Raw genomic sequence first — 68,689 nt, 5'->3', positions numbered from 1 at the left:
CATTTCATGAATGCCCTTTTGGACATGTCAGTTATATGCACCACTGGGTAAAACTGCATTTTGTTTTAGGGTATTTAATTTGTGCATAGACAATAAAGCTGAATATCATATGAACTAGATGACTAAACATATGCATATGTAGAAGAAGAAACATTCACAAAAATCCATGACATGACCTCTCTTCTCGATAGCTGTTGAAAACTGCATGGAACTAACAGGGATTGTTTTGTTTAATAATGATAAAGAAATAAATACATTATGCTGCTGCTTTCCCAAATACAATGTAGCCTACAGGTGTACCTTTCATCAGTCCAGTTGCAATGGATGGACTGTGATGAACTGCCCTACTTGTGATTGTTTAGAGATTTTAAAGGTTTTATAACAATGCTACACATTTTTTGGCAAGTGCTACAAATCTATTCACCTTTGCAGCGCCAGTAGGCTACTTTGTGTGTGGCTGCAAACACACATTCCAAACAAGCATACACAAAAGTTTCAAGAGTGGGGGATGGAGTAGAAGATGGAGACAAATTCATTAATATGATTTATTTTCGCGGCATGGATGTACAGGACTGCGCGGCGGTCATATTTTGTACCGCTATGCGGTACATCTAGTTAACCAAAGCTCTCTGTTCCTATCCATTTATTTGGGTCACCTGCAACGCGTTAATGTCCACCTTGTTACATATAGAAAGGTGATGAAATATACAGAGACACAAGGGCGTAGGTTTGGTCTCAGCTTTGGTGGGGACATCCAATCCCCCCCCCCCCGGCTGAATAGTTAACTTTTACTGACAAGAGTCAGACTGTCAATAGACAATAGCCTCATTCATTATTTATAGTACTCTAAAGTTAAACTAGCATCTCCGAGAAATATGTGCAGACGAAAACAATTGTTAAAACGTAAATAAATGTAGATGCCAATTTTGTTTCTCATAACAGAAGCTAAGCATATCTTAAATTTGCCCAGATTATATAGTCATATATATCATATAGTCATATAGTTATATAGTATTTTATTTATGTTACTGAGTATGGAAATGCACCATAGTTTAGGATTGAATATATCTATGAATTTATGCGACTCTAAATTATATTTGTATTTGCTTAACTGTAATTGGAATTCTTTTGCTGTAAGATACCAGGGCCTTAAAGGAACACGCCACCCAAAATCAGTAGTAATTATGTTCTTACCTTAACTTTCACGAGTTGAGTTGTACCTCTCCCGCGTCGGTATGTGCACTCAAACGATCTGGCGCGCGGCGCGCATGTGTTAGCATGTTGCTATGCTACCTCTGCCGTGGCCGTAGAGAGAGTAAGATGGCATTAATCAAACACATCCACATTTTCCCTACTTAAATACAGTTGCACAAGTAGTTGATTGAAAATGTTAGGGCACACAAAATGAAACGAGACGATTTTCCAAGCGAATAAACAGGAGAACTACAATGTCTGGCGCAATAGCACTTGGGAGTACTTCGACCTAGCGTAGTAATATTAACTAGATGTACCGCGTAGCGGTACAAAATATGACCGCCGCTCAGTCCTGCACATCCATTCCGCGAAAATAAATCATATTAATGAATTTGTCTCCATCTTCTACTCCATCCCCCACTCTTGAAACTTTTGTGTATGCTTGTTTGGAATGTGTGTTTGCACACATTCCGCACACAAAGTAGCCTACTGGCGCTGCAAAGGTGAATAGATTTGTTTCTGGGCCAAAAAATCTGTAACATTGTTATAAAACCTTTAAAATCTCTAAACAATCACAAGTAGGGCAGTTCATCATAGTCCATCCATTGCAACTGGACTGATGAAAGGTACACCTGTAGGCTACATTGTATTTGGGAAAAGCAGAAGGTAGCAGCATAATGTATTTATTTATTTATTATTAAACTAAAACAATCCCTGTCAGTTCCATGCAGTTTTCAACAGCTATCAAGAAGAGAGGTCATGTCATGGATTTTTGTGAATGTTTCTTCTTCTACATATGCATAGGTTTAGTCATCTAGTTCAAATTATATTCAGCTTTATTGTCAATGCACAAATTAAATACCAGTAGTCTAAAACAAAATGCCGTTTTACCCAGTGGTGCAAATAACTGACATGTCCAAAAGGGCCTTCATGAAATGCGTTGCGAGACTGTTCATACACATTTTAACGGGCAAAGTTGAAGAGCTACTCTCCGTTATTGTTTGTGCAAATAATATGCTGATTCATGTTCCCTTGCATTTTGCAACCATGAGGTCCATGGTTAAGCTCAATCTTTTGACGCAATCTTTTGATTTTCACCCAGCCTAGTCCATGGTAGGCGCCCGATAGAAATATTGTTTAATTTTGCGATTGAGATATCCACGCACTGGCGCCCCCCCTGCGACGTGTTCGCCCCCCGGTTTTAGAGCTATTCTAAATGCAAAAATGCATAGACATTGCATGACAAAACCGTGACTGTTAACAAACTATAAGCTATATAAGGTAGGCCCTATGCTAGGCCTATTACACAACACAAATTGTCACCAGGCTATGCTGGCGACCCAAATAAAATCTCCGTTGGAACCAATGGCTTACACCTTACAGTATCAAGCTGCCACCTCTTGGCGAAAAGTTAATAGTTTTGCATATCAGTAGTAATACATTTCACGTAGCTGTGAATCACGGAAAGGGCGAATGAAGTGGACACTTCTAAACGGAACCCAACCCACTGTACAGTAACTCAAGGTCTGTGGCTAAAGCAGCCATAATGAAAGCGTTATCATTGTTTGGATACTTCACACACACGTGTTTTTTAATCGCATAGACTACAACTACCAAGCTGGAATCAAAGCACATCGACTCCCCTCTCACACCCTAAACACGCACTTCGAACAAACAAAATGCGCCTCAGTCTCACGGAATAGCCATAGGCAAAACTGTATCTGACCGGTGTAACGTTGGTACTAAATCATCCATCGCAAAGAATGATTTTTGTAGCACGTGCAACAAATATGTGTAGGTACAGCCCTGCCCTGAATACATCTCAACGTGCGCTCTAAAACATCTGGTTTAAATGGAGATGTAGATCATCACGGGATCATAGACAGGTTATCTTTCAGGTAGCCTAGGCCTATATATTTTCCATTAAAAAACCATCACGTAGCGAACGTGTTGTGGCTAACTCACTTAGCTCCTGTTAGTAGCCTAGGTTATGGTCATAAGCAAATGAGATGACAGTCGAAAGATACAATTAGTGCTGTTATCGATTTGCTTGGTAGCCTATAAACGCATTTATGGTTTTCTACAAATACATCAATAATCAAATTGGCCTCCATCACTCAACCATGCTAACGGTAACATTATTTTACCTACATTCTGCTATTGATAGGATTAACGTAGCCTACCTGCAGTAAAAAACAAGCATGTCCGATAAACATTCTCAGATTTATTTCGGCTTCAAGAGGAAATGGGAATTACATTTCATGCAGAAATCATCCTACCCGTAGACGTTCTCTGCGGTAAACTACTGTAGCCTACAGTCTTGTCCTTGTAGGAAGCATAGTGTCTTTCTAACCCACTTTAGATTAACTTCCAACAAAATTACGTCTCACTGCAACGATGCGCCATCTAGTGGACAAACGACTACTTATCGCCAATACTGGAAATGTAGCCATGATGATGATGATGATGAATATTTATTTTGGCTTTCTTTTAATCCTACTGAATTTGTAATTATGTATCAGCCGTTCTAATACCGATAGTATGTGGGTGCCTGTGTGTGTGTGTGCATGTGTATATGTGTGCACCACCATCTACAGGCCAATGAGTGTAGAGTCACTAAATGTACACATAACTTAATTTTTTAGACCCCCCCATGGATGAAATTCTACGAAACTTGGCATACCCCCAGAGAATGTCAGGTTAATCATACACATAAAATTTGGTGCAGTTCTGAACGTCTTTACTGAAGAGAGGGGCGATTAAAGCAGAATGATATTGCATTTTCATTTTTTACCGAGGGGGTGCAAATCACAAATGAGTGATTATGGGCTAAGTTGATGTGGGCCCTTGAGACCAACATACCATAAAAATTTCTTCATCCTCGGTGCCACGGTTCAGGTAGTTATTTAGGAAAAACTGCATTTTTTGGGTTTCGGGGGGCCCAGCGCGGAGGGGGAGTGGCCCCCGGGGACCAAACGAAATTTTTCCGTAAAAGTCTAGTGGGGCTACATACCCACCAAATTTCATGTGCCCCGGTGTTTCGGTGCCCCGGGTATCGTTGACCAAAATTTCAGGAAGTAGATGACGGGAAAAAAAAAAAAAAAAAAAAAAAAAAAAAAAAAAACTTTGACAATCCCTATATGACCGCTTCGCTAGCGGCGGTCATAATTAACACCTATAGATCCTATCCACCACAGAGTTTAGAATCCATGCTTGATCGACCCCTCAGCCTCCCCCTCCCCTCTGAGCGAGAGAGAGGCACACACACTAGAGATGCGCTGATGGGCTATATTATAACATTGCTGTGTTTATAATGTACTTGGGATGTTTTTAATGTAGCCTATATGGGATGCGGCGCTGCTGACGTGAGGCTAAAAAGCTCTTGCCTATTCTTTCTAGAAAGACTGATCCAATGCAGCAAATATATTAAAAGGCTAAAGTCATACATTGGCTATGTTGTAGCCTATATCCCCAGAATATCAGCAGCAAACTCAGTCTCCGTCTTGCAAAACAGTCTCCAAATAAAACGCACATCGGCCTGTTGCCTAGCCTATTCTGTGTGCCAATATAGCCTATCGTCCAAAATGCTTGATTGCATTGCATTCTCCACATTTTTAGCTAAATTCTCATGTACCATATCAGCGTTTTTGTTCAGTGAATCTTTTGTAAATTGCTTTACAATAGCGTCGGGCCCTTGTCAGCAGCCTTCGGCTTGACTCTTGCCACTATTCACCTATTCAACATTCCCTGTAGAATTCTCAATGTTTTTGGCCTCAACGTGTCCAGTTACATAGTCTGTTCTTAGTCTTGGATTTTGTGAAATAAATGTCTAAATATCACCTGTTTGCTGCAGCTTCGGTCTGCACGTCCTTTTAAAACAGCATCTTTTTCTCTCTCGAGCATTTAATCTGCTGCCGGCTTGTCTCTCCACGTCGTCCAAAATGCTTGATTGCATTGCATTCTCCACATTTTTAGCTACATTTTCATGTACCAAATTTTCATACCACAACTAGAAAGAACAGGCAAGAGCTTTCTAGCCTCACGTCAGCAGCGCCGCATCCCATATAGGCTACATTAAAAAAATCCCATATACATTATAAACACAGCAATGTTATAATATAGCCCATCAGCGCATCTCTAGTGTGTGTGCCTCTCTCTCGCTCAGAGGGGAGGGGGAGGTTGAGGGGTCGATCAAGCATGGATTCTAAACTCTGTGGTGGATAGGATCTACAATAGGTGTTAATTAATATTACTACCTAGGTCGAAGTACTCCCAAGTGCTATTGCGCCAGACATTGTAGTTCTCCTGTTTATTCGCTTGGAAAATCGTCACGTTTCATGTTGTGTGCCCTGACATTTTTAATCAACTACTTGTGCAACTGTATTTAAGTAGGGAAAATGTGGATGTGTTTGATTAATGCCATCTTACTCTCTCTACGGCCACGGCAGAGCCCGCTAGCATAGCAACATGCTAACACATTCGTGCCGCGCTTGAGTGCACATACCTACGCGGGAGAGGTACGACTCAACTCGTGAAAGTTAAGGTAAGAACATATATTACTACTGATTTTGGGTGGTGTTCCTTTAATGGCGATTTCCTTTGTTATTTCAGACTGTTGGCAATACAGAATATCACAATACAGAAGTGAATCTACTCCATCTCATTATATTGTACAGCAATGCTGCTGACAATTGACAATTTGACATAGGCTAATAATTAGAACCTCACCTGAAGCCCTGATGCTGTTTCCTCAACCTGCCATCCATCTGTAGTGGTTTGATGCTGTCTTTCCTGCATACAAAGTGGTTCCTTCATTTTGTAGCCTATCCTTTGGCTAGCGAGTTTAACCCTCCTACCATATTGTATATGATAGTGTTATTTGGATATTATTCATCAACTAATGTTTCATTATATTTGAATAATGGACCGTTCGTTATTTATAAACGGGGTCACCGGTAGTGTTGACGAACTGACCGAAGTGTCGGTTAAATAACCCGGTTCGTGTCACTGAGCCGGGAGAATCGAGTGCCAAACGTCAAAAACCGACTCAGTGTTCCTAACATCCATTTTCACATACAGAGCAACACTGGCTTGATTGGCTGTGCTCGAGTGTTCTCGTCGCTACTCTTTCATCGTATCGCGTATTAGCGCCTCTACTGGAGTGGTAGTATAATCAGTCAAACTATGATGAGCCTGGGCCCACTTCCCCGAAAGCATCTTAAGCCTAAGAGCGTCGTAAAGTCCCTCTTACGAACGTCTTAAGATTTGCCGACTGTTTCCCGAAACCATCGTAGCTTAAGAGCATCGTGAAAACACTCGTAGATCTACGAGTGCTCCAGAGTACTCGTTACCGGCTAAGAGCGTCTTAACAGTACTTCTCACTGAGGTCACCAACAGGACATACAGAGGAATTACAACTTAGAATACATAATCCAATTTAGGTTCCCATTCTTTATTGTGTTTACCTGTGATGAATCAGATTTTAGCGTGCAAAATAGCCTACATTTAATGGTCATAATAATGTGATGAAAAGCGGACAAAAATGCAATCAAGTTATGAAACGAGACGTTGCCAGAATAGTTTGACATTATCTTTGCTAAGTGAATATTTTATTAGGCCTATGAGGTAAAGAGCAGAGAAAGCAACATGTGGTTTAGTCTGTAGCCTACTGCATCAAAATCAAAGCCTACATTTCCACTCTTCTTACTCGACTTCTTTCTTATCTTCAAACGTGTTCTTAAGTGGCACCGCGAAAAATTATTGCATGGTGCAACAATCTAATCTTAAAATAATTACAATTATTTATGTCTCTGTGTGGTATATAACCTACTTGGGATGCTTACATGCAGATGTCAAAGTGTTTCTATTTTCGTATTGATGTGAATTAATGTGTAGATCCGAAGTTTAAATGGTAGGCCTATAGCTGTGACGTGCAGTCACCTGACATCACCGTCAAATCAGAGGATATTTCAGAACTATTAACGTGGACAGCTCCCCTTAAGAGCATCTTAAGAGCAGTGCACGCGCGTTCACGCTACGAGCATGTTCGGGAAACAGTCGGAAAAACTAAACGAACGATCGTAAGATGAATCGTAGAAAACCCTCTTAAGAGCGTGTCTCCGTCGTTATCGGGGAAGTGGGCCCTGGGCCTCATAACCGTGGCTGTCAAACGAGTCAAACAGTTCGCTAGGTTCTCCGGGCCTCGTTACCGTGGCTGCCACACGAGTCAAACAGTTCTCGGCAAGTTGTAATCAACCGATCACATAAGCCTTTCTAGTGCAAACTAGATGCTTATGTTCATGGACATTTTATCGATGGGAAAGTATTATATCACATACCTACAAATACACATAGGCCTAATGTTATCTTAGTAGCCTAGTCATGTTAAATAAATGCTTAGAAGTGAATGACTGTAGGCTGCAGGCGGTCACGAGGAGACAGAATGAGACCGAATGTAACCGTGCAACAACCGCTGTACCCTTTATCTGGTTCTCGGCAAGTTTGATTCATACCAGCCTTGTTAGTGCATCGTAGCCTAGATTATTTATTCATGGCAATTCACACATTATCGATGGGGAAGTAGGCCTACATCTCATTAGCCTACACGTCATATCTTAAAGTTATAAAGTTAAATGTTAGAGAAGTGAATGTTGCTTAGCCTCACGAAGACCGTGCCAGGCTGAGCAAGACCGTAGTCGAGGGTGAGTCTAATGTTATCAAACGGTCTAGGTTCTCGACAAGTTAGTTATTAACCAAGCCTTATAGCCTATCGTAGATGATTGTGTTCAATTTACACATTATTGATGGGGAAGTAGCCTACATCACATAAGCTTCAAATAGGCTACACGTTAGGGTAGGCTAGTTATAAAGTTAAATGTTGCTGGCTTCGTTTGTCACGAAGAGACCGCGCATCAGGCTACTTCGCCTACTAAACGAGACCGTAACCGAGGTATAGACTATGAGTCTATGTAATTAAAACGGTTGTCTAGGTTCGCGGCAAGTTATTAACCATGCCTTGTTTTAGTGCATCGTAGATGCTTGTGTTCATGGCCATTCATATATCGATGGGGAAGTTCATCACATAGCCTACAAATACACGTCATGTTATCTTTGTAGTTAGAAAGTTAAATGTTAGAGGTGAATGTTGCTGGTTTCATAGTAGGTTCACGAAGTGACCGCGCGCCAGGCTACTGAAGGAGACCGTAACCGAGGGTACCCAGATAGCAATTACTCATTGAATCTATGTTAAATCAACATTATTTTGTCAACGTTAAAATCATTGAGTCAACGTCGCACTTCAACATTGATCCTATAACATTTTGCACCCTCTATTAATATTGAAGCAATGTTGAAATTCCAACTACAGATCAACGGGATTTCAATGGTATTTCAATTCAAATGAATATTGAAACAATGTTGAAATTACAACCAAACTAAAGATCAATGCGATTTCAATGGTATTTCAATTGATATTAAACCTCAGTAAACCACTTTTAATCTGGAAAAATATTGGGAAATTCACATCCTGCTTTATATACAGCCAGGATAAATTTGACTAGGCCTAGTATGGCTGGTTTAGGCTACACAATCGTGCATAAATAACCATTGACAACTTATCAGTTTGAAAATCAAGTGCATTTATTAACTCTTCTTCATTTAGAAATTCACGTGTGTTGTGCTTCCCTGCCATCCATTCAGTAGCAGAGTGAAGTGGCACCTAACAGAAACAGAAGAAAAAGAGATAGACAGTGTTAGATAATATGTTCAACTGAAACTGAAGGCTACTTATAATCATAGAATATATATTCTATATGTTTGTTGAGTTTGCTGTCAAAATGCCAGGCTGAAGATAGTGTTAAAATAATTCAGCTGGGTGAGCTCATTGAACATGCCGTGTTTGCTAGCAGCACGAGCCATTCGGGCAGCTCTGTTCGTCCTAACAATTTTGCTGCCCAATGAACGGTTAATGATAGCAGTCTAGTCAGATATGACTTCAAGTTAACTTATATCAGTATTGCTAAAGTTAGCCTATTAAACTCACAAAAATATGATCACCAGGAGTTACATAAATGTTAGCTAAATCTCCACGTTAACCAGCAGCACATCTTCAGCCTATAATTTTGACAGTAGCCTAGAAGCTAACATTACCGGTAGGCCTAGCACTACTTCATATTTTATTATCATGAGAATAATAAACTGTAACTTACTGACAACAAAGGTAGGACCTAATTATAAATCAGACTGCCGAGTAACGTTAACCTAACCAAACTGCCATAACGTAAGTTAGCCTAAACATTAATTTGACAACAGCAAGTAAATTTAGCTAGCCTAGCATTTGAATGAGTTTGTAAGTCAGACAGTACGATGTAGCACTACATAGACTGTAAACATGACCGAATTTAATGTAGTACACTTTTACAATAAAACATTATCGTTTGATAAATAAATGCTTGCTTACCATTAAGGAGGAGTGAACTTGACAGAGAGCTGAACACCCCCGTTGGTCTGACTGAACTGTTGCTGAAAATGATCTCCTGGACAGTTCAAACGTCGTCGCGCGGTCAACTATAAATCCACTACTTTTCAATCACAACGTTAAGATTTCCCAGTCAACCACAAATCCATGACTTTTCAATATCTTTTAGTGAACTATGTATCGATGCTCTATCGATTATGGCAACATAAACTATAAACCAATGTTGTTTCAATATCTCTCTTATCGATATTCATGCACTGTCGGGTTTTTGTCAGGATTGTAATGCTGATTCAATGTCTATTTACCATTGAGATTTCAATCTCAACCAAAATGATGATTTGGATGGAAAATCAACATCATATCAATGTCACCTTGCTATCTGGGTATGAGTCTAATCAAACGGGTGTTATCGCAAGTTTGAGTTATCAACCGATCGCAGAAACCTATTTATTTCTCGTGCATCTTAGGTGATTATGTAGCCCATAGAGGTTCATAGGCTACATTACCGATGGATATAAAATACAAATACACGTCATGTTATCTTGGTAGTTGTTAAATGAGATGTTTGTTGGTAGCTGTCACGAGGACTGTACAACAGGTTAGAGACCGTAACCGTGCTAATGCATGAGTAATCAAACGGGTGTCTAGGTTCTTGGTAAGTTGAAAGCCTTTATGTTTCGTGCATCTTGGAATTGTTCATTGAAATTCATATCCTAAATTACAAAGGGGGGAAATATTATATGACATAGGCAGGGGCGGAGCTACGTGGTGGCCAGGGGGGGCCACGGCCACCACTGGTCAAAGCTTGGCCACCCTGCTGGCCCCCCCAGCTCCGTTCAGTGAAAAGTAAAAAAGAAAAATATAATTGCTGCCGTTTTTGACGGCACTTTGCCAACACTTTGCAAAGCAGGGACTGAACCAATTACTGCACTCTTATCTACGACCATTGGCCCAGTCAGGAAGTGTAGCCCACAGTTGTGATCAAATCGTGATAGGCTAGGCCTAGTGCAGCAGCAGCAGCGGGACAATTCAAGTCATCTAGGGCTGGGCGATATATCGGTATTACGACTACGACCGATATATTTTTGAAAACGATATGTAGTTGAGACAATATCGTAATACCGGTATTATGTCAAATAATGGGCCATTTTATCAAAGCCACTTGCTCTTCTGTGTTCAGACCATTCAGATAGCCGCAGCTCTGCTCAACTGCGCCCCTTGCGTGTGCACGTTCTCCCTCGCAGCACTACAAACTTTCAAACATGACGGACACTGAGTCAGATTTTGTTTACCTTGATCAGAGGTTGGTGCTGATGCCTATTCCGTTGGCACATCAACGGCTAGACCGAGAATTCTCGTTGTGAAATCAAAATTCCACTGGAGCTCCAAGCGGTTTTGTACACGCAGATTTAAGTTACAACACTGTTTAGCCGCTACAGCTCTTCGACTCACGGTAAAATGTCATTTTTGGTACATAGCCTAGCTAATTTAAATACACTGATGAATGCTTGCGTTTAGCGACAGTAGCAGATCTAAAGTCCTCAGGGAGACAACATAAACGCTGATTTTATTAAGAGGATATGCACGCGACTCGCGAGCAGTTAGGGCATCATTTTTTTATGATTCCTGAAACCCCATTCAATCGTGCATAGGGATTTTTCTTACGAACCGGAACATGCAAAAATGAACGCATACAAAACGACGGTAGCGTCTCACACTCTTGATGAGTGACTCAGTTACGTTGTTTAAGTAGCCTAATTTTTTTAAACTTTTTTTGTTGTTGATAGCAACATGTCTAGGCCATCATAGTCTACATTTGCTTGTCATCTAGGCCCTATCAAACCCTTACAGGTAAAAAAAACTGCATTGTGTGACAAAACTGCAGATTTTTTCAATATTGTTGTGCCCAAAATAGCCTATTGCATTGTGCAGTACAATGTAGGCCTGCTTTGTCAGTCAGGGTCAACTTTTGGTCTTTTGTTATTTGCGCAGCTTTATCAGAGCAACTGTAGCCTATGCCTAGTGTAGGCCTATGTTATTGTTTACACTTCTTTGCACAGCTCTGTTAGAGCAGTCTGAAGTTAATATAATTAAAACTGGCTGTGTTGTCATAATTGTTGTGTTGAGTGAATATATGAAGCACTTCGCTCTTTCTGTTTGAAATATCAATATCGTATCGATATCGTAGGCTATATCGCCAATCAGCCCCAAAATATCGGGATATCAGTTTTGGTCCATATCGCCCAGCCCTAAAGTCATCTGTTAAAAACACTGACTACTTCTTAACCTCATGCAGTAACAACATGAGTTGATGATGAGTTGGAACATTAATGCTAATAAGATGTTAGAATGTGTCACGAATCATAGCCAAGTGAGCTGCGTTGGGCTGTCCTTAGGTAGGCTCTGACATTGACGTGTGGGGCTGATCAGAAATAATCGGATGCCTGCGGTAACACTGTTACAAAAATATTTCGATAAAATTCAGGTGAAATGCAAGCATATTAGGCACATATCATGGCTCCAATAAAAGTAGGCTAATGGGGCCTAGGCTAGGCTACTTTATATAAAAAACATAATTTGCTGACTGCGTGTGGTTCTTGCCATAGCTGGTCAGGCAGAGGCTGCTTTGCATGAGTTCTTTGTTACATTGCTCCAGAACTGTTCATCGCAGCGAGATGAAACTTTAATTGCGTGACAGAGCAGAAGTGGGGTTTTCCAACGAGACTAAACTCTTGCCTGTGCGATCAAGTATGAAAACAAACAAAAAAATCATGAAATTAAATCAAATTGATTCATATTTATAGTTTACCTGCGCACCCATTAGGCTACTCTCGTTTGAATTACTCGCGAACCCGTGATCGCATAGATATGGCAAGCATATCAGAAGAAAGGAGAGACAGGGCTATCTATTGGTACCAAGTATATCGATGCTTCTGGGCTATAAAAACAGACAACGTGACTGCAAAATAACATCATGTACAAAAACCAACTATCGTTTGAATTAGGCCCTATTCACGAACCCGTGATCGGATAGATATGCCACGCATGTCAGATGAAAGAGGAGATACAGAGCTATCATTTGATACCAAGTACATCCTTCTGGGTTATAAAACAGACGAAATGACATCAAAATAATAACTTCATATAGCTCCACTTACCCCACGTTTGTGTGTGTTGTAGTGGCAAGGCATGTTCATAATCCAACGCTATCATGTGTTTCTCTATGGCAAAGTATGTTTATAATGCGGTTTTGAGATCCCAGCAAATTCCTGCATGGCATCCAATTCGAGACTCACATTGCATCCCAATTTATTCGACAAAAAAACACCTTTTTGCCTTCACTTTGTTCATGACAATGCAGTAAAAAGTTGTTTTAGAATCATCATGAGTGTACACACAGAACACGCAAACTCGTGTTCAGTCAGGTCAGATCAGTTCGTGTCACAGATATGGAGCGCAGAAAGGGCCTTTTTCATTACTAAATAAAAATGGCATTTATTTCTGTAAGGCGCACACCACATGTCTGTAAATTGCTCAGCCCCAAAGCCCCCCTCCACTATGGTTCTTATATTGCCAGATTCAGGACAGTCTGCCCTACACATACATGAAAGTCATGTCCAGCTGACAGAGATACATTTCAAAATAAGAATGGTATAATATGCTTTTAGTCTTTGTATTATTTAAAAATCAAAATTAAATCAATGCAAGTATTAATATGAATTGGTGGCAGATCTGGGTAGCCTAGACTGTTCTGAAAAAAATATAGCATGTGTAAATGGCACTTACAATGACCAGGATAAATGCTTATAACTAAAGGTAGTGGAAAAGCCCTTAAAACAGTCTAGGGTTCTAAGGGTAAATTTCTTAATTCAGAGCCATGTTACTTACAGCCAAGTACTTGAGAGTGGAGTGGATTAGAGAGTGGATAAGAGTGGATATCAGAAAGAAATATAGTTTGGGCATCAGTATAAGATTAAATATCTGAATACAATATTTGTAGTATTTATTATTGTTCTTTAACATCATTTGAATAAGACTGATTAAGTAAGGTGCATTATCATAATGTACTTTTTTATAGCATTGGCTTATGGAAAATGATTTGGAGTGGACAACAAACTGACCTGTGTATCAGTGTTGGCTTTACACAATTTATTACCATTATTAAAATAGGCTATCCTAATCTTCAAAACTTTTTGAGTAGTTTTTAAATAGTAGTTTTGATTCCCAAGTGCCACCCCAATAAAAAGTCTGGACCCAGCTGGCCCCCCCTATAAAATAATCCTGGCTACGCCCCTGTGCACAAGGTAGACTATGTCAGTTTGAGGTCATACTTTTGTCATAGTTCTGTAAACACAGGGATCCAAACTTCAAGTATTAAAGTAGTGTTTATTTACACACATCAAAACAAACACAAGTGTGTTTTTCCAAGTCAAAACACAAAATAGCATTTCACTGAGACAAAACAAATCAGTCTACATCGGGTCGTCTCTCTCAAAATTCTGTCTACATCACATGCAATGTCCTAGTCCAAGGCACCGGAAAAAATATATTCTGGAATGACGTATCCAGGCCTGACATGACAATATCCCCACATGTAGACTGTTTTTTTGTCTGTAAAAGGGCTATTTCTTTCTCTTCTCACTCTTCCTGCTCACTCCATTGTACCCATTGTACATTACCTGTGGCTTACGTAAGCACATTTTCTGTAACTATGGCTTTTTTTTAGTAAGCACACAATGTGCCATCAACACACTGATGGTATGAATAAAAAACACATCTGGCTTTTGCTTTCTCTGTGCACAAGGTAGACTATGTCAGTTTGAGGTCATACTTTTGTCATAGTTCTGTAAACATACAGGGATCCAAACTTCAATTATTAGTGTTTATTTACACACATTAAAACAAACACAAGTGTGTTTTTCCCAGTCAAAACACAAAATAGCATTTCACTGAGACAAAACAAATCAGTCTACATCGGGTCGTCTCAAAATTCTGTCTACATCACATGCAATGTCCTAGTCCAAGGCACTGGGAAAAATATATTCTGGAATGACGTATCCAGGCCTGACATGACAATATCCCCACATGTAGACTGTTTTTTTGTCTGTAAAAGGGCTATTTCTTTCTCTTCTCACTCTTCCTGCTCACTCCATTGTACCCATTGTGCATTACCTGTGGCTTATTTATAGTGCTTAGGCTGATTGCAAAGTGAACTAATTATCTAAAACAGTTTTCACATGAGAAAGTGTGCCAGAGAGTTGGCAAAATAATGTAAATAATGCCTGTAGTGCCTACAGTTGTGCAAAGTGTGTGTTACAAAATTGCAAGCTGAGTGCAAAGCAGTGTTTGTGCTTTTAGTTTTGCGAACTCAGTGAGTGGTTTTGCCATTTGTGTGTAGAGTTTTGCAAAAAAAGCCATAATTACAAAAAATGTGTTTAAGCATTCAGAAAAAACTAATACTAGATTTGTTTTCTTTTTTTTACAGCCTGTACCCTCGATCTATTGACCAAAGGAGATTTCTGAGATGCACACATGTGAACAATATGACTTAATTTACATAATGACGTCCGCCCAAAGAAAGTGCCGTTTTGGCAACCATTTTGTTTTGTAATTAGATGGTCAAAAACTCAAAACTCAGTTTGGGAACAGGGCTAGTTGGATTCAGCACACCTTAATTATGCTAAAAAGTCCTGTTCTCTGATGATGCTGTGGCACAACAGGCTACAGCGCTCATACCATATAAGGGTCCAAGTGCCCACGGGGTCCCAGGTTCGAATCCGACCTGCGGTCATATCCCAGTCCCACCCCATCTCTCTCTCCCACTTACTTCCTGTCTCACTCTTCACTGTCCTATACAAATAAAGGCAAAAAAGCCCCCAAAAATATACTTTAAAAAAAAAAAGTCCTATTCCCAACTTTTACTAAAAAATGTCTCTAGAATGCGCACATCTCAAAAATAGCACTTGTCTGTTAGTACAAACCACCGGTCAAGGTTTTAATCACAGATTTATTAAACCATACTTGAAATGAAGTGGTGCAACATAGCGCAAATTAAATGCAGAGCCGGACAGTAACGGAGTACATTTACTTGAGTACAGTACTTGAGTACAATTTTGAGAGATCTGTACTTTACTCGAGTATCATTTTTGGGGAGTACTCATGACTTTACTCAAGTACATTTGAAAGGCAAATATTGTACTCTTTACACCACTACATTTCTATCCATAACCGTGAGTACCCGTTACTTCTTCTAAAAAAAAAGGAATGTTCACCTGTCTCTCATTTTGTGTTGATTTGTGGAGTATTTAAACACTGCCCTTTTAGTTGACTTTGACAGATTGTCACGGTATGTACTGTTTGCTACCTGACTGCCACGTGAGTGAGACTACGTGAAGCTCTTTAAAGAGAGATAATAGTTACTGTTCTTCCCGGTTGGAACCCTGCCTGTTTTTGACGAAGTCTTCTGCCTGTCTTTTTTGGATTACCTGCCTGTACCTGTCCGTCTGTTTCTGTCTGCCTGCCTGCCTGCCTGTTTACGAAACCTGCCTGTACCTGGACTCTGATTTGCCTGCTGGACTGTTTGTAAATAAATCATTTTGATCTGCAACTGATTCCCGTTCTGAGTCGTGACATCACCATTGTCTTTAGCCTAAGTAGCCTACTCACTAACTGGCGTTAACCTTCCGGCTTGTGAAAATCACCCTTAAGAATATCAATTAAATGTCCATAGTGTCAATGTTCCCTCAAATACTTATCTGTTCTGATTGTAGTTTGTCATATTTGTCATAAGTTATGCAGTTATACAGGTTACACTATCATGATCATAATCTGCCATGGATCCCTATCTTTTCACTGTTATATATATAGGCTACGTTCTTGGGTAAATTAGCCTATTATAATTTTAAACTTGTTTTATTTGCCTTTCTACCAGAGGCGGACAGAGTACACAGCTTCATTACTTGAGTAAAAGTACAGATACCCTTTGCTAAATTTTACTCAAGTACAAGTAAAAGTACAACAGTCAGATGTCTACTTAAGTAAAAGTACTGAAGTACTTGTTTTTAAAAGTACTTGAGTATCAAGAGTACAAGAGTAGCCTACATTTTCTAAATATTGCATTACTACTGCCACAGTGCTTACATTTATGTACAGAAACGTCCTACATGGAGTTATGAAAATTTTTAATGTTAATACCTTGGAGGATGTAAAAGGAATTGAAAGTAAAATCAAGTCATTTTCATCTTTTTACCATGTTGCCAGGGATGGGCAGTATTTCTAATACATGTATTTAAAATACGTATTTCAAATACAAAATACTATTTTGTAATTGAAACACTTGAAGCGAACACTATCATTAACTAGTTCAGTCTGGCGAGGTGGGGCCACGGGTTGGCACATTCCCAGGATGGACCTGCTGCGTCTTCATCCATTGTTTCGTCCATGGTTTCGTGTCTTATCTAAATCTGACCATGGAGTTGAGTTTGGCGGAAAGCTGATTGCTGATAGGCTGTCCCAATCAGTGGTGCCTGCACAATCCAATCACGTATAAGTATAAGTATATATACTCTTTTGATCCCGTGAGGGAAATTTGGTCTCTGCATTTATCCCAATCCGTGAAACACACTCAGCACACAGTGAGGTGAAGCACACACTAATCCCGGTGCAGTGAGCTGCCTGCAACAACAGCGGCGCTCGGGGAGCGGTGAGGGGTTAGGTGCCTTGCTCAAGGGCACTTCAGCCGTGCCTACTAGTTGGGGTTCAAACCGGCAACCCTCCGGTTACAAGTCCGAAGCACTAACCAGTAGGCCACGGCTGCCACAAATACATGTTTCAAATACAAAATACTATTTTTAATTGAAACACTTGAAGTGAAAACTGTCCTTAACTTGTTCAGACAATTGAAATAGTCTGGCGAGGTGGGGCCATAGGTTGGCACATTCCCGGGATGGACCTGCTGCATCTTCATCCATTGTTTCGTCTATGGTTTCTCTCTTATCTAAATCTGACCATGGAGTTGACTTTGGCGGAAAGCTGAAGGTGATTGCTGATAGGTTGTCCCAATCAGTGGCGCCTGCACTATCCAATCACGTTTGAGAGGGAAACAACAAATTGAGGGTTTCCGAGATTTTTCTTTTTTCCTTTTTTTTTAGAAGAAGTAACGGGTACTCACGGTTATGGATAGAAATGTAGTGGAGTAAAGAGTACAATATTTTCCTTTCAAATGTACTTGAGTAAAGTCATGAGTACTCCCCAAAATTATACTCGAGTAAAGTACAGATCCCTCAAAATTGTACTCAAGTACTGTACTCAAGTAAATGTACTCCATTACTGTCCGGCTCTGCTTTCTACCCACTTGTATACCTTGTGTTTGTGATCCTCTCAAGCTTTTCTGTAGCCTACACTGCTCTACATCAGCATCTCCTAACTTAAACTCTCTGTTCATCTTGTCCTCACAGCTCTGGTGATGGTCATTGAACTGGAACCGACACATCGTGTTCACAATGCTAATCTTTTTCACGTCACACTAATCTTTTCACGTTCACGTTTCATTAACCCTGTCGTTTGGCTCCTATGCCAACTTTATTACTCTTTCTTTATATACTCACATTCTCTTGCTCATCTTTAACAGGATAATAAAACATAAACTGTTTAACATCGTTATGCTTTATTTCAGAGATGATCCAGCTAAGCATTCCCAGTGAGTATCCTTATCTTATCTTTGGGGGTAGGCTCCACCCCTGCCGTCTCGTTCCAGCAGGATCTGCCAGGGTCTGCATGCTCAGTGACCTGGACCTAGGACGGGGCCTATGCCAAAGACTCTATCATTGTTGCTTATTTTATTCTTTCATTGGTATTCATTCATTTGCTTATGTCTTTTGTAAATCCTTTGATGGATTAAAATATTCGTTAACATCAGTCATGTCAGTCATGGAGAAATCTTATGAAAACTGTCAGCCCCTAAGACTGTGCCTATTGCTCAAATGTATGGTCATCTAATGTTGAATGTCAGAGTAATAACACTAAAAAACACACCTTAATATTACACCATCATTTCTAAAGGAACAAAGTTTACCGTATTTTCCGGACTATAAGTCACACTTTTTTTCATAGTTTGGCTGGTCCTGCGACTCAGGTGCAACATACATATATTTATATATATGTTTCTTATACTCCGGTGCGACTTATAGTCCGGAAAATACAGTAATAAGAAAACCACAATTAACCTGATGGATTAGAAGAATGAAGTAAATTGTTGGGGTAGAGTGAAATATTATTCCTAAAATTCCTGAAGAGATTAGAGTGAAATGTTATTCCTGAAATATCTGAAATGCTGTATTTTTGAGAATGTCTTCCTAAGTGTGCTGAAAACCCATATTATAAATGTTTCAGAACTTTTATTTAATTTCCACACTATAGGTTGCAAATCATATATGAACAACTTCCTCTATACAATCCTCCATATAAGAGTATAACTGGAAACTTTAGTGTTTGTAAGTGCAACTGAAGTGGAGAATTCTGGTTCAGAGTTGTGAAAATGGCAATAATAGATTAAAATGGCTGTCGGCAGTATTTTAATCTATTCAAAATACCCAAATTCAAAACTCCCACTGTAATAACATTTCACTCTAATATGTCCAAAATGAAAAACAAAAAAAAGTATTTTGAACCTTACTTCCTCCACTGTTGAGGTTTCTGTACTTAAAATATATACAAATGATTGCGTATTTCAGTAGATAATGGTGAAACATACACAGCACACAGTGAACACACAGTGAGGTGAAGCACACACTTACCCGGAGCAGTGAGCTGCCTGCTACAGCGGCGTTCGGGGAGCAGTGAGGGGTTAGGTGCCTTGCTCAGGGGCACTTCAGCCGTGGATGTGGGCATGGGAGAGCAGTGCTCACTTCCCCCGCCCACATTTTTCCTACTGGGTCGGGGATCGAACCGCCAACCCTTTGGTTACAAGCCCGAAGCCCTAACCAGTAGCCCACGGCTGCCGCATTTACATACTTATACATAACATTCCAGAAAAGTTGCAATACAAAAAAAAAAACACTCAGCTATTTTCATAGTTTATTGCAAACAAGTTCAGATGAAAGCACTAAGGTAAAGACACAGACATCAGGTACAGACAGTAGTTGTGTTGTTCGCATGTGTACAAAACATGTTACAAAAAACTAACATGATAAACAGGTATAGATTACAGTACAGAAGAGTCCAGTACAGAACATAATGATGGGCATCATGGGCATCAACCCAACTTATACGCAGTTACAGATGATCCAGTTAAATGACAAGTTGAATATTTTATAATAAAAGTAACAGTGAACATGACCTAAGTTTAGGGATTTTTCAATTACATACTGTATGCAATATAACAAATATAAAACCTTTGATTTTTTTAAAATATATAAGGCATAATAGTGAACATACATTTATAACTTAGTTATTAGTTTTCTGTTTCCATTCCACGTGTCCAATAGAACACCGTCTGTTTGCCCACACAGGTTTAAACATTATTACTTCCCTGTAACGCCTTCTGTAAGAACAGCTATGCAAGCACATTAGAGGAATAGTCAGATACAGAGCCTTGTAAATATCACCATGAACATCACTACACTTTTATGTGTAAGTAAAGATACTTACACACACACACACACACATTTTCACAATATTTTTGCATTGTAAACATATACTGTATGCTGCAATATTTTCCAAATGCATGTTTGTCTAGCATGGAAAATAAACAAACATAATACACTTTGTGAGTTTGGTGTTCCAGTTTTACACAAAATTATACAGAGGTGCCAGATCGACCATAAGATCACTTAATGAAGAACTACCAAAAACTGATCATGTAGTGATCGCTTTCTGGACATAAAACTCATTCTGTCTGAGGGTCATTAACCAGGCGGTGAAACCGCAGAGTGGATGCAAACTACTGACCTGTATGATAACTCAGGCTCCACAACTGAAGCGTTCCATTCGCGGAGTGTAAAAATATTCTTAGAGCATTGGTATAAATGTTTTGATCATACGCACTGCCATCACGTCTAGTGTAGACAGTTCCATTGATTACATTAGAACCTAATTGTTGCAGTAGACGCTCGCGAACGGAAGGCTTCAGTTACTTGCCCAGCGTAGCCTCTCTGTCACTTATGTTTTACCAAGAGTTTGTTTGTCCCATTAAGCAGCATTGTGGGAAAGGAGAAACTGCATTACTGACACCACCAAGATGCTTAGTGGAGATGACTAAAAGGTCTGAGGAAGGCATCAGGTACGAGAGGCACAAATACCCTAGCCATCACCGTGGGAAATCTAGGATGCTTAGAGAGGCACAAATACCCTAGCCATCACTGTAGGAAATCTAGGATGCTTAGAGAGGCACAAATACCCTAGCCATCACTGTCGGAAATCTAGGATGCTTGCTGGCTGGAGCTGGTCTGTAGGTGTATCAGCTGGACTGTAGGAGTCTCAACAACTCTGCATAAATGTGCCCTCTATGGAGAGAGAGATGCCAATGCTTAACATCCACAAAGACACATGCATGGAGTTAGCTACAACGCACAAGAGAAATCCATTTAAGACACAAGGAAAGGTTTTGGTCAGATGAGACCAAAATAAAACATTTTGGCCAACCCTCAAAGTAGCACTGGTCATGCCTCCAAAAAGTCCATACTGTGAAATATGGCAGTAGGGTAAAGTGACCAAATTTCTGAGATGAAAAACCATGGAATGTCCAGTTCAACTGTCAATATCATTCAAATGTCTAATGTTTTTATCTACAAAATGTGGGACAGAACTGTTTTTCATGTATTTTGACTGGGGACTGTTCTTGGAAAACGGGGATGTCTGGTCACTCTACAGTAGCGATGAGTGGGGATGTCTGGTCATTCTACAGTAGGAATGAGTGGGGATGTCTGTTCACTATAGCGATGAGTGGGGATGTCTGGTCATTCTACAGTAGGATTGAGTGGGGATGTCTGGTCATTCTACAGTGGGGATGTCTGGACACTATAGCGATGAGTGGGGATGTCTGGTCACTCTACAGTAGGGATGAGTGGGGATGTCTGGTCACTATAGCGATGAGTGGGGATGTCTGGTCACTCTACAGTAGGGATGAGTGGGGATGTCTGGTCACTATAGCGATGAGTGGGGATGTCTGTCACTCTACAGTAGGGATGAGTGGGGATGTCTGGTCACTCTACAGTAGGGATGAGTGGGGATGTCTGGTCACTATAGCGATGAGTGGGGATGTCTGGTCATTCTACAATAGGAATGAGTGGGGATGTCTGGTCACTCTACAGTAGGGATGAGTGGGGATGTCTGGTCACTATAGCGATGAGTGGGGATGTCTGGTCACTGACATAATGAAGAACTACCAAAAACTGATCATGTAGTCATTTCTCCCCTCTTAAAACTTCCACTTGGACAGTAAAGTCCCCTCGACGAGGCAAGTGGGGGTGAAGATCTTTCCCTATGAAATGGGACACCACTATATACAAATTAGCGTAGCGAACGTGCTCTCCTCGTCAACGTCTCTACCGGTAGTAGCCTACTACTATTTTTATTCAGGAAAATCCAGGTTCCAGTGGTCGTGTTGACTGTTGTGTGGGCTGTGTTGGTTTATCTATGTCTGGTTAATCAACAGAGATATTTGTGTTCATGTGAACGCCGGAACACACATCCTAAATATTGATGAAACTACCCAGATCAGATACTGTATATAACGTTATTTGATGGGCAGACTCTCTCAAAGCACTTGGCAGATATCATGAACATCGTCAGATAGCTTCGTGAGATATTTTCTAACATTAGTGTTCAAAACTCGACAGTCCTTTGGATGTGCATTAAACTAACATATTCCAACATATTTCGAATTTTTAATATGCTTATTTGCAAAAATATATGATCAATGCAATTGTTCCTTTCCAGCGGTGTCAGCCATCTTGCTTGAAAAATTTGGCCGGCTCGCAATGTATCCGGGGTTATTTCATGTCCCACTTTGTTTTAAGCCTGCATCGGTCCTGGCTATATTTTGAGGGTTGATTTTAAGGGGGAAATAGCATTACCCCTTACTCTCTAAACTAATGGGACACCCTACCCCTACATGTTCACGCGCAAAAACGAGGGTTAGGGCAAAAATCTAGGGGAAGGAGAGGTATTGGGACAGGCCCTTAGAGAGGCCACAAAGACCCTAGCCATCACTGAGACCCTGAGGGCTGAGGGAATATTCCCAATGTTAATGGGATGTGTCCCTGTACCTCCGACGACGATATACTCACTTTCTGCTTGTTTTCCCTGGCTCTGCCATGGCGAATGTCTGAGAAACTCCATCACTACCTTGTTGTAGCCGGTGCCTGGTGTGTATGTGTGTAGTGCAGTAAAACAATTTGTTACATTGCAAGACCGCAAGACTTTCTGTGTCTGAGAAAGTTGCAAGGCTGGTTTATCCGCTCACAGGCGATAGAGGGAAGCGAGACGGCCACCATTCACCCCAGAAAAAAGTCATATAACCTTTCCAATGACTCCGAAGCTGTTAAGTTAAGGTAAATTAAGCTAAAAAAAACCTGCATAATTCCCCTTTAATGTGTTAGGTAGCGCAGTGTTTTCCAATGTTAATGTGTTAGGTACAGCAGTGTTTCACAATGTTAATTTGTTAGGTAGCACAGTGTTTCCCAAACTTTTTTTCTTGCAACACACTATTGCCTATGAGAAAATCTCACAGAACACCACCATGGTATTAAGCATACAAAAGCCATAACGCTTTTACTTGCTGCTTTTACTGCCCCCTGCTGCCAAAGAAGTCAGATATTTTGGCGTAGGATGTCAGGAAACTTTGAACCTATAGCATTATTGTAGCCTATTATCTCTCTGTTTCCCCACTTAAATGTTCTTTTTTTTCTGTTTAATGTAACACAAGGTCAGGTTCATGTTCAGGCATCGGTTTTAAGTCTTTTGTTAATGCTTTCAGATCCACCATGATGGAACAGACAACTGCAGCTGTGTTGTCGTGCCATGTTTGAGGTGTGATTGGCTGTTGGTTGTGTTGTCATGCCGTGTTTGAGGTGTGATTGGCTGTTGGTTATGTCGTCATGCCATGTTTGAGGTTTGATTGGCTATTGGTTGCACGAGAGTGTAACAATCCTTGATCACTAATGGTATCAAGAAAGATGGATGAATGTGTTAAATGTTATGCGGATTTAGATGCAATTTCGTGAAATTTCAATTGCTTATGATAATTTTGAATAAATTGTCAATGATTATTTAGTGCAAAGCAAAAAATACCAGTGGGCCAACACACAGCTTGGGAAACACTAGAGTAGGTATAGGAGGAAGTATTTTAACTTTACATTGTTAAAGCATTACAGACGAAGTAGTAGCCTACTGATACTACGGTACCTAAATATATGCAATTATGTTGAATTATCCAGAAAATTGTGATAGCTTTCAAATGTATTGAGTACTTTTGCAAGACACTGTACATACATACGTCAAACATTAGGAAGGATAATATTTAAACACATGCGTTTATTTGGGCATATCAGAAAGCATAAGTCCTAACATCATAATAAGTCATACATAATAGTGTACAGTAAAATGTAGGCTTGTATAATTAACAATAGGTATGTAGGGTTCCTGCTGCCTTCCCATAAAACAACATGTAGATGAAATTTAGATCATATGTATATACTGTATCTATAGGTAAACTAGGTATATTATATCTATATTGCAGATCAAAGCACAGGATAATGTCCATATCTACTAACTACTGCAATGATAACAGTCATATTAATTGTGACAGAACAATATGTGTTCTGTGTGAATGTCACCTGTTAAACAACAGATCTCAAATCAGCATGACTTACCATGGATGATAAAGTAGAAGGTATCATCCATATTTTGTCTTGTTGCTGTTATCGCCCTGTTGTTAGAATGAATGAAAAACCCCTCACAGTGTGCAGACTCGAAGATGCGCTCTCTGGCACGTCCCCCTTTCATGTAGAAGACAAAGGCCAAGCTTTCGTGGTCCTCCTTGGAGATGCATTTCAGTTTGCTCTTTTCGTATGGCTATGATAAAATACACATAGATAGATAGATAGATAGATAGATAGATAGATAGATAGATAGATACTTTATTGATCCCCAGGGGAAATTCAAGGTCTCAGCAGCATACAGACAACACATACACATTCTTTAACAGCAGAAAAAGTAATTAAAGTATATAATATAAAAACACAACTAAGCAATAAGGACAGTAGAAGATAAAGAATATACTAAATATACAAAAATACAAATTATACTAACTAACACTTAATCTAAATCAATTCTAAAAAAAGTATCCACATAGTGGTGATTAATCAATCAGAGGCGCTTGCAATGACTGAGGCAGGGACTGAGCCTGTCTAAACATGTATGATTTCACAAGCAGTAAGACTCCAGATACTAATGCCCATTAGTCTCATGAATGCATCGTGACAGTGACAGAGCTCAGTGCCTACTACACACAGCTGTCCAAGCAACCATTTGACACATGATTATGGTACCTACCGTTACATTTATTATCGCCTCAAGGCTGTCTGGATGTCTGGAGCATCGGATGAACTTGTCAGTCCCCGAGAAGTTCAAGACAACAGGTACTCCTTTAGAGGAGCCGTCCACATGGTCGGACTGGTAGTAGTAGATCGTAATTTTTGCTTACCAACAAAAAGCAAAAAAGCCCATATTTTAATTGGCTTCACGTGTTAGCTTTTCTACATGCCATCTCTGTTAAAAAAATATCAGATTCTGTGACAGTGGGCTCTGTATATATGTATTACTGTTAAAGCAACACCAAAGAACTTTTCCTCTGTCACACACAGTATTTTGTTTATCCAGCACCGGCTTTGCAAATAACAATGTCCACAGACAAGGTAGAATATGTTGCATGATTTTATGAAAGTATGATGTATTGCGACATCAGATGCAAGTCAAATTTGTAGTTTCTCATGTCTCATTCCATCGAACTACAGATCTGCTACCCGATCCGGCAAACTTACAAAGTGCAGTTATAGCCGATAGAGGGCAGCGAAGCGAATGCAGAAGTGCCATTCACCCTGTTACAAGTTGATGAACCACTGAAACGATTTTGGAAACATTATTTTAAGGTACAAAAAACTCTTTGGTGTTGCTTTAAAGGTGAAAGGCTGATGAGGCCTCTCAGTAGTGTTACTTCTTACCTGGATTTTTTTTCATTCGTGTCTGATTGCCAACAGGGTTGACATACAACCTACTCAGAAGACCCTCCAAGGCAATGTTCTCTTGTATTTTATCATGTAGAAAATCAGAAATTCCCCTCGCCACTGAAAAATACAGAATGAAGCTTATGTTTCCTTACATTCCAAACAACCTCTGCTGCTGAATGGGTCTCCATTCTGTTTTAATGACAATTAGGTGAAGAGAAGATAGGACTAATCTCAGTTCTGTGTTCTTGAAAGTGTCTCGACATTTCCTTTTGTCATAAAGCGTGGTCTATGGGCTGCACTCAGTGAAAACAAAACCATGTGGCTGTATTTGTTCATTAAAGATGTCATACCCTTCTGAAGTTGATGACAGCAGCTGGATTGAATGAGTGCCCCTACAAACTATGACCCATCTAAATGGGTAACTTTAAGCTCTCCATGCATTTGCATAGCCATGCATAAGTTGTCCCAAACTGACCCCGATATCATCCACGCACATTTCTTCAAAGATCAGGGGCTGGTTTCCCAAAGCCTTCTTAACGCTATGTAGTTTGTACCTCTACCTCTTTCACTTATTTCCCAAAAGGTACTTTGCTATGAATGTCTTTTTTGTATGTTGTTCCTTGGTAGTAATGTTTCGGCTTGCGACGCTAGTCACCACCACTGTAGCCTATACAATCTTTAGAAATCTCCGTTGTGCATGCAACTCAAAAATTCATAAAAAGGATTTTATGTAAGTAGGCTCTGCCATCTTCTACAATGTTTTATGTGGGGGGTTGCTTTTATTGATAATGTTAACCAGTGACACAAAATACTTAATTACAGCAGTAATTAAAAGAGGCTGCTGGTCAATTAGCTGTGATTTGAAAACAATACTATTATGAAATCATATTAAAATTATTCAAATATGTTCTTGATATGGAGTGATGAAAGATTGCCTAACGAGTAAATTTGTAAGGGTGGTATAGCTGGTTATACCAGCAGATTGCTGATCGCTTCCACCTCCAGACTTCATGAAAACTTTGTTAATTAATGGGTACATAATTTCATTTCTTCTTCATCCATGATAAAATTAATGTTATTGGAGGCAATATTTAAACAATGTTTTGTGTATGTGCAAAGAACACACTGTCTTTCATAACGCTGCCATGCACCGCCGCGTGAAGTGAAAAATAGATTTCTGAGCAATCAATGTCAACCAATTCAGCATCTTCAGGATGGACAGTGCCTTGTAAGTTGGACGTAAGGAGCTTTTCGTAAGAAGAATCCTAAGGGACCATGGCTATACAGGTAAACATATTTGGTAAGGTTTACCTTTGGAGTCTTCGTAGCTCGCTAAGAGATGAGCGTTATCGGGAAACCGGCCCCTGAACATTTCAGACAAAAGTCCACCAATTGTACCAAGGTGTTGTACACTGCCCCAAGTCCTTCAACTGTACAAATGTATTTCTGAGACTACATAATTAAAGCTGAGGAAGGACCTTGAAATGATCTATCTTTAATTCTACCTCCTCCTCTCACTGACATGTCAATTGCTTTAGGCAGGCAAAAATAAATCTGCTACATGGAGCAATTACAAAAAGAATATGTTGAAAGAATGTAGAATACTGTGTTATTTAGGCAACTTGTGAAAAGTCAGGGAAAAGGCATAATTCTAACCTAAGGAGACCCTTCTGGACGTCATAACCACTTCATCTAGGTTGCAGTCGGTGCCACCACAGTCCTCGCAGGTCTCCCCATGGGCACAGCCCCTTCCTCTCACTACAGACATGTTGGTGTCCACCATCTCCACCAGCAGCAGGATGTCGTCCTCCTGGTCACAATCATCTTCCACCTGGAGATTTTCATCACTACTACAATCGTCTGGGTCTCTGGATGTGTTCAGACACAAGTCCAGGACATAGTCTTCCTTCTTGACTGGACAGAGGGCACCTGGTGTCTGATGTGGCTTCTCAGAGTGGTCACGGCTGGGCTGGTGCAATGTCTAGCAGGACAGTACAAACACCATAATCAATACATACACAACCCACAAAAAGTGACTTAACCCTACTAACACAGAACGTTTAGGGAACGTTAGCCTATGGTTCTCTAAAGGTTAGTTCGAACCAAACCAAAACCTAATGTTTAGGGAATGTTCCCTCTGGATTATGCAGAAGCTTAACGTCCCCTAAATGTTAAAAGACCCAACCGACTGAAATGTTCCCCTCTGCTTACACTGTAACCTCCATTCGCTAGTTCAGGATCAGAAATTTGCATAAAGACATGCGATAGAAAAACGTGTTTGGCGAGGTCTCTGACCAGGGTCCTGAAGTGTTTCGTGGGATCGTGCAAGAGTCAACTGCGCAGTCATGCAGGATCCCGTCATACACCGCTTCTCCCGAACTTCCATTTGTAGACGCCATTAAAGGAATTATCCGGAGTAAAATGCACTTTAGATCGATTTACGGATGATTGGGGGTACATACGTTGAGTTGACATCAAAATCATGTCATTCGGATGTGTTTTGAGAAAGTTCGATTGTACCGTTTTCAGTCACACAACTCGTAGCCTGGAAGTGAGCAGGGCATTTCAATTTCGCCGCTACAAAACGCTATTTTTATACCTCTTCTACAGTTCCAAACAACATAACACTTACGTGGTAGTGAGTAGAGGGTCCCTAAAGCCAAACCGAAGTATCCCGAGGTCTTTATGTGGTCGAATAGAGAGTCCAGAATGAATTTCATCAAGCCAGTACCTTTCCGGAAATGTTGCCATCTTTGCTGTCTTATTGCTGGGTGTGTTGTAACACGCTCTGGAAATTCACAATTTCGTCGCCGTTTAAAAAAAAAAAAAAACATAGTCCAGTATTTCTTTCGAAATTGAAATGAAGTTGTATGGACTGGACTATGTTTTTAAAAAAAAAAAAAAAAAAGGCGACGAAATTGTGAATTTCCAGAGCGTGTTACAACACACTCAGCAATAAGACTCCTACAGCAAAGATGGCAACATTTCCGGAAAGGTACTGGCTTGATGAAATTCATTCTGGACTCTTTATTCGACCACATAAAGACCTCGGGATACTTCGGTTTGGCTTTAGGGACACTCTACTCACTACCACGTAAGTGTTATGTTGTTTGGAACTGTAGAAGAGGTATAAAAATAGCGTTTTGTAGCGGCGAAATTGAAATGCCCTGCTCACTTCCAGGCTACGAGTTGTGTGACTGAAAACGGTACAATCGAACTTTCTCAAAACACATCCGAATGACATGATTTTGATGTCAACTCAACGTATGTACCCCCAATCATCTGTAAATCGATCTAAAGTGCATTTTACTCCGGATAATTCCTTTAATGTACAACAAAAATACCATCAAAAACGCCTCCATAGCCATGTTAGCATCTATTAGCCGCATATATCAGCTAACACCATAAAAAATACCTCCATAGCTATGAAAACATCTATTAGCCGCATATATCAGCTAACACCATCAAAAACGCCTCCATAGCCATGTTAGCATCTATTAGCCGCATATACATGTAGCAGCGGACGGACACTTTGGAGGAGAAAATGAGAGCTGTTCATGCTCTTGAGAAGCTTCCAGTCACCTCTCACTGCTCCAGAGGATGCTCTGTTGCTGTTGTCCTGCTCAAGACACTGAGCGGCAGGATTTCTGCAAGAGTCTCAGTGAACAGGAGAAGAGGAACAAAATGGTAATTAAGTGGCCATTGATAAATAAATTTGGACCGAAACATGCTGCCAAGAGACTTTGGAAACAAAATTGAAATAAGATTTGTGAACCAAACCTTGTGTGCATAAAATGTGAAAAAGACACTCAAGCACAAGGAATGTTCAAGGAGTTTTTCCAGTGATATAACTTTGAAGTATATGATATTGCTATGTTTGAAATGTAATCATATTTTGAAGTGTAAACCTGTGCAAAGTTAATTCATGTTTTGAAATGGAATTTGTTGTATGATGTATAATCATATCAGCAATGGTGCAGGTGACTGTGTAAGGACCAGGTGCAGAACACAATGCTCATGTAACCACCAAATGTGGCAGACATGAGTATCCTGTTTGGGGGGTCGTAGCACGGTAAATCACCGGACTGTCAGAAAACCTGCTCGAACCAGAATTGGGTGAAATGTTCAACGTACCACAGTCAGACCACAGAGTATAAAAAGAGAGAGAGAAAATAAGTTTGAGAGTTATTTGAGATGTTGGGACTTTGAGAGTTTAAAGCGGAGCGTTGAGACCTGAAAGGGGTGTTGTAAGGTCACGCAGGGCCGCTACTAATTACCATGGGAAGAACTAAGAAGTACTTTTAGTTTTAACTCTTATTTTATTTGGGGTATTTTTATATTTTTGATTGTTGTACTTTTTAGCATGACTTTTTTAGTCTTGTATAATAAACTACTTCTAGTAAGGAGTTAAAATTCTTTTTTTTGTCCGGTCGCTCTCTAAATGGAAACATTTTCCTTCCGGTGTCTGTGGAATGACCCTGTTATTCGACTTCAATTACATAATGTGTGTGTGCTACCCCGCTGTGTCCACCTCGTGGACAGTATCTTTAGCACTTCCAACCAAGCACTATTCTTTTCCCATTTTGTTCCCACGCTTCTGAAAACATACATATTGCTGTGAAAAATATTGAATGTACATTTGTTTTGTTTTGTTTTGTTTTGGGGGCGTCTGAGCGATCTCAGACTAGAGGACCCACTTCCCTATTGCCTTGATGCTCGAAGTCATTAATCTTTGTGTGAGTTTTGACACCTTTTGAGCTCCACCCCTAGAAATTCACCCTTTCCCCAGCTCTGCTACCATCGACCATTCCCCTCCCCGGAACCCTGGAACTCCTTCCGCTCCCATTATGTGTAGGTCCCTGTCAAAATCAGAACAGTATTAACTGTCCACCTCCCGAAGTCAGCCCAAGCCAATGTCTCCCCTAATTAGTAATATTAGTTATTAGTTAATGGGCAATTCCACGGAAAATTTACTTTTTGTCACATCCATAACGCCAGTGAAATGCCTTGGCATTTGTATGATGTGAATGATAACATTCATTTTTTGTGCATTTTTCCTCATGTACATTCTTCAACCAAAAATAGCAAATGCTCAAATTTCATGTAATCATTCACATCATACCATACCATCACATTTTATTGGCGTTATGGATGTTACAAAAAACATACATGTAATTTTCCATGGAATTGCCCTATTGGAGATTCAGTGAACTGCAGAACTCCTAGTGGAGATTCAGTGAACAGCAGCACTCTTAGTGGAGATTCAAAAACCCAGGGAACAGCAGCACTCTTAATGGAGATTCTTGAAGTACTGTACCCCCCTTTGTGCACGAATTTTGAATATTCCAAATAGTAGTTCAGGCAGGGACTCTGACATGCCTTTGACAGACAATCACAAAGCACCACATAATCAGGATGACATGACACACATACACATAACCCATGGTCAGAATCAATTAAACTTTTAGCTGTAACATTTTTCCGGATTAAACATTTGTAACTCAGTGATAATGCACCCAGGGAACAGCAGCAGTCTTATGTACTCTTATGTACGCACACATTTGTTTTCCTTTGTTTCCTATTAGGACCAAAATGCCCGATCGATAGAGCCCAATTGTCCCGATAGAGTAATTAACACCCAAGTACAGTAGTTAACAACCGAATAGAGCTTCAGAGCACCAAAGCATATGAACTTTTGTAAGTTTTGATGTCAGTACTTGCAACACTGTGGTTTCACTTCCAGAACAAAACAAACATGTTCCGAAACAAAGTGATTTGAAAGCTGAAGACACATTGAAGGTGTGAAAACATACCAGCATAGGACTGCCTTCAGACAACTTTTCCGCAAACATCTCTGGAGATAAATCTTGCAAGTCTAAGCCATTAATCTTCAGAAGTTTATCTCCTCTCCTGGGTGTGCACAAACACAGATATCACAATTACTGCTAAAACCATAACCATGACAACGGTTTACGACAATGGTCTGCTTTCTTGTCAAATGTGACATATGATTTTTTCCCCCAGGTCAGCTTTTTCTTAGCTTTGGCCTCTTTTCTCTTTGAAATATGATTATGTGTGACATGACCAGATGCGGAGACACATGAATGACGTCTAGCCGTCAGAGACCTCAGTTCACTTACCTCATAAAAAATCCTTTCTTGGCTTTCTTATCCTTAAGAACAGTCTCGACTTCATAGTAATGCTTCCCATCCCTGACTGTATGAAGGATGGAGACACCACCATTGACAGGCGTATGCTTCACAGAGAAAAGAAAGTCAGAAGACCACTCATGCCAGGACAGTTTGCAGATTTCAGCAACTTGGTAGTGTAATAGAATGCAGATTTCAGCAACTTGGCAGTGTGATAGAATGCAGGTAGTGTAATAGAATGCAGAGGGCCAGTAGAATGCTCACCTTCACCTCCATGTTGCCTCGAGTGCAGGGGGATGGAAAGTGGTTGTGCTGCCACAAGGACCGCGGATGTTATACTCAACTGGGTTCATTTGCATAGTGTAGGGGTGGAGACTTGCAGGAGGAAGTTGGACTCACGAAAGCAGAACCTTCTAGGCGAATAGGGGAAATGGCTATAAACGTACATTTGAAGGGCAGACAATAATATATTGTTTGTGACAAACTGCTGAATGAAGACTGAATGAAGCCATACACAAAAGCTTTGCTTAAAAAGCGGATGTAGAACCACTAACAAAGATGTTGAGTCACTACTCGCTTGCAGAAATCAAGCATCTTTTCAATGTCAATATTATTCTCAATTCATTCATAACACTTTCATACACAACACCAGTTGACCAAACAGCAAACAAACAAAGTAAAAAAAGACTATATCATATATAATATAGTTTAACAGTACAGTATAACATTTATGTGCACCAAACCTGTTACTTTGTGGGGGGGTGGTATAGGTGTGTGTCTGTGCGTGTGTCTGTATGTATGTGTGTGTATGTATGTGTAGTGTATGTGAAAAGTTGTGTAAGTTATTTAAAACCATTTATTGTTTATTTCTCTTTTCTGTAAGTCAGCTCCAACACAGCATACACATCAGCCAGCATGATGATGAACAGCCTTGTATATCATCAGCTGTGTAATTGTTGTATATAGTTCCTTCTTTCTGTCCCCTCTTACAGGTACATTGAACTTGACTTGTAAATATTGCATGTTTGTTTGAAATAAATCACATTTTTTTATCACTAAATAAAAAATGACATTTATTTCCGTAAAGCACACACCTCATATTGTTCACATTTGCTCAGAGAGTATCCCTCCACCATGGTAATTATATTGCCAGATTCAGGACAGTCTGCCCTACACAAACATGAAAGGTATGTATGAGCTGTCAGCTTGCTGTGGTGAGATACATATCAAAATATAAGAATTGTATAATTCACTTCAAAATCAAACAATGGAAGTATTAATACATGAATGGTGGTGGATCTGGGTAGCCTAGACTCTGCTGAAGAAAAAAACCCCATATAGCATGTGTGAATGGAGAGATGGGCAGAAATGCATCAAAAACTATTTTGTTACAAACTACAACACTGGCTCATAAAATGTAACAAAATAAAATACAAAATACTGATGTGAAAAAAGTATTTAATTAAAATACAAGTATTTAGTAATTTGAAAATACAAAAATACCCACACAATAATCATGGTATACCAACTTTTAAAAGAAACTACATGGCATATTATTGAAAATGTATCCCCAAGAGACAAGAAATACTATTTTCTGATTGACTGGCAGAGGGCTATTAATTCTGTACATTGTGGCTCTTGTGAAGTAGATCTGATAATAAATGTAACTGACAAGAAGCAGACCTCGCAACAATGGTATCAACTGTAACATAGCAAACTACCCACCATCATTTCCATAACCAATGAATGTAGTACGACAAATTTAACAGGTCGGCCTCTTTTTAAACTGAACTGCATTTCCCTTTTTGTGCTATAAATGCATGCCTATTGCCTACTTACATGACTGACAACATGGGGGACAAACAGAATAATGTATACGAGACATAAAGACATGGATGACAAACAATTTCCTGCTTTTGAACTCAGATAAAACAGAAGTCATGGTTTTAGGTCCTAAAAAGATGAGGGATATCCTATCCTCATCACAGGCTACATTTACTGATCTCCGACTATCCTCATCCACATGTGTTAAAAATCTAGGAGTTACAATTGACCAAGACCTATCACTAAGTAATCACATAAAACAGATTACCAAAGTTTCATTCTATCATTTAAGGAACATTTCAAAGATAAGGAAGTCTTTATCCCTACCAGACGCTGAGAAATTAATCCATGCTTTTGTCACCTCAAGGATTGATTATTGCAATGCTCTATACGCTGGCTGCAATAACACCTGTCTAAAGAGCTTACAGCTTATACAAAATGCAGCTGCTCGCACACTCACTAGAACTAAAAAATATGAACATATTTCCCCTATCCTGGCATCTCTACACTGGCTGCCTGTTAGAAGTCGCATTGACTTCAAAATATTACTTCTAACATACAAAGCCATTAATGGCCAGGCACCAGAATATATTAAAGATCTCCTAGTTCCATATAACCCACCCAGACCGCTACGATCACAGAATACTGGCCTTCTTGTAATTCCAAGAATCTCAAAAACTACAGTAGGAGGCAGAGCTTTCAGCTATCGCGCACCCCTCCTCTGGAATAATCTTCCTACCTCAATTCGACTAGCAGACACCCTCCCTATTTTTAAGTCTAGACTTAAAACATACCTCTTTACTGCCTCCCATAGTTAGGTATGGTGCGTGGAAATTCACCCACCTCAGGGTTTTTTGGAATGGACCACCCTGCTGAGTCCTCGTGTGACTGGCACCCCAGTCGCACGTGCGATGGTGGTCACTGACCATACCTGCGCTGGTGTCGACTACCCCTCACCATGCCTTAGTTATGCTGCTATAGCATAGTGCTGTCATGGACTTTTCATGTGTCACGCCGTACAACCCCCCCCCTCTCCTCTCCCCCCTTCTCTCTCTCTCTCTCTCAACTCTCCCTCTCTTGCCTATTCCCACCATGGTATACTGTAACAATATATAGTACTACTGATTACTTATTGACATTAACCATTCTGATTTTCAGTAATACTAACCCACTCTACATCTCTCTTTCTTCCCCCTTACTGTACCTCACTTGTGAGGTATATCATCACCAGCCATCAACCATCCGTGTGTTGGCCCTCCTCTCACCCATCTCACCTGAAGTCCCATCCTCGACTGCCCTATTACTGCCCCCTATCTGGACTCCTGGCCCGTACAGCCTAGCGACCCACCACCAGCCTATGACAACTCTGCCTGGATTACTGGCCCATCCACCAACCCACCACATGCCCCTCGGAAACTCCCTTCCCCTGGACAATCCCAATGCTGGACTATTGAACTTTCTGTCACTAAATCAGGAATAACGAATTACCATACCGGATACGTAATCATCCCACCTCTTGTAACTTTCAGCTCAAGTGCTTAACACCATGTCTTATTCTCTACACCCGACTATCATATGCATTTGTCATGTATACAGACCTTACTGTCATGTACTGACCCTAGGCAGATGGGTCAGGCCCTTGAGTCGTGGATCTGCTCGAGGTTTCTTCCTATATATATCTCCAATTCTAGGGAGTTTTTCCTCGCCCCTGTTACCCATGGGCCTCTCTCTTGCTTTCCTTTTCTTCCTTTCTTTCCTTCTTTCTCTGATTGCCTACATTCTGTAAAGCGCCATGATACATGTGTTATGTTTTGGCGCTCTATAAGCACAATAAATTGAAATTGAATTGAATAACATCCTGAAAGGGGTCCCGATATACAGAATTAATTAACTTGGTAGAGAAAACTCTTTTCACATCAGGGAGGTCTTTGCGTCCGTCTTCTCCAACGTTAGCTATTACAGTATATAGGGGACTGCCCTTTGTGTGCCTTGCGTCAGACGTGGCCAGCCAATCATGGCTGGCATTGTGAGAAAGTGCTTCTGAGGGATACGCGGGGAGGCGTACCCCATATGTGAGATACCTCACTCATGCTATCAGAGAACCGGGGTTACGGTCGTAACCTGAAGTTTTTGTGTTTTCCACTATTGAAGTGACTTAAGTGAGTAGCCTATTTGAGGATTTTGAGATATATTCTTATTCCATATACATTTTTTTATTTTGCTATTGTTGCTATTCTTCCATTTACACATTTTGAGTTTTGTGAAATATTAACAATTGCATTACATTGACGATGGATGAATTAAACTTGTCTGGTATCGGTAGGGGTCAGAGATCAAGGGCTAGTCCACACGTACCAAACCCATCTTTTTTCCTCCGTCTTCCCTGGAACCGTATCAAGAATATTTGCGTCCAAACGGATCCATCTTAACACGACTCAACACGTTACTTCATATTCCAGGCCTATGGTGGCACTGTTTGTTACAGAAATTGACCAAAGCTTGCGCACTGTAGGCTTTACAAACAGACAGGCTACGAAAATGGCTAGTGCAAGGAAACCAGAATTGTTTGTTTGGACTGATAGTGAACTGTCAACTGTAGTCAACTGTAAAACTAATAAACTTCATTTTTACGGTTTGTAAAGGGTGCAGTCCCGTCCTTTATTTGGCTAACGCAGGTACAAATAATCTCCTTTACTTTTTTTGGTTGTAGGATAGTCCGCGATTCACATTCGTTTTTGCTATCACTGCAAGTGCATAGGCTACTAAATGCTAGGCCTACCCAAGTTCTAGGCTATTCCGTCGCCACATTTAAAATATTGCTATAATACCTTCGTTAGTAACAGTCGATACTTTTGCCTGCATCAAATCGCGCATTCTCATTTAGTGCGTATCTACCATAGGCTTGAGATCTAAGCGTCTTTGTATGCTCATATCTGACTTCACTACTAGACTATGAATGCATTTATTTATGTTGTAAGACATGTAAAATAAATGAATGACACAGGCACTACATACAAATCAATTTAAACTTACACCGCACTTCCCTAATAACTTCTGACTAGTTCTCTCACGTCACTGACAGTAGCTAGAAAAATCATCAAAAGCATCAAAAAAACACCGGGAAAAACACTCAGTCCACCAAGTCATAAGCTATTGGCGCTGCGAAGCACCAGTTGTGATATTTATCCTACTGAGTGTAATCGTAGGTAATGTCATGTATGAAAACTACTATTGTTAGGCAATACTATAAGTGTCAAGTCCAGGGCAGCTGAGGTGTGGCGATGACATCATCAATACGCAAGTATGCGGTTTCGCCGTCCAAACGAACTCACAAGGGTTACGGTTTCAGATTTTTCTACCCTGGGACCAGGTTTCAAAAAAGTGCGGTTTCGGGCAGTGCGTTTACAGGATTTGTTTGGACGATCGGCCAAGACGAAGCAAAACCGGTGCGTTTAACCCAAAAAGCGTCTCCGTGTGGACGGGGCCTAAGGCTTAGTCCACCGCTACGGACCGTAGGTGGTCATAGGAAGGGGAAAGTTATGACATCTACCCCGTATCAGCAGTCAATTCTCATTGACTGCTGAAGTCGCCTAGTACAGGGATGGGCAAACTACGGCCCGCGGGCCGGATCCGGCCCGCCAAGCACTTTCATCCGGCCCGCCGAGCATTTCATTTAGGCTAGTTATCAGGCTGCTCGCTATTTTTTTCCTGCGATAGACGTTGGTTAGCTTTACTGCAAACTGCTTTTCACTCTCCTTAGATAACGTTTACAATGTCAATGTCAAAACATCATGTTAAATAGAGATAACATCATGTTAAACTAATTTAACTCTTAGTTATCTCCTTTGCAGCAGATCTAACGTGAACATATGCAATCCATTTAATTGGGAAAGCGTCTGCACTCACGAGAGGGAGAGAGAGCCGCAGGTTCCAGCTGGCTTGTGATTGTTGATAATTGATATCTCCTCCTTATAAGAAAGTTTTAAAAGGAAATCATGAAGGCAACAGTAGTTCCCACTACTGACCATTTAAAAACTGTGAGAGGGCCCAGCCGTAGGTACAGCACTAGCCATAGTGGAGCAGGCAGAAGATCGATCATTGAGAAATAAACGTGAATTAAAGCGACTGTCTTAAAGCGATAGTGTACAATTTATACATTTGTTTAACAGCATAAAATTAGCAGTATTTTTAAAACAAATTAGCACTATTTTAAAACAAATACTTTTCATACTAAATTATAGGCTATAAAAAATGTATTTTTTTAGGCGTGTGTCGTCGGGGGGAGGGGGGGGGTTGTGTGGCCCGCCGGCCAATTTTCAAAACCCAATGTGGCCCTTGAGCCAAAAAGTTTGCCCACCCCTGGCCTAGTATCATTTAGTCATTTACATTAAATATGGGCATTGTTGGATTTACAACACGGTTACCATGTTAACGTTAGGCTAAGGTTAATCATGCTGGTCTCTCAACGCATAAAGTTAAGTAGACGTTGTAACCGTGTTGTAAATCCAACAATATCCATATTTATGATAAATACTTCTACCAATTATGAGTATATTATAAATAAATATGTTAATACCTTCTTTCCCGATTCCCACTGACACTAGTAAATGACGCTAGGCGTTGTGGACTTCAGCAGCCAATGAGCACTTAATCTCCCCTGAATTTTTGATCGGTTGACAATTGTGGAAGAAACGTAACGCTGTCCACAGTTTTGAGCGAGTACAGAGATGAAGTTGACCGAGCCCGACAGAGATCTCCTGAGCGAGCGGAGGAACAGTTTATGTGAGCACATACAGTGAAACTGAAAGAAAGGGGGCTGATGTTGCACATACAGTGCTGGCCAAAAGTATTGGCACCCATGCTAAAATTGACTGAAAAGAGGAATATAAAAATCATCTTTTGGAAATTGATCTTAATGCCTTAAGTGAAAAATTAGGAAATATCTAACCTTTAAGGACACCAATTTTCTTAGTGAATGAATAATGTATCATAAATAAATAAATGTTCTTCCTTAAAATACAGGGGTCATAAGTATTGGCACCCCTATGTTAAATTCCCATAGAGACAGGCAGATTTGTATTTTTAAAGGCCGGTTATTTCATGGATCCAGAATACTGTGCATCCTGATAAAGTTACCTTGGCCTTTGGAATTAAAATACCCCCACATCATCACATACCCTTCACCATACCTAGAGATTGGCATGGGTGTTATTTCAGTTAGCCTATTAGCTGGTTTGATGCTCATTGAGCTTAATGCAAATCAAACCAGCTAATAGGCTAACTGAAATAACACCCATGCCAATCTCTAGGTAAACAGTTGCTTTAAACCTCTGCAGAAGTTGTCTCATTTGCCTAAGCAAAGGCTAACCAGAAATGGCTACAAAGGTAAACTAAACGCCATCGTTTTGGTTGTTAGTTCGCTGTCGGCGGTATTTTCATGAAACACCCAGTACATGTGCATACTCTCACAAAGTCTGCCACCTCTCCGCGATTGGCTATTGAAAAACTTTGTTTGAAATCAGTGACATTCCCCCCGCCCTATTTTCCCCTGAATCCAGGCGTATTCCTCTAGACTAGCCAAGAGTAGCCTAAAGCAGTGGTTTTCAAAGTGGGGGCCCGCGAGGGGGTGCCAGGGGGGCCTCAGCAAGTTGGAGGGAAAAATAAAAGCAAGAAATAAATACATTTGAAACATTTAAAATGTACTATGAGGGTTGTTATACAATGGCATTATAATAATGTGACGCATATCTGAATATATATCCCATGATAATGACTGGGAATAATAGTAGAGTGATGGCTCTCATATAGCAGAAAGCCCCAAATAATTTTTTTACACACTGTATGCTCCATCGCGATGTGGTTGTAGCTAAAATAATTATTAGATTAGCTTAATGTATTTATACATTTGCCGTAGTATTGTCGATGGGTTTAATTAATAAAACATCAAGGGGGTCCTTGGCCAGAACCTAGTGAGTGGTATTTGGGGGGCCTTGTTGTGGAAAAGTTTGGGAACCCCTGGCCTAAAGGATACAGTATTTTAAATGGTTATTACCTAGCCTACGTCGCCTTTGATGCTCTGATTTTTAACCCCTGAAAAAAAATTGTTGATCTGAAAAATCTATTGTGTGGCCACTTCGACTGGCCTACGCGGCCATGCGCACACAACTTAGAGGGAACATTGCTCACAAGCTGTAGAAAGTGTTATGTTTGTGTGGCAGTGCACTACCACCTAGCCGCCTGGCGCGCATACTACATCGAATTTTACACACTTTTGCATCACTGTATGCACGCAGACCCCCCCCCCCCCAAAACGCTTGTATAAACACGGAATAAAAAGTTAGAACGCAAAGGCCACTTTTACGTTTGCTCTTCACATCATTTCCATCTAAACATGGCCTTAGCTAGTTTTTTCCCCCTTTTTTTCTCCATGTAACTTTAGGGGCTCCATACATTTGTTCTGTATATTTTTCTTATTTCAAAAATATTTTTTGATGGATTTGTGTAGACTAGTGTCAGTGTACTATGCACTATACTATGCAAGTGTACTATGCTGTATTAGTGTCAAGTGTACTATGTGGGATTAGAACTCTCCCCAACAGAACACTCTGGAAAATAGACAGAATAGAAATACATGGGTTTATCTATAATAACTTTCTCCAAACCATAATAACAACAGAACACTCTGGAAAATAAAATACATGGGTTTATTTATAATTGTAGATAGAAAATACTAAATATAAAACTATATATGTATATATTTAAGATAAACAAATACAAGAATTCCAATGTATAATATAACATAATAATAATTAAAAAATATATAATAATTCTACAAAATAATTTTAAAAAGATGCAAACTGGTTACAAAGCAGACTAAAAAGTCAGAGATGGAATAAGGTTGACACAGATGGCTGGCACAATTTTGAACTTTAAAGGTGCAGTGAGTGATTCTGCATGACATCATGTTGTTGATATATGAACCAAACATTAAATTAAACACTAGAAAGTAGGGTTGGGTATCGTTTGGGTTTTATCCGATACCGGTGCTTAATCGATACTTTTAAAACGGTGCCGGTGCCGAAACGGTGCCTGAACCGGTACTTTGTTTTAAAATTTTTTTAAATTAAAATGGTCTAATTGCTTTTTTTTATTGATAAGACAAATTTGAACATGAAATTGAACTGTTATATTCAAATTACTATCAATATCTCATTGCTCCTACAAATAATACATTTAAATGTTAAAACAGCTTGCCATGCATGCCCACTCTGCTTTCAAGTTTACCCAGTGTAGGCGGTTTGCCATAAGGTAGGCTATGTTAAAACCGCTTGCCATAAAACTGCCAGGTCATGGACAACGGCATTTGCAAGCAAGCAAATCTAACAGGGACTCTACTTTCCAGTTAATTCAGTGTGTTCCCAAATGCTTCAAGAAATGTCATGTCTTAACCCATAACACGCAGTAGTTTTGAACATGTTCGGCTACATGTCGGTGTTGAAGTGTTTAGATTCCCAGCGCTATAAGACATTTTTAACAGCAACTATGGCTATGCGCTAACACCAGTCAGCTGATTTTAATTACGGAGATGGTTTCGTAGCCTCTTTGACAGCTCAGTGACATCAGGTATGTAACCTACATATTTATGTTTTTGCCAGCTTACTTTTAACATTATCTTCATATTCATTGTGATGCTATATGGGCCTCATGCACATGAAAGAATATGCTATTATGTTGTTTAACACACCGTGATAAGTTTTCACCTTACAACTTTGCTGATAACATTTCAAATAAATGTCAGTTAGCGCATTAGCAAGGATATAGTGTAACGTATAGGCTAGCCTACTGTTGATGTTGTTTCATAGACTTTTGCTTGTGTGTAGTTAGGCCCACTGCTAGATTTTGACAGGAGCTCACGATATCGCTTTAAAGTAAGCTACTTGGGCTCACGCAAGCTGTCAAACACTGTCCACTCGCCTATGTGGTGCACCCCTCTGGTTTATACATCTAGGGCCCTATCATGACATTCTAAAGTGCATCGTCACTCGTCAAAAGTCTATTCAAATTTAGTAGGATGTCCAGTTCACATTGGGAGGGGTTTCGTTCTCAAAAGTGGAGCGCATGGCGTAACAAGGTGTTCCTAGGTCTTTTAATCAGTCATATGGGTGTGTTTGGGGCGTAACATCATTTTAAACCAATGAGAATGACATCTGTCATTCCCTTTAACGGCGCAACGCGCGATATGTCAAATAAATGCATCGGTATTTTGGCATTCAACGGCGCATTTGAAGGAGGCTGCTTGCAAGACCGTATGGAATAGGCTAGTCATTCTAAAACCATGCTTTACTAAAATCTAGCAAAGCCTTCACGCATTTGTACTCGTCTATTATTTGAACTCATTGGCAAAGTGAAACTAACTTCACCAAGGAGTCAGTCAACGACAAGACAGTGATGGCAATAAATTTATGGTTAAAATGAATAATAATTTAACTTCAAGACTACTTTTAGTTAGCCATGTAACCCTTCATGGTTTTAAACAAAGACACCATCCCCTCCCCCAATGGAATGCTAATGTGCTGGTTAGTTACACAGGACAAAGGATATTACCTTGATATAATGTATCCATGTGTCATGAAATGTAAATGTATTCATGTTTGGTATCATTCTGATAGTCTCATTACAAGGATTTTAATGATGTGATTGTGAGAATGTTTGGAACATTCTATAAGTGATATTTCTGATATATATATGATATCTCTCCTCATGCTATTCAGATAGGTGTGAAGTGGGTGTGAGTAGGTGTGTCTGATGCCAACTGGAGAACCAATCATGTGGGATTGTTCTTGGCGCCATTTTGTTCTTTGTTTAAAGCATTTAAAAGTAACTAAACTGAAATGAGATTTAGATTTCTAGATTAGGACATGGAGAACTGAGAGAGAGAGGGTGATCCAGTTACTATCGTTTGCGTCGGCTCCGGTGCCATATTAGAACTGTGTTTTGGTGCCCAACCCTACTAGAAAGCAAACTTTGCAAACCCTTAGTGATTATGTTAAAGTGTAAATCTGGCGAAACAAAATTACTAGTTAATTTTTTTTTTATTTGGGAAGGGTTTAGCTTACTGCCCTTAACTAATAACCTGACTCTTGCCAGATGAATTTCGTTCCGCCTAGCTCCACTCATATCCATCTGGGATCGGTTCCGTTGAGAGTGATTTCAGCACAAGATTGTATGGTAGAGCCAATCAGGATGCAGGGCGGGAGTTTCATAGATAGCGTAGCATAGAAGCGACTGTGAAATTGTTTTTTAATAAAGCCCAGCCTTCTGAAGCACAACTCCAATGGATTGATCCCAGATGGATGAGAGGAGCTAGGCGGAACGAAATTCATCTAGCGAGAGTCAGGTTACTTAACTAATGCACTGTTTGCGATTTAGGGCTATGGCATATACCAGGCCAAGCTCTGTAGTGGTTGATCAACAAAAATTACTGTCTCCACGGCTTATTTGATTTGTTTTTATGCAGAAAAACACCCTTGGGTCAATTTTCACCGGAATTACACTTTAAATTAAAGGTAAACTTGGCAGGATTTCCCCCTCTGCTGGAGAAATTGCGCATTATGCTATTTCAAACTGTGGGAAAAGGTAACAATAAAGTACATGGATTTGTTTACAAGCTAGCGAACTGTTAGCATAAGTTTGGCAGAACTATGTGGATGTTACAAGGTAAGAAACACGATTTAAAACGAGTTTCTTGTTTCTCACTTCTCTTTCCGGAATGTTGCAAGGTTGGTTTTCCGCCTAAGGGAGGCTAGGCGTAGCGGGGAAAGTTACCATTTTCACCGGAACAGGTCATCTAACCATCCAAATGATTTCTAAACGGGTTTATTACGTTGAAATAGTTGCCAAGTTCCCCTTTAATTGTTCCAGCCAATCATCAAATGATTTCTAAATGGTTTTATTAAGTTGAGAATTAACAGTGTACTTACAGAACAAACAACTAGCAAATAGTGAGAAGATATCCACTGAATGTAACACAAATGTGCTATGGGTTAGAAATAGCTTAGAATCGCTTACAGTACCTTTAAACCAGGAGTACAGTTTCTGTATTTTTACATTTTGAATAAATAGAAGCAATGAGTCATACATTTAGGTACATAAGAGATGGTGACCCTTTGCACTGTATTGTACAATAGACCAGTGTATGTGTGCAGACACACGCATATGAATGGACAGACAGACGGATGATGGGTAGCCCTACCGGGGGGTCGAGGGACATTACCACTGCTGTTACAGCGCAGCGTGATTGGAAGTTGTTTTTTTTTTTTTGGTCTGATTTATTTTTGATAATTATATTTATGATTGTAGATCTACATGAATTAGACCCTAGTTAGTTCAAATGTTTTCTTTCATGGCAAGTGTGCCTCCAAGAGGCACATGACCGTAGCTTATTATGACATGACAAAGTCATTCATGAGGATCTGGGTGTGGCCAGGCTAGGATATGGCAAAAATATGGCATTGCCCCCCTAACCAATTGTTAGTGTTGCTAAACACATTTCAGTGCTCACCTCTCTTTGGAAAGAAGTTGTTTTCCCTCCTTTTGTTCTCTCTCTTTTTCCTGATTTTCATTTCTTTTTTGGTAACCTTGGTAACCCAATTTAGCTTTCTTGGAGAAAGACATTGAACCAGCAGCACAACAGTTGGGGCTCCACCACTAGCCATGCTCAACTAACAAACAAAATGCCATACCTTATGAATTGTCGTGCAGAAGGACTAAACCATTTTGCTTTAGAAAGGGATGAGTGTGACCTTCAAGACAGTCTTTACTAATTTTTGTATACATAATTCAGTCAGTCAATCAAACAAGTTATTCCGCCAATACACTAATTTGACATTTTGTCTGTCATTCATTTTGACATTTGATTTGGAAATGAAAATAAAGGGTAAAATAAAATATATTCCAAACTTTTCAAGGGCACTCTCCCCCCTTGGGGTCATTGTAATCAGTCCCACTTTCCCCCCAGTCTGGCCCCCGTGAATAGCTTACACTGGGTCTCTGGATATATTACATGTAAGTGAAGTGTATTTGTGTGTAAGCCTTAAGGAGAGGCTTTTAAAATTTTCGATGTTCTCATTACGAAGCAAGTGTCCACTTCACTTCCTCCGGGTACATTTCTGACTGCTAATTTGTTTTGTGCCTTTGTACAGCAAAGGAACTGACCTTGGTATAGGGCAGACTCAAATGTATATGTATTATCAGAATTTATTGTAAGGTGGAAGAAAAAGGATCTGTTGTCTTCCAATATCTTCTTATTGTTCTTGTCTTGAGGTACCTTTCTTTCCTGAAATTAAAAAAAAGAGAAAAATTAGGATGTGTCTACAGTAATCTTGGCATCAAAAGACAAGCTCAATCTAAGGATGAAAGATGACGTTAATAGAGTTAAATCATGTTTTCCATCATTGTCTCTCACAACAATTCCAACTTTGTCACTCTTAGTAATGAAAACGATAAAATAATCATCTGAATCAAAAACATATATCATCGTTCCCTTCAGTCTAGAGATCTCGAAGAAGGTAGAAGAAAATCAGTTACCGATATGTCACTCAGCAGGTCTTTCAGCTTGTCATTTTTCTAAAAAACAAATCAAACAAATAATGGCATAACACATTTTACTATTCATGATAATACATAATGAGCCCATCTGTGGAAAGAAACACGAACTTGAAATGGAGATTTGAATACTTCTGATTAAATACCTCAGCTTTCAAGGTGAAGGTCCCTTCCCTTTCCTTCTCACAGGTTAGGAATTTAAGGGAGCCAGGAAATTGCAGGACAACATGTTTATCCATTTTAAGCATAGTGATCTTTTCTGAAAAAGATGTAAATAAATTCAATATATAAAACTCATTTTTATGTTTTTTTGTTTCTGTTTGCTTCCCTCTTTATAATTCATTCATATCATTATGATAATTTATAATTCATTCATATCATTATGATTAGCCTTCATGAGTTGATATCTTCATCATACGCCTCTGGAGTAGACTGTAAATTGTAAATAATATCATAAATTGTTTACAGTGAACACGTTCTTCCAATGTTCCATTGTGTAGTAGCCAATAATATTGTGTGCACAGGTTCATATTTATTACAGTTTTGTGAAGATTACCATACAACCGCAAGTGCTGGGGGGCAAACTGGAGAATCTTGGCTTTTTTATGGAAAAATGAGTTTGTCCTTAGTTGGAGCCAACAGGTCAGATTTAATTCAGCTACCGCCTCTCTAAAGTCTATAAACAAGGTCCCACAGCACTGATTTATTTCAGCTACCTCCTCTCTAAAGTCTGTAAACATGGACCCACAAGTTCAGATTTAATTCAGCTACCTCCTCTGTAAAGTGCTGTGTTTAATTCAGCAACCTCCTCTCTAAAGTCTATAAACAAGGTCCCACAGCACTGTGTTTGGTCTCCCATACTGTATACTCTCTACACCAATGAGCGTCCAGCTCTTGCCCCCACACACATATATTTTAAAGAGCAACTTGCAGGTTGGAAACCTCTATAAAGCATAGTGTAGATAAATAATGAAGAAACTATCTGAAAGAAAAAATACATATAACAATGCCAGAAACAACATATTGTGAAATTTTGAGAAAAAAAACTTCCGCATCTACAGTATCCCTGCACCTTGACCACCTGAATTTCCCTTTTTGGCATAATAAAATTAAGTTTGCCTTGATTACACTGTGGTGTACTGAAAATATCATAAAATAATTTGGGTCAAAAAGGTCTGGGCGGTGCGTGGATATCAGGCATGTGTAGAGTTTTAACAATTTAACAACTAAATGTAGCGGTACAAAATATGACCACCGCTCAGTCCTTTTCATCCTCTCCCACTTGTCAATTTGTCTGCATCTTCTACTCCACCCCCTTACTCTTGCAACTTTTGTGTATGCTTGTATGTGTGTGTGTGGGTGTGTGTGTGTGTATGCATTTGATGTGTGCATGTCAATTTGTTTCCATCTCCTATAGAGCCTGACCAATATGGGATTTTGAAAGCTGATAACCTACCGACTTCAATATTTCAGTTATTAAAAAACCGATAACCGATTTATCGGCCGATAGTCATTTTTAATAAAATATTTAACATGTAAAAATGTTCTCCCATAACAAGGTTGTAATCAAGGTGGGGCATTATGTATTTGAATAGGCCTAACTATCTAGATACCTAATGAAAGGCTCTTCATATACAGTGATTTATTTGTTTAAGATATAAGAGTGTATAAAATAGAAAGAATAAGAATAAAATAGGTCTTTGTTCTGTGATAACCACATTGCCATAAACTACATTGTGGGCAGTTCATACTTGCAGTGTCCTTCCTGTAGAAAACCCATAGCCCAATAGCATGCCTGCAGGTAGGCATGCTTTAAGAATAAGATGACATGGAAAAGCATCATTCCAGCTAAGCATTCAATAATGAACATTGAATATGTAAGGGATAACGGCCGCCGAGGTGTCCTGTTATACGGAATTAATGGACGAGGGCAGGGGGGAAAAACTCCCCGACGCGCAGCGGAGTCCATTAATTCCGTATAACTGGACACACCTCGAAGGCCGTTATCCCGCTTATCACCCGGTTGCCACTGTAAACACTGTAAACACGCGGTTCTGTTTAAAAAGAAGCTCACTAGTTCAGCTTGTTGTACAACTTTAGCATGGACAGTTAGCTTGTTTACAGTTGATTCCATTGTTGGGAAGCCTGCAACCAAAAGATTCTAGAGCGCTGCAACCGTCGTCCTACTATGGTTGTTATAGTTACCATTCATAAGCATTGATATGGAACGGTGTCCTGTTATTCAGAATTAAAGGCCACCCGCCAGCCAATCAGAAAAGAGTATTTCTTCTCTCCGGGTGATAATAGATTATAATGCTCTTCATCCTGCACTTATTCTTAATACTATTATAATGTTACTGTTTCTGCACTACAATGGTACTGTTACTACACTGCACATACTGTAGCTGTCCATACCTGTTTATATGGTTCATACTAAATATCCATATTTATTCAGTTTCTGTAATATATTCTGTTAATACACTGCATCTATATTGTTCTTACTACTACTATAATGGTACTGCCACTACATTGCACATATCTGTACATGTAGTTCATACATTGTTCATACGTGAGTTTTCCCAAGACGGTATATGTGAACGGTACTGTTTCTAAACTATCTTTTTAATAAACTGTCTGTACACTTACAAAGTTCTCAAAGCTTCGGTTTTCATGTAGGGACCCTCATTATGCCACAGTGGAAGTGTGGTGCTATTTTGAACCTTGTTAGTGGTATAGAAATAGCGATTTCTTTTTACTTTGCGTGTTATTATTAACCCCTAGGTTCATTTTGCGCCGGAATTGTCCTTTAAATATTAGTTCTTTTTTGTTAGTGGCTTTGGATAATAGTGTCAGCTGAATAAACATAATGATGCAAATGATGAGGCCATACCTGCTGTGTCAGTAAAGCCAGGGCCCACAGCCGTCCATCCGAGGTACTCACTGCCTTTATTCGCAAGCCTAATTGATCTACATTCCCAGAGCTCTAGAACTGAAACAAAGGAAATGAATAAACAGAAACTAATGTAAAACTTAATTGAGGTGAATCAATAACAATTTTACATTAATTTCAATTGCAATGATGATTGCTGAATGTGAAAAAAAAATTGTATGGGCTTAAAATCGTGTACAATCGCTGACTTTACCTTTAAATATTACACATTCAGAAAAGTTCATACATCAATTAACAATATTCACTAAGATGTTTAGATGGACAGCTCCTATCTAAGATATACTCAAGACAGACATTAAAGTAGAGGATCAGGAAATAAAGAAGAATGGCCATTTACAGAGATGTTGACTCTCTAAAATACACCGATCATCGCAGTCTGTACACAGCAAATCAATCTTGGCATCTTGCAGTGTCACAATTAGTGTGGTTTCTTCAAAGGTGTTGCTGGAGTCTCCTTGATGCTTAAGAGACATAATCAGAGAGCACATTAGAGAGGCTGCTTAAGTGTGTTAGAGTAGGCCTAGATACAGTGCCTAAAGTAATGTTAATTAATTAAAAATGTATCATTCAAAATAAGCAATTGCATACATATTCACCCCCCCCCCCCCCTTAAAGTAACTGCCCTAAATCAACAGCCAATTAGTGCAATAGTGAATGTGTATGGTATAGTAATATAAAGACACCTGTGTCTGGAAGGTCCAGTCACTGGTCAATCAGTATTCCTGGCTATAATTCCACTATGAAACAAACAAACTTAAAAAAGAAAAGATTATTGACAAGCAAAAGTGAGGGGATGGATACAAAAAAAAATTCAAGTCACTGAACATCCCCTGGAGTTCAGTGAAATCCATCATTAATGTTAGCCTGGGTTTTCCCATGCTGCCTTACGCAGGCAATTTTATTCACGCTGCTAGGCAGCCTGGATTCCATGGAGCAAATTTTCGCCTCAGTTAGGAGACCAATCACAGAACAGAGGGAGGGCAGCAAGACGATGACGACATGGGGGCATCAAAACTGAAACTGAAAGTAACTCCTCACTGCCCCATAGGGTGGTTCACAAAATTAATTTTCACCGAATTTTGCCAGATCGCGTTTTGTCTTGTTCCAATTGGCATTGTAAGCATCTGTACCAAAAATGGAGTCAATTGCTGCACATTTAGGGGTGGCACACTTTTTCACAATATTTACACACAAACAATACATGATGTATTGGTATCCGGATAAAACCATTGCAGATTCTGCATTGAAGAGCATTGGATGACATTTGTGGTATCTGTCAGAAGAACTCGTCGCCCTGGCGTTTTTTGATGCTCAGCTCACCACCATTGGTGGTGGTTAGTGAGGTCCCCCCTTCCCTGTGAAGCGCTTTGAGTGTTGAGAAAAGCGCTAAATAAATGTAACGTGTTGTTGTTGTTGTTGTTGTTGTGTTGATGTTGAAGAAAAAGAGACAATGCTGAGAAATCTTGAAAGACGCCCTGGGAAGATGCTCAAAAACTTGATGCCAAGTCTTTCTTCCACAAGAGCAGTGCAGCTACCATCTCTGGCCTCGTCCCTTGCTGCTCAATCCACTTCTTTGAGGTTCTTACTTAAGGCCAAATGGATGGCAGAAGTAACCCTGATGATGTGAGGTCCATTCTCACAGATGAGAATCTGCGTCAAAAAGTTCATTCCTTGAAGGTCATCAATGACAGTGCAGAGAGAGGCATTGCCCTTATTAAACGCTGTCAACAATCTGTGCGAAACGAAGACCAAAAGCAATTTTTGCTCCGTGTTGTGCAAGGACACAGAGATAAAGTATCAAAAAGAACAAAGTCATCATACAGCGAATAGTGTTTTAACTGTTCTAATGTTCTTACTCATTTAGTACAGGGAGAGATTATTAATGACCATACTTATCTTTTATTTTGTTCATGTTTCTGGTTCCTGCGAAAGTTATGCATTCTTAGGTTGAGCAATTGTGAAAAAGTGTGCCACCCTTTACTGGCGTCCTATTGGCTCAATTTTTGGTACAGATGTTCAAAATGTCAATAGGAACAAGGCAAAATGCGATCTGGCAAAATTTGGAAAACTTTTGGTCATACCATTATATTGTGAACCACCCTACTGCCCCATGGGTCTGCTTTAAGCTGCCTGTCCATAACTTGGCCTATGTTGTCCCAAATTGTCCCATTCTTTTTCCTATGGGCTGCATGTGATGAGCTTGAACAACAGGACTATGGGTCAATTTACACCGAACTTACACTTTAAGTTTGTCCAAAGACATATGGGAGACTCCAAGGTCAAATAGAAGAAGGTTCGTTGGTCTGATGAGACCACAACTGAGCTTTTTGGCCATAAGACTAGATGCTATTTTTGTTGGACACCAAACACTGCACATCACCACAAAACACACCATCTTTAATTTGAAGGCCCTGGAAGGCTTGTAAAGGTAAAAGTAAAATGAATTCAGCAAAATATATGGAAGGACAATCTGATTCAGTCTGCAAGAGGACTATGACTTGGGAGAAGATTTACTTTCCAGCAAGACAATGAGCCAATGCCTACAGCGACAATTACACAGAAATGGTTTAAAGACAATAAGTGTAAATGTTCTGGAGTGGCTGAGACAAAACCCAGACCTCAATCCTATAGAAACTCTGTGGCTGAACATAAAAAGGGCTGCTCACCCCCGATCCCCTTCCAACCTGGCAGAGTTTTGCAAAGAAAAATTAAGTAAAACTGCTGTATCTAGATATGCAAGCCTATTTGAGACCTATTCATGCAGACTTCATGTGTTAATTGCGACCAAAGGTCTACTCAATGTTGTCTACTCAATGCTGACTTAAATTGATCAAGATTCCATTAATAAAAAAGGGGGTGAATACTTTTTATAGGCACTGTATACAGTAAGTCTGATAGATAAAATGGGTAAAAAGACAAAAAAATGTTCACTGGATTTCAGCAAAGATATTTTGAATAACAACTGATGAGTGAGAAGTTACAGTTCAGTAAGACTGCTGAACTTTTAAGAATTCTGTGGCTTTTTCATTACTTTTTTTATTTAAAAAGTTACAACACTAAGTCAATGTAAGGATGACCCAATCTCTGATGGCCACCACTATGCTATGGTAAAAGGCAACTCACCGAATCGTTCGTTGCTCCATGATCTTCAGTTATTGTCTTAAACATGAAGATGACAGTAGAGTGAGTTCAGAACAGGATTCATCAGCATACAATGAGACAATGATCTTTAAGAATATTTAGTTCCACATTTAAGAGCTATATCAATATTTAGCAATTTATGATAAATATCACTATCTGAAAACACCTGTCTAACGTCACATTACTATCTGAAAACACCTGTTTTACTCCTCTAAAAGGGCCTTCGCTAAAGAATGAAGTGCCGATGTTTATTGGTGTGGTACTATGTGCTGATATCCTACAGTAACAGTGAATGGGGTAAACTTATGTAAGTGTGAGGATTGTAAAAACATTTACCCTTACCAAAGAGAATTCACCTTGACTACCACTCAGCAATTTGAAAAATTGTTCTGAAGTCGCACCCAAAAGATCTTTGTCATTCAGCTTCACGAGTTTAAATCCTTTTCTGTGGAGGCATCAATAATGGCAGTCATGGTATCATTTGGTTTAATTTTTTTCACCATTTCATGTTTAGACCATGCATGCACAAATAGTTTTTTTATCCAACAGGCTCTATCACTGTACATTAAATAAGTCTTTAGACTGTACATAGCTAACAAAACCTAAAATACAAAGAGGTTTATAAAGGGGGTAGGTGGAAGATTTTCATTTCTTACTTTAGGGGCTCTACATCTCCAGACCGCACATTCCCCACAGCAGTCACCACTTTATAATGATTTTCTTCATTTATCAGTTGGTAGTGGATATAAATGCTGCAAAATACCGGTCCAGTCTTGAAGACAAAGAGAAAACATAACAGGCAAGGTAAGTCCATGGTACAGAGGTAACGATCTTGGGACTAGGGTTGCAAATTTATAGAAATGTTTTTAATCGACTTTCACTAATGTTAATGAACAATAATCAATTATTCATTAAACCCACCCACCCCCATCACCACACACATTATGATAACACACACACAGCAAGCCTAATACATTCCTCAATAAATGACTATTGGAAAAAAGCCATTTTACATTCACCTTTAAAATAGGCCGGATATATGATCGCCACGGAAACATATTTATTGATCATTTTATGTGGTTAGGCTGTGCAATGCAACATGTTGCTTATAGGCTTGAAAAAGAAATAGTCAGGATACTTGTAAGAAAACAAAGAAAGCATAATATCAACAATGAAAACATACCGTGCCATTTTACATTCAAATGTAGGCTATTTGATAGTCGCAGCAATTTATTTATTGCCACTTTCATGTGGCTTAAGGCTACGCAACGGAACATAAGCCAAGGCAACAGGCTACTTGAAATAGGCTGGAGTGGACACCTGAAGGAAAAAACACATCGGGAAAAATATAAAAACATGCCCTAATGCCATGTTTCATTCAAGTTTTTAAACTGTATTGGATAGTCACGGCAACGTCTTTATTGGCAAGCAGTTGGCTATGCAACGCTACATGTAGGCTACGCTAAAAAAAAGTGCTAGAGCTGGACACCTGTAGGCTAAACAAAAAAACTGTGACCATTAAACAACTGCCTGATCCAGCGATTTCTTAAAGTTACAGATGAGTTAGTCTACGTGTTCTCACTCAGAAAAATGTACACATCTACATGTTCTGGGGTGAGGTGTGTGGCAATCGGTTTACTGTCAGTCCGGCTGCTGAAAATTCTCGCTCAGATGGGACTTAGTTTGCGGATAGGCCTTCACATATAGCCTACAATTATAGATAGCACTGTGCAAATTTAGCAAACATCGGGAATCTTGTTGCATTGATCACCAATCTGTGGGATTTGTATCCAGGGGAGACTGGTTATCTTTAAAGTTACTCTCCTCATTCACCAATATTATTTTCCTAATAATTTTTTTAACTGTGTTCTTAAGAAGGTCGAGATGTTGAGATGAGATGACATTTATTACACACTAGATTACATTGCTGCTTTAATCCGGTCACCAATTCATGCATTGCACGGTCTTGCTGTGTGTGCAATACAATGTAACAATTTGTTTTCCAGCCAGTTAGCTAGAGGCTACATGTAGCACAAAACAATAACAATGACTAGCCTGCTTATGCCCCTCTTGGCTCGAGAGAAACACGACAGCACTTGTTGAAATTGAAATAGGTGACATTGAGTTACTAAAAAAAGTTTTTATTATTAATTCACATTGACCATACCCAACAAGGGTGAATGAGGGATGTGTTCTCGTGTTCTAGACCAATGTCCAGCACTAACGAGACAGCTGCTGCCCTGGAGGCATCCATGTTCTTCCCAAAAAGACTACAAATCCCAGCGTTTGCGCTAGCAACTCATTCGTACATGTTGTACGGGTGGACGTATGAGGATTTACGAGACAAATGGAAAGGGCCATACTTCCTGAATTTTTGGTCAACGATACCCGGGACACCGAAACACCGGGGCACATGAAACTTGGTGGGCATGTAGCCCCACTACGGATAAGTTTAGTTTGGTCCCCAGGGGCCACCGTCTGGCGTTATAATTTATTTGCATTTTTTAACACATACTGTTGACTTGCGCTAGCCTAGCACCTGCGAACTCTGCAACTAAAAGGACTGGATGAAACGTGTTGAAAACGGTCTCCAATGCTAAATATCACACTTGCTAACTTGGAAATGAGGTCCTATGTCCAAAATCCTGAACCACTCTTTAAGTGTGATATTGAGGGTATTAACACTTCAAGTGCCAAAAACGCAATATTGCGTTTTTTGTTCCCATGCTTTGAGTGCCAAAAACGCAATATTGCATTTTTTGTTCCCATGCGTTGAGTGCCAAAAACACAATATTGACAAGTCGTAGGCCAGGGCTGCCAACTTTTCAAAAAACCTTGGAGTGAGATTTGGTGGGGCCAACCAAAATTTTGCTGCGGAAATTTTTGTTTGGCTCATTCAGCATTATACCGTACAGTAAAAAAATCGTACATCAGTGGTTCTCAGGTGTAGGGACCAGGCATGGACGGATTATGAACTTTTGGGCCCCTGGGCCCACATGTATTAAGGGCTCCCCACTAATCGTCGCATATGTGGAAGGGGGGTTTGGGGGTCCTCCCCCAGAATTTTTTTAATTTGTTTGATATGATTTCCTGTATTCTGGTGCATTTTGGGGATGGCCAATACTAAATTCAATCAGATTCATAGCCTACATCCTGCTGTGTTGATATTGAGGCAATGATTCCATGCAAAGGCTTGGGCTTCAGGGCCCCCTGACACCTTGGGCCCCTGGGTCTGGGCCCGGAAGGCCCGTGCTGTAATCCATCCCTGGGACCAGGGTCCCAGAGTTAAATTAACATTGTATCAAAGGGATCTAGCCTACTAGTAGGACCATGGGCGTCGGAGGCATTCTGAAAGTGGGTGGGACATTTCAGTGGGGGGTATGGGGGTCCTCCCCCAGAAAATTTGTTTTGGACTAGATGCAATTTCCTGAATTCTGGTACATTTTAACAGGTTATTTAGATACTTCTATATAACATATAGAAACATAAGAACATAAAATAAAGCCAGCCTACGAAATTAATAAAAAGTAAATCATGCATAATTTAAAAATAACTCAATAGGCTACTTGGCTACGCAATAAGGTTTCCATTACAGCACCGCGGACGTTCAATGAACGCATGAAAGCGGATGGTTTGTTTGAAATCCCAACACTCTTTCAACTACATACGTAATAGTGATCATCAAATACCTCCCCAGATTTCAGTGCCCATCAGTCCCAACATTTAACAATATAATCAAACAGTCCAAAAGTAAATTAAATATCAAACTAAACCGAAAATGTTATGCTTTTGAAGGCCTACCAGTATGCCGCTCCAAGAAACGCATGTCTCAAAATAAAACTCGCATAAGAAATAAAGGGCTGTCTCGAATACAATCCTGCCCCTTAATGCCTGTACTTTGTCTTAAAACCCGGGCCATAATTTGAGGATTTACAGTATCTAAGTAGACAAACTGGGTTCAGATATCCAACAGAGTGAATACGAGATTGTGCAGTCGCTGTGGTTAGTGACGTGATGCTGTTAATGGGGAGTTTTACATAGCCTAGCGTAAACCTATAGGTTATTATTTATTTGGCGTACCTATAAGGCTTTTTACCAAAAATGAGGGGGACGACTGATCTCTTCAACACTGCGGGGGATTTGGCGCTTGTCACTGTGTGTGTGACAGAAGCGGAATGGGAGAATGCGTGTAACAAAAAAAAAGTTTATGAGCGATATACGCGCAAATGGGAGAATCCAATGAAAATGACAATGAAGCACTAAACAGATGCTGAAAACAGCACTGGTATTTCGCACGGCAAAAGTGTGTGTGTGGGAAGGGGGGGTCCAAACTAACAATTTTAAAAAGTGGGTGGGTGTTATGTAAGAATTTAAGAAATGTTTGTATATTTGAACTTTTATAAATGCATCAATCAGGTGTAGTTTCAAAATAAATTCAGAGGTCAGACTTGCTTATTTTTATGGAAATATTTGTGCTGTAGCCTAAGCTATTTTGCACTTCAGAATTATAACCATGCATACACAGGTGTTATAGTTATGGTGATATTGCAATAAGTTCACAACCACAAAAACATATGCTAGGCCTACATTTCACAGTTCAGAAATGTTCAAAAATGTGTGTACATTTCAGCACTTCATTATGCAGAAGTGGTCACCTGTGTTATTCAGCTAGTTCATTTAAGATAATATATTGGTCATTGTAAGCCTATAGCCTTCTACATGCTATTCCTTTTTCAAGATGTACCCATATCTGCATGATGTGAATGTTTGCATATGGCTTATGTCAGGCTTTATATCAATATTTCTGTCTCGTTATTTGATTTTCTTTGCATTAATGTCACTAGGAAGCATGCCAATATAAATATATTAATTTATCTGTGTAAGTGGGATTGGCTGGAACCTGATAATCTATGGCTGAGCAATTTACAAAAATGTATGTAGGCCTACTGACAAATAGTTTACATTAGAATACATTATACTTTCGCCCCAATGAGGCTATGTAGAAATGTGTTGGAATTTCAAAACCTTTACTCAGGAACCACTTATTGCACAGAGGCATGCTTTATATCCTTGTATTCGGTACGGTTTGCTGTTTATTGTGATATTGGGTTAGTGAGATATTAAACCGAGAGTAATGGGTGTGCACTGTGTGCAAAATGCAAATATGATTAGCCTAAATTGCACGTCGGTTCGATGATAATTTTCTCGCTAACCATTTATCACAGCAACGTGGCGCTAATATCATTGGAAAGCTTAGATTCTGCTCGTTCACATGATGTGTGATATCATATGTATAGGTTTAGTTTAGTTGAACCTCATCTGCCAGGTATTTGACCTACCAGGTTGACACTTCAGCGTGAAAAATACTCAATAATACTCAAAGCATACCTGAAGCCGGGGAAATGCGGGGGAAATGCGCCTGGGATGGCTTCTGAAGTAGCATCGCAAATGAGAGAAAATTTAGAAAATTCCACAGACAGGGGGTGCTCTTGAACCCTTTCACCGTCTCTGAAGGCATAACCGTGGCTCAACAGGTAGATCTATAGATAGGCTAAACTCATTTTTCAGACATCTGACCGACCGGGTTGACACTTCAGCGTGAGAAATTGGGGGTGTGGCGTGTGAGTGTGTGAAACTAATCAAATGCGTGTGTCTCATGGCCAATGCGTGAGAGTTGGCAGCTATGCGTAGGTGAAGTACAGCTGCGCTTACATGTGTGTGAGGAGAAAAGACGCACAGCCACAGGGGAGGAGGCGCTAGAGGCATGCCTTGCGGCTTGCGCACAGGCATGTTACTTCAAAAGAACACGGTCATTCTCAAAAGTATCGATACTAATAAAATTAGGCATTGTGACATTTTTAATTTCAGGGTATTGCGATACTTTTGTAGTATCGGTGCACCGTGCAACACTAACAGGCAACACTTCATATTTCATGAAAGACGCTATATCTCCATTTCTAGAAAAAAAACAGGGATTTTGATGAAAACTAGCTTGGGATTTCTCAGGAACGGAGGCATGTAGAAATAAACGGTTTGTACCCACTAAGAGCTTAGTCTCACCTTTCAAACAAGCCATATGTGTCCATCGCTATAACATAGAATATGTTGTGGCTATACAAAAATCGTCAACAATGATCTAGATTGCTGGCACTCTGGGCCAAAGCATCCGAAAACAGCGTGGCATTCAAAGTGTTAAAAATAGTTTTGTTTTTTTTCATTTGGTATCAGTAACTATTTCCAGAAGATGGCCAGATCCTCTCAGCTATTCATCTCTTCAACTGGTGTGAGCGTAGTGTAAAATATATGTTAAGTTCTTCTTAGCCCCAAAGGAGTTAATGCCTCATAAAAGGAGCAAATTGCTATGCTGTGTTTCACCTGAGTGGCGCTAAAATTTATTTTTTATTGTAAATGTTTATTTTGATGTTCCCAAAACACCTGTAACTACTAGGGATGTAACGGTATGAAAATTTAACCTCACGGTTATAGTGGCCAAAATTATCACGGTTTTCGGTATTATCACGGTATTTTTAAAAGTGTGTTCAATATGTTCAGAAAGCACTGATAGGCCTACACAAGCTGAAATAGTTTCAAAAAGTGTCCTGTTCAGTTTTTTATGTTTAATTGGCTATGTGCTTAAAGCTTAACTTACCCTAACATTACTTGGAGGTTGCTATTACTGTTATTTGGATCCAATGAGTGAGACCAGGCTTGGAATTTCACCATTCTGGGGGCAAGGCCACTTGGCCTTCAGTTGGGCATATTTGGTGGAGGGCACAAAGGCCACATGTTAGGGCACCAAGGCCAAAGTTAACTATACAGTAGTAGGCTATAAAAATGATCAAAGTTGTATAGCCTATTCACTGCAGTAGACCTGCATCACTGTATGAAACATTACAAAAACATGGAACATGACATATTACATAGAACTGCAAATCATCTGATCATCTAATATTTACAGATATCTAGGCTATATTTAACATTTATTTTATATTTGGCCTGTTATGAAATCATGTATTGAACAATTTGAGCACAGTTCAGCTTTAAGAAACTCAAATAGCCTAGATGCATGCTTAGCATTTTGTGATCTACTTTCACAAACTCTTAGTCAGCTGTCCTCTGATTTACCGATATCTAGGCGATATTTGTAACATTTATTTTGTATTTGGCCCGTTATGAAATCATGTGGAACAATTTAAACACATTGTAAAACTTAAAGCCCAAATTTGGAGACATCAATGCATGTCGAAATGTACTGCAAATTCAAAACTGGATTACTCTGGAACGGATAACTGCACAGGGGGACTGCTTTACACCTTTGTGTTCGGTAAGGTCTGCTGTTTATTCTGATATATGGTTTGTCATGTGTTAAACGAAAGGTTCGTTAAGTATTGCACCGAGAGGAATGGGTAGGGAGATGGACGCAAAACCTTCAGTAGAATTTATGATTTATGATGATTAAATTGAATTATATTATTTACTTTTCTCGCGAACCGTTCACCACAGCAATTCGCGGCTAACATCGTTTAAAAGCTGAGAAAAAGCTCTTTCATGTGATTTCATGCAAGGAAACCAGAATTGTTTGTGTGGACTGATGGTGAACTGTCAACTGTAGTCAACTGTAAAACTAATAAACTTTATTTTACGGTTTGTGAAGGGTGCAGTCCCGTCCTTTATTTGGCTAATGCAGGTAGGCCTACTAATCACCTTTACTTTCTTTGGTTGTAGGATAGTCCGTGATTCACATTAGAGTCACCGCAATTAGGCTACTAAATGCAAGGCTTACCCAAGTTCTAGGCTATTCTGTCGCACATTTATACTATTGCTATAAAACCCTCGTTAGTAACAGTCAATAGCCTACTTTTGCCTGCATCAAATCGCGCATTCGCATTCAGTGTGCTACCATCGGCTTAACGTGAGTTCTAAGCGTCTTTGTATGCTTATATCTGATTTCACTCGACTGTGAATGCATGTATATGTTGTAAGACATGATAAATGAATGACACTGGCACTACGCACAAATTAATGTAGCCTAAACTTACACCGCACTTTCCTAATAACTTAAGTTCTCTCGCGTCACTGACAGTAGCTAGAATGTATAAAAAAACACTGGGAAAAACAGTGTTCAGTCCACCAAGTCATAAGCTATCGGCGCTGCGCAGCACCAGTTGTGATATTTATCTTACGGAGTGTAATCGTAGGTAATGTCATGTATGAAAACTAGGCAATACTATAAGTACAAATCCAGGGCAGCTAAGGTGTGGCAATGACATCATCGATACAAGCAGGATGTGCGGTTTCGCTGTCTAAACGAATTCAAACGGGCTACGGTTTCAGATTTCTCCACTCTGGGACCAGGTTTCAGAAAGGTGCGGTTTCGGGCAGTGCGTTTACAGGATTCGTTTGGACGCTCGGCCAAGACGAAGCAAAACCTCTGCGTTTAACCTAAAAAGTGTTCGAAATAATACTTTAGGCTACTGTGTTCTTCTGATAACGTGAGTGGAATGGATTTAATGTGGACGCGAACATAAAAAGATGCAGAGTGGCTAAATTATACAGTCCAAGTTTTGCGGTAAAAATGTTCCGCCTTTTAAAATCAGTTGTAGCCTAATCCAAATAGCAGTTAAAACCATGAATTAGACAACAGAATCAGTAGGGTACCAAATTTGCGTCATTGTACCAGGCCTACTGTATGTCAAAAGCAGGCTCGGATGAAGCTGGGAAGGATTAAACACACGGTTTCAACACCGTGGTAATCAACCTTGATAATTATGATATTTCAAAAGAAAACGGTAATTGTTATAGTCAACATTTTTATCACGGTTTATCATTATACCGGTAATCGTTACATCCCTAATCACAACACATGATTGGCACGATGTCTTCACAACACACCATATGATTGGCTCAATGTATTCACATCACACCACATGATTGGCTCAATGTATTCACATGTCGACGTTTTGCCGAGGAAGGGGTGGGATATGTGTAGACAACGGCCATATTGGCGTGACAAACTAACCCAATGCATTTCTATGGAGTATTTTCTGAGTGCTGTGTCTCCACATTAGAAAGTCTCTGTGAGTACTGTCCCCGCCTTTCATGCTGTGCTAAGGAATTCTATGTACAGATTCATGTGCCGATACATTAACAGAGTCAAAGAATACAATTTTTAACAGCCTTAACCAACCCTGCACTTAGTGATACCAGATATACTTCCTAACTAACAATCAACACACATCTTTATCTCCCCTCAGATCCTCCGCAACTTCTATCGCTGCACCGTCGAGAGCATCCTCACCAACTGCTTCACGGTGTGGTATGGGATGGCCAACAGGAAAGCCCTACAGCGAGTGGTGAAAACTGCTCAAAAAAAATCATTGGCACATCACTCCCGGCAATCACTGACCTGACCTTCATCACTCACGTTGTCTACGACGTGCACACAATATCATCAAGGACTACACACACCCCAGTCATGGACTGTTCTCCATCCTCCCGTCTGGGAGACGTTACAGGAGCGTTAGGAGTCGCAGCAGCAGGATCAGAAACGCTGCTCAACACCAAGACCCATCAATAGCCCCTACCCACCCGCCCCGCTACATCACCTTTTGCACATGGACTGACTACCTGACTACCTCTGACCACTATGCACTTTACTAATGCACCTCAACAATGCACTATATAGGATCATCCTGCATTCTGTCCACTATGCACTTTACTAATGCACCTCAACAATGCACTATATAGGATCATCCTGCATTCTGTCTTTACTTTATGTAAATGTAAATCACGTTTCTAGGCCAAGTGTACTTGGGTATACAAGGAATTTGGTCTCTGCATTTATCCCATCCGAGAATTAGTGAACACACAGAGCACACAGTGAGGTGAAGCACACACTAACCCGGAGCAGTGAGCTGCCTTGCTACATATGGACTATGGACTGTCTGATTCCTCAGAACTGATCTGCTGTGTGATCAAGTGAGCTGTGTGCGTGACATCTGCTGCCTCACTAATTGTGAAATGGCAGGCGGATTGTCTGTGACTTGTCTTCTGAAAATCAAGGCAACCCTTATAAAACCAATATTTTTACAAATCTTAACAAAATCTGCTAAAGTAAGCCTAAACCATTGAAAGATTCCTATACCATTCTGTTAAACGAAATCCATTCTGTGACTGTTGAGATTTGTAAGCGGCTACAACCAGGAATTATCACTCTACAGGTAAGTTAACCAAATATTTCTTTATTGGGCAGGCATGTTTCTCTTTTAAGTACATACAAGTTCAGAAAACGACCCACAGAAATGTACAACTTCGCACAAGAAGTTGCACAAGAAGAAGCTTTTTTACTGTGCGTTACTACCCACCCCTCCCTGTGGCCTCCCTGGGTCATAATCCAGCCCGTGCATCACTACTGGGTAACTTTCATATCTCAGTCATGCATTCTATTGAACTATCAACCACGCAAGCACCGCACAGGCAACTTTTGATCAGCTATCAGCATATCTGACACAAATGGTCTTGAGTTATCTGACACAAATGATTACACTGACACAACAACTAGGTCTATGGTTTGTAGTCCAATGTTCCCTGCCTTTAGAAATTGAGAAGGTTTCTTGTCATGTTCGCAAAGACATGAAAAATGTTGCAAACTATCCTACTACACTGTGCGTACTGATCTATCAATGCCATACCTTTCTCATAGGTCTTTCATCCGAGTGGTTGAAGTGTAACAACATAAAATGCGCCTTGAAAACTGTCAGTAGGCTATCCTTATATGTGTGGGAATGTCTGACCTGTTGTTGACCTGCTGACATTGCGTGCACGACCAAGGAAACCAGTTTGTGTCGAAAGTCAAACACAGAAAAGGAACATAACGGTGGGACCCTTATCTATGTGTGGGTGTGAGGCACCTAGTTCTCCAACAACGACTAGTTTTAAATAGCATTTTAACCATAGACAGTAAAAGAAATGGACGAACAGACTCCGTCGTTTTCAATGGGAGGGCACTGAGTCAAATAGAACGATTTTTCAGTTGGTCCCCCCAGTACTGCGCAGACTCACACTTAACTTCGTGACGTTAGCCATCGAACTGAATCTTGTAACTCATATGATAGATACACAGAAATTCTTCTCACACTTCCTTCGCCTTCAAAGTCATCAAAGTTAAACATTTATTTATGTATTATTATTAATATCATCCTCACCAAGTTGTGTTAATGTTGAAGCTACCATACATGATCATCTTCAAAAACAGTCATGCTAAAACAAAACAAAAAAGTTATAGCCTTGAAGCTAATCTTCTTTCCATCCATCGAAAACCTCTGAAATGATTAGTGCCGTTTTAAAAAAAATTAGGTTTACTTTTTTATTATTATAAGGTTGCCTCTGTGTAATGCTTTACCTTAACGTACGGTCGTGTATGCTAGGTTTTGCTTATGAGTTACCGTCATATACAGTAAGGTGGACTGAGCTTCTTATCCAAACAATACGGTTATCTCCCTACGGCGCGAAAGAGAGATTACGTCAAAGCTAGCTTCCCTCCAACCTAACAAGCTAACCATTCTTCTTACGGGTAACCAACGTTACAGACGAGGTAATGGAGTCTGTTTTGCCTTTGTAGTGTTTATGTAGATTACACAGAAGCTACAATATCGGCACAGGATATATGTTATATGAAGTTATGGTATTTCAAAAAAATCCTAGAATGAATGGACTTCTATGGGAGTTAGCAGAGAGGTGGTCCCTCCAGCCTACGTCGATTCTTCTACTTCCGGGAATTCGCCTGCCCCCTTGATTTTAACAGTGCCTGTTCAGACCTCCATGATGCCCTGAGCAAAATCCTGCTAAGGGGCCCTCCTACCTGAACTCTGAGGGACAAAATGTAACCATATTTTTACAGTCACATCTGACACCCCAGTGCTCCCAATACAATTCCACCCCATTTTTGATGTCTACGGAAGTTATCAAATAAAGTTTTTTTGCCCCATAAAGGGCTCCAGGAAAGAAAAATAATTGTGTGTAAATCGCCTTCACAGCTATATAGTTTTAGGGTCTGGCTGGGCTGCTTTTGATGCTTACTGTACATATCTGGTTGTATAGCCTACTGTCTGAGGCTGACTGACTTCATCTGTATCTGTTACTACAGTAGTAGTAACAGTAGTTTGGCTACTTGCCAAAGACATAGCTACTGGACTGGCTTCCCCTGATTCTCTTCAATATAGTGTATGCTCTTTGCAATTCTCTTGGAAGGAGAAATTGCTACTATGATGTGCACAAATTACTTAATGTTGTGGAGGTTGAACTAATAGTTATAAAAATGTTCATTCTGATGTGAGAAAAGCACCAAAGCGACTGAAAAAAACTGTAAATGAAATTTCATTAAAAAGCATGTCACATTCTACCGAGGCACCATTGAGAGCATCCTCTCCAGCTGTATCGCTGTGTGGGGCGGAAGCTGCACTGAATACAAGAGGAAAGCCCTGCAGCGCATAGTGAACACAGCTAGAAGGATTATTGGTGCTTCACTCCTCTCCCTGAAGGACATTTACACCACCCACCTCACCCGCAAGGCGACCACAATTGTGAGTGATGCAAGTCACCCCGCTCACAATTTGTTTGATCTACTGCCCTTTGGGAAGAGGTACAGAAGCCTGCGCTCCCGCACCACCAGTCACTTGCACAGTCACCACCAAGCCACTTGCATACTTAGGTCAAACAGAACTACCTCAGCCATTTATTGGCCTGACTTTTGCACTATTATATTGACTGTCTACTGTATGCAAAATTGCACAATTTCAACCCAAATTTTGCTGCTCTTATTTCTTCATAGTATGTGCTTTCTTATTTACTTTTTATATTGTTTACTTGAATGTTATGTTTGTCTGTGGACTTAATTGGTAAAATATGTCTTGTCAGCACCGTGGGATAGTGGGAAACGGGATAGTGGGTTCTCTGGCGATAGTGGGTTCTCTGGCGGTCCGCTGGCGGGTTGCAGACAAATTGGCCAATATTTTGCAACTATTGGTCTAAAATCTTTTTCATTTGTTCAGTTATACTCCATATATCATTTTAATATGTTTTCTTAATATTCATGACAATTTAAAGAGATAGTGGTCCAATGGTGGACCACAAGTGGCACGCCACCGGTGGCATACCATCAGCGGTGCGCTATTTGCCAATCTAGGTGCTGTTGTTTTGAGAAGTATTTCTCATACTAGCATCATGCAACCATGCACAAGCATTGCAACTATTGTAATTATATTTTATATTAAAGCAGTCCTCTGATGTGCATGTTTTCACTAACCTTTTGTGAACAATGTTCAATGTTAGCACTTTAACATTGACTGTTTTGAAATGCATGTGTGTAACAATATAACATGATAATAATAATTGTGATGATGATAATCATAAAGATACTTTGATTTGGGGGGTCGTGTAGGTAGGTGGGCCCTATGACCCCAAAGCCTCAGGTTAAAGAAGTTTGAGAAAGGCTGGGCTAGAAATGATTTGCAGTCTGGATTAAAGACATTTTTGTAAAGGTTTTTAGTCAAAGGCTGCCATTGATATAATGCCTTTGATGTTGACATAGCCTAGGCCTACCTATGAGAGAAACACATTTTCTGCCTCTGCTTCCAATGCCCATTTCACAACATTTCGAAACCAAATTCTGCAGGTTAGAGAGAAGGGGGTCGCGAGCATGGGCGGATTATGAACTTTCGGGCCCCTGGGCCCAGATATATTAAGGGCCCCCCACTTATTGTCGTATATGTGGGAGGAGGGGGTGTTTGGGGGTCCTCCCCCAGAATTTTTTTAATTTGTTTGATGTGATTTCCTGTATTCTGGTGCATTTTGGGGATGGCCAATACTAAATTCAATCAGATTCATAGCCTACATCCTGATTTGTTGATATTGAGGCAATGATTCCATGCAAAGGCTTTAGGGCCCCCTGACCCCTTGGGCCTGGGCCCGGTAGGCCCGTGCAGTAATCCATCCCTGGTCCCATCCTTGGCCCATGTTTTTTGGGGTGTCGCCAGACAAAAAGTTTAAGAACCACTGCACTAGCTTGACTCAAGGGGAGACGGGGAGAGGGTATTGAGGGGCTACGCAACTTGCGTAGTAGCCCTGCTTATCAAACTCACCTCAACTAGCAAGACAAACATAGCCACGGGCTGTTGTAACTAGGTTACCGTGCGAATTCACAGTACAGAATGGCGTTTTCCGTGTTTTCAGTTACGTTAGCCGATTAGAGCTTCTGCGTAAAGACGTATTTTATAGTCTGGAACACGAATTCCATGGGGAACCAAATCGGATGTGTGTGGGTGTGAGAGACCTAGATTTCCAACAACGACTAGTTTTAACTGGCATTTAATCTATCAAACTTTAATCACCTAGCAAGACAAACATGTAGCCTAATGCCAACATTGACCCGTTAAAAGAAAGTATTTTTAAACGGTCGATGCTGGAATTACGTGATCAGTGTGTGAACATCAAAAGCGGATGAATTACCATGACTTTTCTCATTGCCCAGATGCCTGCCTTACCTGAGATTCCTGCATGGCCATGGCGAGCGAATGGTCGTGATCTGTTGGCTCTTGACAGTGCGGTGTGTTGATCCAGGCAGCTCGAGGTTTTCTTCCAGAGACCTCTCACGTCAGCTGTCTGATGTTCTTGGTCACGAACGTTAGTTTCTAACTTAATGGTCTACTTTCAAAAACTTAAATAGTGTCCGGTCGCCTTCGTTCTGTAAAACTGTGAGCAAAACTGTGAGCACGAGCTGGTCGGCTGATCTAGCTCTGCTCAGCCTGCATATCTGGAACGTTTGCATTCTCCTGGCTATAGGGGAGGCTATTATAGCTTACCCAGGGTGGGGCTATCCAATGAGTTGGATTTCAACAGTCTATGATTTCAACCTAAGGTAGCGCTGCAAGCACAGGTAGCAAAACTAGAACAGGAAGGAAGCAAGGGCAAAGGAAGCAAATGCAACCCAGAAATAGGTCAGAGTTGAGCTTATAGGGCACTCTTACTACACCATAGCCTGAAGGAAATAGCCTACCAACCATAGAGACTCAAAAATAGCTACCAACGCATGTTAGACAAATACAACATTTTAAATGAAATATTTAATATATTCTAACTCATGCAGAGAGACATATTTAAGAATAGAGAGACTGATGAAAGAGATACATAGAGAAGTGTCAAAAAAGTATTTTCCTTCACATAAAATGAGATTATAGATGGTTTAATGCCAGTTACAGAAAACTTGTTTTTGCATACACAGCCCTAATTAATTTGCCAGCATGTCCTCATGGGATTCAAATAAGAACCTAGATGCAGGATATGTGTCAGGATCTGGCCTGGACTGCTGATTTTGTGCCACCCTGGTGGCCATTTTGTGTATTGTCCTGTGTTTGTTTTTGCCTGTTCCCCATGTGCTTTGTGTTACCTGCCTGTCACCTGTCTTTGTCTCCACCCCATCTCCTTATTTGGTCTGTGCTTCCTGTCTTGTTAGTTTTCCCTCCATTTCTGCCTCCTCACCTGTTCCCTGTTATTGTCTCGTTGGTTTCGTCCAGTCCTCTGTCTTTCTGTTAATTGGTATGTGTATTTCTACCCTCCTGTTCCTTGTCTATCTGTCGAGTCTGTTAGTAAGTTTGTCCTTCATTAAAGTGTGGTTTTCTAAAAGTCTCCCTGGAGGAGTCTTGCACTTGGGTCTGATCCACCAACCCTGACAATATGTCAACAATACTATCCACTAGGCCTATTTGCACTATTCTACTGGAAAACTGCATTAGATAAATAGATAGATAGACTAGTGATGCACGATATATCGGTCGCCGATATGGTCATTTTTTTACACATCGGTATCGGTCCGATGTCAAAATAGGGCCGATGTGAACAGGCTGATAATCATTCCTGTGTATTTGATGTGTGTGTAGCGATCCAAGCGTGTTATCTGTCTACACGGAATCCGTTAAATATGCCCTTCTATTGCATCATATTTCTTATTTAAAATAGCAGGGCAACAAGACTGACAGAAAGAAGACACTGGGCATCTGACAAAAGTTCTTTCAAAACGTTGCGTTGTATCGCGCTGCTTGCGTTGCTTGCAGTCAAGTTGATAGTTGAAGTTGCATGTCATGTCACGCCTAGCACTACATCTCTCGCGGTAGGCTAAATATAACTGTGTATCAGGCAGAACGTAGTTATATGGTCAATAGGAATTTAATAGGGCTGTAACGATATGCGATTCAAAACTGAAATTGCAACACTCATATCCACAAACCTGTGTCGCGGTGTGAAAAGGCAGAACAGACACACCCTTTCTAGTGTCTAGCAGTGCTTTGCAGCTTACGCGGCCGCATAAACAACACACATCTCCCACTTTACTTGGCGGTAGCCTACTTTGCTTTCATTGTAGACTTTACCAAACAGTATAAACCCCCTGTTAACCTTTCCTGCTTTGTTTCAGACCGTAGTCAGAAACGCAGGGGAGATTCGTTATTCGAGGGCCGATGTTATAAGATAGAATAACGGGTCACGGTCCCATTTCTGATGAGCAAAATACACGAGCTTAACTTTATGGAGTTTTATTTCGGACAGTAACACCACTCACACTGTGTACAGACTCCAACTTGAACTTCCACACTCTCTGCTCCAGTCGCATACATACACTTCCTCACTCTATCTCCCTCCTTCCCAGCTTCTTCCCACACACACACACACACACACGGAGCTCTCTTAAAGGAGGCGCAACACCATTTTACTCTCTTTGCCCCGCTCTCTCTCGCTCACTCAATGGACACGCGCGACTCGGCCAACGCAATCCAAACTAGATGTACCGCAGAGCGGTACAAAATATGACCGCCGCCCAGTCCAGCACATTTTTTCCACAAAAAGAAATCACGCTGAAAGGCCTATATGATTCTAACTGTCTCACTAAATTGCATTATCCACACTCAATTCTCACTGGTATCTGCTAGACAACAAGTCCCAAAACATGATTAGTTCATAGATTTCACATGTAAAATTCATTTTATACAACCCCACCTCCATCTTGCCTGTTCATAATTCTGAGAAATTCTTGATTGTTTGTGTTATGTTTATGTTATGTGTGTGGGTGTGTGTGTGT

General features: G+C 40.1%; 2 protein-coding genes across 2 annotated transcripts; both read right to left on the bottom strand.

Moving 5' to 3' along the window:
* Positions 1 to 19,732: 19,732 nt before the first annotated feature.
* On the bottom strand, positions 19,733 to 32,372 carry il1fma (interleukin-1 family member A). Its single transcript, XM_076303032.1, has 8 exons — positions 32,310 to 32,372; positions 32,037 to 32,152; positions 31,710 to 31,806; positions 27,553 to 27,877; positions 25,891 to 26,013; positions 25,223 to 25,368; positions 24,541 to 24,742; positions 19,733 to 21,171 (listed from the first exon to the last, which is right to left on the bottom strand). The coding sequence occupies exons 1-8, from the start codon at positions 32,319 to 32,321 to the stop codon at positions 21,146 to 21,148; spliced, it is 1,047 nt and encodes a 348-aa protein (XP_076159147.1). The 5' UTR covers positions 32,322 to 32,372; the 3' UTR covers positions 19,733 to 21,145.
* An 11,430-nt stretch (positions 32,373 to 43,802) lies between these two features.
* LOC143142254 (uncharacterized) lies at positions 43,803 to 66,474 on the bottom strand. The gene is made up of 9 exons (XM_076303031.1): positions 66,105 to 66,474; positions 52,221 to 52,336; positions 51,907 to 52,009; positions 51,547 to 51,582; positions 48,761 to 48,884; positions 48,364 to 48,462; positions 45,620 to 45,732; positions 45,456 to 45,494; positions 43,803 to 45,204 (listed from the first exon to the last, which is right to left on the bottom strand). Exons 1-9 carry the CDS (start codon positions 66,123 to 66,125, stop codon positions 44,962 to 44,964), a joined length of 894 nt encoding a protein of 297 aa, XP_076159146.1. The 5' UTR covers positions 66,126 to 66,474; the 3' UTR covers positions 43,803 to 44,961.
* Between the last annotated feature and the right edge of the window lie 2,215 nt (positions 66,475 to 68,689).

Source organism: Alosa pseudoharengus, unplaced genomic scaffold (assembly GCF_046254945.1).
Source record: "Alosa pseudoharengus isolate Yale_2024_CS ecotype anadromous, Long Island Sound unplaced genomic scaffold, YU_APseudo_1.1 YU_APseudo_1.1_scf_24, whole genome shotgun sequence".
Classification (NCBI taxonomy): domain Eukaryota; kingdom Metazoa; phylum Chordata; class Actinopteri; order Clupeiformes; family Clupeidae; genus Alosa; species Alosa pseudoharengus.
Note: the sequence above shows the minus strand (reverse complement) of the source record. Positions and strands in the feature narration are given on the sequence as shown.

Excerpts from the sequence above, each read along its gene's own strand:
- il1fma (XM_076303032.1), bottom strand. Across the intron at positions 31,807-32,036 it reads AAGAAAGGATTTTTTATGAG|GAGAGGAGATAAACTTCTGA; the intron begins GTAAGTGAACTG and ends GTGCACACCCAG. Across the intron at positions 24,743-25,222 it reads AGGCGATAATAAATGTAACG|CCATACGAAAAGAGCAAACT; the intron begins GTAGGTACCATA and ends ATTTTATCATAG.
- LOC143142254 (XM_076303031.1), bottom strand. The coding sequence starts at position 66,125 with ATGGCCATGCAGGAATCTCAG. Across the intron at positions 52,337-66,104 it reads TGGCCATGCAGGAATCTCAG|ACTGGACCGGTATTTTGCAG; the intron begins GTAAGGCAGGCA and ends TTTGTCTTCAAG. Across the intron at positions 52,010-52,220 it reads GGAGATGTAGAGCCCCTAAA|AAAAGGATTTAAACTCGTGA; the intron begins GTAAGAAATGAA and ends ATGCCTCCACAG.